Source organism: Zonotrichia leucophrys, chromosome 3, assembly GCF_028769735.1.
Source record: "Zonotrichia leucophrys gambelii isolate GWCS_2022_RI chromosome 3, RI_Zleu_2.0, whole genome shotgun sequence".
Taxonomy (NCBI): domain Eukaryota; kingdom Metazoa; phylum Chordata; class Aves; order Passeriformes; family Passerellidae; genus Zonotrichia; species Zonotrichia leucophrys.
Window position 1 is genome coordinate 86,867,168 of NC_088172.1, and position 71,230 is coordinate 86,938,397.

The window sequence follows — 71,230 nt, forward strand, 5'->3', positions numbered from 1 at the left end:
TTTGGGTTGGTTGGGTTTTTGGTTTTTTCCCCCACCAATAATAAACTTTCAAGGATCAAAACACTTTGTAATCTGGCGGGTTGTGTCTGCAGAGGGATCCTGAGAGATGGGGCGAGTTCCCTCCCTGAGGAGGGTGTCCAGCACTGTCCCAATCACTGCTCTGAAACCCTCAAGGTGAGTGGCACGCAAAGCCAAGTGTTACAGGGCTGCAGTTGCTGTATAAGGAATTCCTTCATGGTTTCAGCTGTAGCTTTTGGAGGAAATAATTTAATAACCCTTTTCTTTAGAAGTATTTGCGGTTGAGGTACCTCGTGTAACGGAGCTGATTCCTCAGCTGGCTAGCAGTGGAGCCGTGAGATGTAACAGCTCAAGGAACTGTCCCCTTGGTTTTGTACAGGTGTGCTGCAGAAGTGAAACCAGCTGAGTCTACATGTTGAGCTTGCTTGTTTATTTGAGTAATTTTGGAAACGTTGCCATTCCTGACACTGCAGCTGTGTTTTTGAGGTCAGTAGGAGCAGGACATTGACATGCACGGCAGTAAAAGAGTGATGTTGTGGCAGAGAGGTTTAATCTGGCCTTGCAGGAATTCATGGATTTAAGTGGAAAGCACTATTAACTCTTGCATCATGAGGATGCAATCTTGGTTGCACGTAGGGCTGTACATACCCACGTGCTGGTAAAGAATGAAGTTTATTTTAGGGTCTCTGTGTGTACACATACCTGTCAAAAATATATTTTTGTAGCTCCTCCATCTCTCAGAGAATGCCATCGTTGCTGGTACCCACAGCAATCCGAGGTTAGCTGGCCATGTTGGCACAAGATTCCCCTGCAGCAGAGCCCTGCCAAGGCAAACAGCATGTGGCAGCTCCGTGCTGCTGGGTGCCTCCATCACCCCAGCACACAGCTGCTCACAGGAAGCACTTTTCCTTGCTGGGAAGGAAAAACTCACATTTAATGTGGGGACTGGCAGTCTCCAGCTTTGGAAAACAGTTGAAAATTTTGCAGAAAGAAGATTGTTCCTGAGGTGCGGTCAGCTGGAGGAAGCCTTTGGTGGTGTTGGGCTGGTTTGTGTCTTGCGTGATTCTCAGAGTGCTTCCAGGTCCCAGTCATGCTACCTCCTTTCTCCTGGGTGTGTTTACCCAGGAGAAAGCAATGGCTGAATTGTTCTTGGGAACACCTATGGCCCTTTGAGTACCTTTTGTACATCTTTTTTCGTCTCTGAAAATAGAGGTTCTTCGAAAACACCCTTGCCCCACTTAGGGTGATGTTATTGGAAAGTTCTGGCAAGTAAAACCTGTGATAACTTAATTCAGAAGGGAATGTAAAATGGGTGAGAGTAAAGAAAAAGGCTACTTGATCACTTTTTAAAGTTAATGTACAGTGGTGATAAATGAACTGTAAAGGAAAAGCTTTATGGCATTAAGTTGAGGGATGCCTAGTAGACTGTGTAGTGATTTCCCTAGGGCAGAGTAGGGTATGGACGGAGGCTGTGATGTTTGTTGGCCAAAAGAGGCAGCGGAAAAATTGAATTACAGGCATAGCCAGAGCATTTGGGGCTTGAGAGTTTCTGTCAAGTGCAGATGAGGATGTATTTGCACACTTCTGACGGGAGAGGAGACCTCTGCGAAGGAGCAAATCCTCCTCATCTGTGGTCTCTCCCTCCTTGGCCGGTAGTACCGATTACCGAGGGATCCGGGGAACAGCGAGCATTGCCCAAAACACGCTTGGAAGTGAAAGTGAGGGGCAGTGCCGAAGAGCGTTCTGTGACAGAGCAGCGGGCAGAGCTGCCCCGCAACCTTGAACAGGAACGCGTCTGAGCGGTGTCCAAGAGGCGTGTTATTCCTCCTCTAACGCCGGAGTGCTATTTGGCCCAATTACTTTAATAATAGGTGCAAGAAGCACTAAAGCCTTTATTTTAAAAAGAAGTAAAATAAAAGCCTGGCAGGACTCGCTTTTCCTTCTCGGCTACGGGCTGCCTCGCTTCTCCTCGCCCCGGGCTGAGGCACCTCGGCAGCGCCCGGGCTGCGGCGAGTCCCTGGCGGGTGGCGCGGAGGGGAATAAATAGCCGGGCGGCGGCGCGGAGCCCTCCGCTCCCGCAGCCCCTCCACGTCACTTCGCAGCGAGCCGAGCACGTGGGGCGGGGAGATCGTATAAATCTCCCTCTCCCTGCGCGGCCGTGATGTTATCTGCTGGCACCCGTCCCCTCCGCGCAGGGAGAGCCGAGGGGCCGGGGGCGGCAGGCGGGGGGCGCCGGGCGGAGCGCTAGAGCCGCCGGGGACGGGGCCAGCCCCAGCCCCGCGGGGGAGGCCGGCCGGCGGGCGGGGAGAGCGGCGCTGCGCTGCGGCCAGCCCCGGGCGGCCGGCTCCGCGCCTGCGACCCGCGGGAGGCTGCCGAGGCGCGGCGGCGCTGCCTCGCTGACTGCGGCGCGGGGTTGGCGTTTCGGAAGGAGGAGGAAGAGGAGGGAGCTGGGAAGAGCTGTGCGGCGCGCAGCGGCCCGGGCGGGGTGGGTCGGTGCATGCGGCGCGGGGCGCACGCAGCAGCCTGCGGGACGCGGCCGGACCGGGGATCGCCGCTCGCCGCGGGCGCCGGGCGCCGCCGCGGGGCCGGAGCCGCCGCCTGCCGCTGCCGCTGCGCCGCGCGGGGCCCGGGGCTCGGCGCCGCCGGCCGGGCGCACACGTGCGCGGCTCTCGGTACCCGCCCGCGCCGCCGCGGGGGCTGAGCGCCGCCGGGCGCGGGGCGGTGCCGCTGCCGCTGCCCTCCGGGAGCCGTCGGGCGCCGCGGGCGCACGGCGGGGCTGAGCGCCGCGCCGGCACCCTCTCTCTGCCGGCTGCGGCAGCGCCCTGCGATACCCATCACTGCGCCTTCTCGTCCTCCCCTTTTTTTTTTTGGGTTTTTCCTCCCCCCTCTCTCCTCCCCCACTTCAGATTTTTGTTTTACAGCGCGCTGAGAGCAGCCTCTCTGCCATTTACTTGATTTGCAGGTTTGTTGTATCTGTTTGGGGGCTTTTTCCCTCCTCCTTTTTTGCTGTCCGGTTCATTCCGCTCCCGAATTTTTATCTAGTTGCAGCAACTTGCTTTTTCTTTTTCTGTTTTTCTTTTTTTTTTCATATTGGTGGTGTTTTTTTCACTAGCGCCTCCCGTGCGTTTTCCGATTGCGAGCCGCTCTCGCAGCCGAGTTTTTAAGAGCATTTTGTCTGCAGATCTCCCCTTTGTTTGCACAGATCCCCTTTTTATTTTTTGAATTTTTTTTTCTTGTTGTCGTTCGTTGTTAAAGTCACTTTTTTTTTTTTTTTTTTTTGGTTGGGGGGGGCGCTGTATTTAAACGCTTAAAATGCACTGCTATCTCCTGAGCGTGCTCCTCACCGTGGATCTGGCCACCGTGGCTCTCAGCCTGTCTACCTGCAGCACCCTCGACATGGATCAGTTTATGCGCAAGAGGATCGAGGCAATCCGGGGGCAGATCTTGAGCAAGCTGAAGCTTACCAGCCCCCCGGACGAGTACCCCGAGCCCGAGGAGGTGCCCCCGGAGGTCATCTCCATTTACAACAGCACCAGGGACCTGCTGCAGGAAAAAGCCAACCACAGAGCCGCCACTTGCGAGAGGGAGAGGAGCGACGAGGAGTATTATGCCAAAGAAGTTTACAAAATAGACATGCAGCCTTTTTACCCCGAAAGTAAGTCCTCTGTGTTTGTGCATGCGTGCGTAATTTCGCCCCCGAGGCTTAGCGGTGCTCAGCACCTTTAAATAGCACCCCCAAGCATCGAACTCTGCCTTCTTTGCTCGGCTCGCTTGTCGTGCTCAGCATCGCTTAGGTGGAGGCTTGTAAGGTTTAATTTAGGTGGCGGGGTACCCGTGGCTGGGTGGGTATGTCCTGGGGGATCACCTGTTGCCCAGACCTCTCTGGGGTCACCCCGGGATTCCTGGGGGTGCCTGTGCTGCCAGCCCCCCGTACCTGGGCAGAGTTCCCCCTGCCGGGATCCCGCTCCCTCCCCGCCAGCCCCGTGTGCCGCCTCCAGAAAGAGCCAATATCTTTCCACTGCTCTTGTTTCCCTTGGAGTGTCTGGAACGGGCAGGTTTCCATCTCTCCATAACTGAAAAGAAAAGGAGAGGAGGTCTTAAAAAAAAAAAAAAAAAAAAAAAGTTGCCAGCTCGTCTTGTGTGTGTCCCTTTAGAACGCTGTCCCGCGGACTGCTGTTCGCATAGGTGCTCAGAGAGGACGGAGACGTCCTCCCTCCTCTTCCCACTTTAACTAGCCTCCCCTTTCGGTTCGTGGGCACTTCTCATTTCAGGTACAGAAAAACTTTTCCCTTCTGGGTAGCTTCGGTTCTGGGAACCTGTCTCAGCCCGTCTACCTTTTGCTGTTTTTAACGACCTTCTGGTGATCCATGCCACGTTTTGCACAAAAAAAAAAAAAAAAGAAAAAGAAAAAAAAAGGGGTACAAATGCTCTGTGCTGACCAAATCCACTTAGAGTGATTAATAATCATAATGACGTGCCTTTTTGTTTTGGTAGTGAAGCTTAAGTGCATAGAAAAAAAAAAGAATGAAAAAGCACCGCACTGCCTTAAAAGAATCTAGATCATCATCATACCGAGGAAAGTGAAATACCAGAAGCAGAAAATAACTTCACCGTTCACATAACCAAACCCTAGTCCCTAGTCATTTCATTTAGCTCGCTTCCCTCCCCCACCACTTGATGCCCTATATACTTGCTGTCTGTTTCTCAAAAGCACATAGCTCTTGCTTAAATAGATAATTCAGCCATCTTGGTAACTTTATCCTAGAGTTTCTAATTGCATTTTCCCCTTATTTATTTTTAGTTTAGCAAGTTGTAGCTTTGGGGCTTGCTCTGTCTTGCATGGGATAGTCCTAGGATGCCAGCCAAGGTATCTGAGCCCCACGCTCCGTGCAGCTGCCTCCCTTTCTTCCTTTAGTCTTAAATGACAACATCAGGTACAGGACATCCTGGCAGTCAGAGCCATTTTATTATTGTAATTATGGCACCATCCTTAATAGCCATGATAAATACACTCCACCCTTGTTACCCTTGGGGAAGAAATACTTTATTTTTTAAAAAAACTCCGCATATTTGGAGCCAAGTGGGTATGAGCAGAGCAGTTCAGTATAATTCATAGCCATAGCAAGAACACAGAAGTCATGCTTGTTTTCCACGTTGATGTACTGTATTATTGTGCTGGTGGTTTTGGTAGAAGGTCAGCACTTTGTTTTGAGATCTGTTAGATCATACCCAGGGCCAGAGGAGCACCTATGGGCAAAGGTTGGGAAGACCTCTAGCAGTGCCTTGGTTTGGGGAGTTGGCCCTGTAGCAGAGAGTCTCTGACTTGTAAAGTGCATCTGTCCTGAGCACATCTGTCCTCCTTGCTTCAGCAGACTGCGGAGACCCAACAGTCCAAAATGCAGCTGCATACTTCCCAGAAAATTAAAATGTCTGTGGTGTGTGACTTGGATGGTATTGGCAAAAGAGGATCTATTTTTAAAACGCTGTCAGGGGCCAGGTTTGGTGTGAGGTATCGATGGAGGCTGTGGAGGAGTGCAGGAGATTGCAGGTATCTACCAACAGAGTGCATCAGACGTTTGGGATGCGAGGGCCAGCACACCCAGCACTACTGTGCAGGCTGTCGCTAACATCAGAGTAAGTAGGTTAACTGTTTTTCCACTGCTCTCTAGTTATGCTGGATGGAGCGAACCTTTCCAAAAAAGACAGTAAGGAAGAAATCACTCCACCATATTTTAAAGGAAGAAATTGAAAGCGCAGCTCTGGCGGCCACAGGCACTTTCTCCTCAGCATTTCAGAGTGGATTTTTTAACTCTGCGGTGTCCGCTGTGTTGGAGAGTGGTAGGAGGGAGAAGGGGATCAGTCTGAATGCACTGCAGGTCAAAAGCTGCTGGAAGGCAGGCATGGGAAAGATCAGTGGTTCAGTTTTTACCACAAGTTGTTAATGTTCAGAAACTGACTACAACCCAAGTATTACAAATATGCTCTAATTATACTCATAGTCAGCAATATATCACTACAGATCGCCGATAGGTCTTCGTGGAGCATTTTCTAAAGTTCAGACTAAATATTTTTAGCAATGAGGAGATTTAAAAGGAAAACTATAAGAGATACTGTATATACCCTAAGGCATATTTTGTCTTAAATATTATCCTTGGCCAACTGTACTGTATAAATACAGTAAATATGAATAGAACTGGCAAGATGCCAATCTCCTGGGATGAATTTTAGTCAAGAAGGTATTTATGGGATATAAATAATACTGTGTCAACATTTAAAGAAGGGATCTGATTAGTTTTGAAATTATTCATATTAATCTTTTCACATGCTGTTAATTTAAGGCTCAAACTAAAGTTGTGCTAAGGTTTAGTGATAGTTTGCACTGAGGAATTAAGGGAGCATCTGGCTTGAGAGTCCACTTGAGGTTAAGGACACATCAAGATATAGGTAAAATTCAGTGAGTCAGGGACTGCGTGACCCAAAAGCAACAGATGCAAAAGAAGTGTCAGAAAAAGTACTACAAAGACATTTGGAAGAAACAGAAAGCTTTTGTCTGTCAAACATGCCTTGTGCTCAGGACAGTATGCATCTGTGTGAGTCTGAATTTCTCCGAAGTCCAGAATTTGAGGTTTTTCAGAGGAGTTTAAAGAGGAAGGCTGGTTATGGTGTTCTCTGAGCATGACATCACAGAGTTCTTGGGAGTTTTGTGCCTAGGCAAAGTTACCTGAGTAAATGCTTAAAACTGGTTACTGTGAATCCTGGATCACACTAGAAGCTTATTACTTACCAGTTGTTCCCTGAATATCTAGAACCTGATACTTAAGCTAGGTGATGATTGCTATTGCACTGAGAGTAAACAGAAATTAAATGCCAACACAATTAAGGATTGTGAATTGTAATGCTAATGAACAACAGGCATACTTGAGAAAAACAGGCAACACTTGTATTTGGAGGCAAAAGCCCATTCTATCATCTTCATTCAAAGCAATTTTTACTACAGTCAGTGAACTGGTTTGCAGTGATAGCTTAAGGCCAATGCAGGTAAATTTTTAAGTTTTCTGCATTCTTGAAGATAGGTTTATAAGTACTCATTAGCATAAGAAGACACAGTTCTTCTGGGTTTGGGCCTGTTTTTTCATGAGTTTTAAGCTGTCTTAGTGTGAAGGAGCCTCTATGGGTTCCATCCTGCCCTGGTGGTTAGGATTAATCTTCCCAGGAGCTCAGTCCCATGAATATTGCTTTACATAGGCCATCCTTCTGCTGAATATTTGCCCCATGAAAGACAACATTATAAGCTGTCAGGGCACAATGACGTGCTTCTACTTTATCAACAAGGACTCAATTTACCAGCAATTACACATATGTGGGTTCCTTGTCTTCAGGGTACCAGAACAGCTCCTGCAGAGGGCTCCCAGCACTGACTGCATCATTACCACAATGTTAACAGCTCACGTGTGTTAGCATTTGGCACAGCACACAGTCCAACCTGACAGGCTTTCCCGTGTTATTAATTATATGGAAACAGACTCAGAAGGAACAACTTATTTTAAAACTTTCTAGCTATGCTGGACCTATGGTTGTGCTCTGGAGCATCTCTTGGAGGAGATGGTGTTTGCCAGGCATACTCTCTGCATTACAGACAGCACCTGAAGCAATGTGAAGGCTTTCCCAAGGAGGGACATTCCCTTATTCCATAAGGAATGACACTTAATGCAGTCTTCGTAGGTGGAAAACCCCAGGAAATTGCAGATGGCCTTAGAAAGGCACAGGGTCATTTTCTTGACAGTAGTCCTCTACATACTGAGAGGGATAATAAAATAACATGCTCTGGTGCACTAATAAAGGGCAGCACCACATGTGCTTCCTGCCTGGCTTCTGAATCCCCAGCCACTTTTGCTGTGAGCAGGGTGCCAAGCTGGGAAGCAGGGGGAAGGTCCAGGAGGCAGTCTGGAGTGATACGTGGTCCTTGAGTTCCTTCCAGAGGATGAAGCCTACAGAAAAGCTAAACGCCCATGACCCCCTCTTTAATACTGCCTGGTCAGATGAGCTGCAAGACAGGGATATATTCCCAAGTCCTTTCCATAACCCTCCTGGAATTTCTCTCTTGTGTCTGTTTGAAAGAGGCACTCTTCACTGTAGTTTGGCGAATGAGAAGATTTGAACGAATTGTGGAATCATTTAGTTTGTAAAAGACTTTTTATGTCATCTGAGTACAAGTATTAACCTATCACTGTGAAGTTCACCACTCAGCCTTGTCCCTGTGTGCCACAGCTGTACTTTTCAATACCTCCAGGGATGGTGACTCAACCACTTTCTGGGCAGCCTGTTCCCATGCTCAACATCCCTTTGGGTGAATGTGCAGCAGTGCCCTGCTGCTCCCCACCCTCCAGCCATTGACAGTGTGAATGTTTTATAGTCCCACAGACCTTTCTGGAAATGTGCCCTTGTCTTCTTCTCCTGGCCGGAGATGTGCAGGGAGTGCCCAGAGCTTGTGCTGCTCTTGCTGGCTGTACTTGCAGGACTACTGTGAGTGGGTGATTGAGTGAGGAAAGCAGAGCATCATCTTCAGTAGATACTGGTTTTAGCCTTGCTCCTCTTTTGCTACTCTGCATCACATCTGTAGTGGCCATCAGGATGGCTGTGCTACTTTGAAGTTACTACTTCCAGCATTTGGCTGTCAGCTTGAGATTCCTGTCTGCGCCAGCATTGAGGAAGAGGATGAATGTGAGAACTGGCTGTCATTCTCAGTGAGCTTCTTCAGCACAGCCCTGAGACACACACGGAGCTTCACACACATGAACAGGCTCATTAGCATTAGGGCTCTGTGTATCCCTAATTAGCTTCCTGAGTTGGGGCCCAATTTATGGTGCACTTGCAGGGATGAACAAAGCCAGACAGTTCAAATCCCTCTCACTGTGTTGAGATCTGCCACTGGGGCATGGGAGCCCTGTGAGAAGGAAATGCTTTACAGCATGCTTTAGAGGGGAAAGAAGAAACTCTTCAGTGATCCTGAAGAAGGCTGGCCCTGTTGGGCAGCTGCTATGATGTGCTAGACTGCTCCTGTATTACGGATAAAGAGAGGAACCCCAGGGTATGGTGACAAAACGAGTCATGAGTGAAGATACACAAATGTTTTTGTTCCTGTTGTGAAACCACATGCAGCAGGTTTTCAAGCAGGCAGCTTTTAGCTTGAGGATGATTTGCTCCCCAGGTATTATTTAATGTAATAATGTGTTACGGATGTTTCTGCTGGTTTGTTTTGATTAAAAGGATTGGCTTGGTCGTTTGTTTAGGGAAAGCTCGCACCCTGCCTTCCACCACAGGCTGTTGCTTGCTTCCCTTTCAGTCTGTGCTGTGGATAGCCAGTGCCTATAGCTCCAGCATCACTCTCAGCTGGCTTCCTGTAGTAGTCAATCTGAAGCAGCAATGTTTCTTCTTAAAACATCTCCCCCGTGCTTGTCCTTGCTGTCTGTGCCGTGTTAAGTGATTGCAGCTGGGCACCCGACTGCACAAAGCATACAGCTGCAAGGTATAGAGGAGAAACTGAAAGATTTGTCTGTAACAAGACAATAAAATGTTGGGGGGAAAAAGCCTTAGTGTCAAGGGCTGTGTTTTATCTCCTTCCAGTGTGACCAGTGGTGTTTGGATTTATGAATTACTCATGAGGCTCACTGCTGTGGTTCTCTTAGCTTGAATGGCACAGGACTGGCTTTGCAGAAATGAAGTGCTAAACCTGGCTTTGTTAGACCTGTCTGGTCTGAACAGTTCTTTACGTGTTTTTGGTGCTATGCAAATCGGTCCACAGTATAGAAGTTGCTTCTTTGGATAAAAGAGCATTCTTTCAAACAACCAGGTTTTCTGAAGGGAACATGACAGTTCATGCCGCTGGGAAAGCTTCTGGCTCCTTGTGTTGGAGGCTCCATTGGATGGGTTAAGGCAGCTGTGCAGAGAGACTGCTCACTCACCGTGAGCAGGCAGGCTCTGCTGAAATACATCCTGTGTTATTTGGGCTCTCTGGCATCCATGTCTGGTTTCAGGAGATGCTGAACCTCACAGGCACCCCTGCAGCAGATTTGTGGCAGAGAGTTTGGAGAGGATCTTCAGAATATCTCTCCCTTGTCCAGGTTTTAGTTTGGACAGTGACTGAGAAGTGCTTCTCATTTCAGGTGCGATGCTCATTGACATGTTCAGGGTCTTCATTGTAGAGCTGAGCTTTTCCCCTCTGAATCCCCCTTAGGGAGGGAGCCGCTTTTTGTTGTTATATAATACTTAGTACAGCATAGTGCTGACTTCAGGTTATTAAAAATAACTGTATAAATTATAAAACATAAGTTGACCTCATAGCCGACCCTGCTTTGAGCTGAAGGTTGGACTTCCAACATGAATTAACCTGTAATCCTTGTAATACTACATTTTAATGCAAGGAAAACAATGCATTGTATTTCAACTTCCACAGGGTGGTCTTGATTCAAGTGTCACCACATTTCTAAAGGTATGCTGTTTTTTGCCAGTCTTAGATTTATCCCTCTGCTGTAGCTTTCTTGCATCAAAATGTTCCTGTTCTTCTCTCCCTCTGTGCACACTTTTATTTTGTTTTTCTTGCTTGAATGTTGGTTTTCAAATAAGCGTGGTAAGTTGCATAAAAACAGACTACTGTATTGGACTTCAGCAAAAGCTGTGGCATAGTTTTAGGCAAACTGAGGAGGGGCGGGGAAGGAAAATGTTGTGATACTGACCTTTCACTTTGCTTGTTTGGCTCCTTCCCATCGTATCTAACCCACGCTGCACTGACAAATACCGCATCTGTCTTGACAGGCAAGTTCACAAATAACCATTCATTCATAACTTGGAGCTGCTGTAAGACTCCTTATGGATTGCTTAATCTGACAGTTGTGCATTTGAGCAGAGACTTTGAAGCAGAGGCTTTGCAGAGTGCCCGTGAGTTGAGGCTGACTTTGTGAGGGCTCGGAGGGAGGTCTCACTGAAAGGGGACACTGTGCTCGGGGCGCGGTGCGTGTGTGCAGGCGTGCACACGCGCGCGTGCATGCGTCTCACAGCATTGAAACATCTGTTGTTGCCAAAGCCCAAATTGGAATGTTCTGGGAAAGATAATTTAATTTTCAGCTTCTGGATTCATTTCAGTGATGGTAATTTCAACACTTCCTGGGGAGAGTCTATCGGTGGTTATGTGCATCAAATGCAGCAGTAAATCTGTCATTCTTTCCATTTCAGTTTTTCAGGCTTACAACTTCGTTATTTTTCCCTGTTTGGCTGGTGTTAGTATCCAATGTTTTCCCTGGCTTCATCTCTTTTAAACCCCTGCTTTGAATTTTAAAAGGCAAGCTAAGCCTGTTGAAGTTCCTTCTCTTACTTGTTTTTGTTTACTTACAGCATTTGCAATTCAGCAGCTAGCTCAGCTGAAATAGTGATGGTAATATATCTTTACCATAGTGATGATTGAAAGATAGGAATCAGAACATGTTGGTTTTCATTCCTTGGGGTGGAAAAAAAAAAACAATCCACAAAATCCCCCAACCCTGTGGGTGAACTTTGTAATCGCAAGGCTGAAAAACTAATAGGTGTAAGCAGCACTGACTCTTTTGAAGTGGTCAGAAAACACCTCACAATCACTTATTTGATGAAGGCTTCTGCAAAATAATACTTATTAATCCTGAGCCCGCAGTTGTGTTTACAGCTGATTTCCAGTATCCCAGATTGAGAGAGCAGTCCTTGCTTATTTGCATGGGCATTGTCCAGTATGTATAAAATTACTTCTTTTGGGCTTTGGGCAAACAGTCATAAAGATCTCTAGGCCTGCCAAGATGTACGCTTGAAAGAACACCTGCAAAACTTTACATCTTCCAAACAGCATGTGAAAACAATGCTGCAAATTCCGCCTCTTCTGATGCAGCAGTGGGTTGAAACAATGGCACAAGTGGTGATCAGAGCATGGTGTTCACCAGAGCCTCGGGCAGGCTGCTGCTCCTGGCCCCATCTCTGCTTGGTCTCATGGGTGGCCCGGACTAGCAAAGCTGAGAGACATCTCTGCTCTCCCTGACTATGGAGGGGCAGCTCTGCCCTTTGCATCACAGTTCCTGCCCTTTGTGCTTGGAGGCTTTGGTGCAGGAATTGATCCAGCTGACTGGAGAATAGTTAAGCAGAGCAATTAATGAATGCCTAGTAAGCAAAATTTATGAATGCCAGAGTTCAGGTCCACTGGCAGTTCATTTCTGCCTTCAAATGCCTGCAGGGGATATAAGGGATATTTGCCTTCAGGGAAGGATAAATGATATATTGTACTCTCCAACATGATAGGACATTGTAAACAGTCTGGAGATGTGTTGGATCTGTGCAGATCATTGATGTTCTCATTCTCGCCCAATCTCCAAGAGATCCAACCCAGTTTTCTTGGCTGTTGCAGTTGGCTCTGGGCCTCCCTGGCAGAGCAAGGCCTTGTATGTCTTGTGCCAATCACTGCTTTGTGCTCAGATTTTTCTTGATGCACGCTTTGGAAGTGAAGTAGCCACATTTCAACACTGAGGTTTGCTGAAAGATGTCTGTAGGTTTTGCTTGTCGTGCTCGTTGCATGTTTATCCAGCCCACGATGGCAGAGTATTGCAGCAAACACACATCCCTGGGTCTGTAAGGGGGGAACAAGTTCCAGCTTTCTTGAAAATCAATCTGCTGTTCTGATCTGGTGGTGTGATAGGAACTGAGAGGCTCCCTGCCAGGATATACAGTGTGCAAAGCAAGGGAGCTAAGTGAGCAGCTTTGGCCCAGTTTGGATGGGCTCGGAACAGATTGTTGGGAGCCTGACCTTTCTCTCCCTCTTTGAATCTGGATTCCAGCTTGCATTGCTCCCTGATGCTAGGAGCCATGTATTTGGAAGTTTAGCATTCCCCTTGCTAATCAAGTGAAGAAAAGAGCCCCAAAAGAATCTAGTAAAAGAGGTATTTTATGAAAGTGGCCATAGTCTATTACAGCAATATCATGTGTCTGAAGAAACTTGCCTCCTTCCAAGCTGCAGTCCCATTATTTACCACACTGTATTGGGAAACCTAATTTTTTCTGGCTGGGAGTGTATTTGTTGGGGTGGAGTCTGGAAAGGAATCTGCCTCATGCACACTTGGCAGCACTGGGCCAACTATACATGATACAGTCAAACCTTTCCATTTCTCTGCCGTTTGAGAGTATGTTCCCCAGATTAAGGGCCCTGGTCCAAAGCCTGCTGGAAGTCTTTCCACTGGCTGCAGAAGTCTTTTGTCAGGTATTAAGTGTCATTCCTTTGTTTCAGGGAGTGGCCACATCTCCAATATATATTGGGGTGTATTACTGTGATATGGTACTTTGCCCTTTATTGAGCTTTCACTGGAGACATTCTTCTGCATAAGGCCCTGAAAAACAAAGACCACGTTTGAAAATAAACACCTTAGTTAGCCTTATTGATGGACTACATTTGTTGGCAGATGTCATCTGGGATCAGCATATGGTGGCAATATGGCAAGAACTGCAGAATGCAGAGGAGTAATGAATTAAAGTCCTGCACTTCTTAGGTATTCCACCTTTTCCCTGGTCTAAAATAAATGACCATTGGACTGCAAAGGTCTTGGCAAATAAACATGCCATAATATATCTTTATCATCCCTACAGTGAGTTTTTGTCTAGAAGTTCATCACTCCACATCCAGAGGCTTCTTAGAAACGTGTGCAAAATCAGACCTCAGCTCCCAGAGCAGGGAAGAATCTAAAGGCTTTGACTAAGAATGTGGCAGATCTCTGTGCAGTGGACTGTAGAGAAAGGTCAGGGCTAAGCCAACAAGATGTTTTTATGTTATCAATAAAATATTAGAAGTCAGTTCTGCATGGAGAGGGAGCCAGGAGGACCATTTCTGAAAGTCAGTTTGCTACATGATATATTCTGAGTTTACAAGCTGGAAAGCCAAGGAGTTTGGGAACAGGAGCTGTGCTTATAGCATGAAGGTGCATGTGGTTTTACATAAAGCCTCTCTGACTTGATGTGTCTCTAAGCACACAAAATAATGAGTTAACTTCTGAGATACATTTTTTTGCATGGATGAAGAGCTGGAGCAATTTGAGTCAGTAAAGTCACTCCAGATTTTTTCCTGTGATGTTGAAACTGGATTCTGTGCAGCGATTGTTTAGGCAAGAAGAACAGTCCTTGTGGCCAGGGCTGTAAGCAGCACCGAAAGGAGTGGTTTCTTTGTAGCCTTGGAGAATACCAGCCTTTTGTTCAGATGAAGACTGAGGCGGTTAAATCTGCTTTGCTGATAAGAAATGTGCTGAATGCTGTTTTGTATCATATTTGTACTAGTACTGTACACTTCTCAAAGCCTGAAAAGACTCAACATCCAGCATAGGTTGTCGGGGGTTTGTGTGTTTTCTTTTTTGTAAAAAAGCAAAGCAAAAAGCTTGGTTTGTGTTCTATCTATGTGGTACTTCCTGTGTCCTGGTGGGATGAGATTGCATTTGATTCAGGATATGAAACCAAGTGTTTTGGTTCTTGTTTAATATAAGGCAATATTTTATTGTTGCAGGATATAAAGTGCCTTAATTTAAGTACAGCCAGACCTGCAGACAGCTTTCTAATTGAGCCTGTATGTTGCCTGGCAGCTGAAGGAGGTGCTCATCTCAGCAAGAATGAGATGTTCTTCTCAGGGTGAAATGCTTTCAGGTCTGCTCACACTCATTGTTAATCAGCAGTTGGTGTCATACTTCAGAAAGGATGAGACTGATACTGCTCCAGGAAGCTTTGAGTTATGATAGAATGGACAGGTTAAAAAAGCTGGAGGCCCTCATTATGGTCTTCTGATCTCTCTACCTGCATATTCCAGGCCAATGAGATTTGAATTAATTCACTTTTGAAAGAGTTCACAGCACACTTGTAAATTATTCTATTGATAATTACAGGGACTAAAAATGAGTATCTTTGTGGTTTAAGTTGTTTAGCTTCAAGTTCTAGCATTTGAATCTGGTTTAAACCTTCACCTGCTAATTTGAAGACCTATTGTCAGATCTGTGGGCTTTCTGTAGGTACCCAGAGAAAATGGAAGTTTTGGAGGGGGAACAGACCTGGCTGAGAGTAAGCAGGCATGGCTGGAGGACCCTGCAATAAGCAGCCAGGAGCTTGGCACGGGCTGCTTTATCCAATTTCAGGTGTCTTTCAGATCTGTAGACTGTGATCAAGCCACATCTCTTTAAAGTTAAGTGTGTTATATGTAATCCATGAGATATTTCCTAGCCTTTTCAGTTATTCTCATGGCTCCCCTCTAAAACTCCTCTGCTTTGTTCATGTTCTGCTGAGACTGTGGACAGCAGTATTGGACACAGTATTTCAGAAGTGGCTGTGCTATTATCAAGTTACATGCATGTTGCAAATTCCTTTTATTCAATGCTACACAATTCATGCAGCTAACTTCGGCAGTAACTTTGCTAGGAGCTCTATGAGGAGAAGTTAGAATTCATGCTTGGTAATTACCCACCAAGGTCTCTCCCAGGTTCTTTTCAGAGATGCTGACTATCAGATGGAGTCTCCTACTTTGTAAGTATGGTCCACTTTCTCTGTCTTACAGCTGTATTCCCATACTGAAAAACATGGACATCTTGATAATTCAGGATTCAAGTCACTCTATTTTAGTGCATCTTCTTCATTATTTAACACACCCATATCATTGTTGAATCTGCGGTTGATTAGTAATGGTTTGGTTTCCTTCCTGATGATGGATAAAAATATTAGATAGTAGAGTACAGTAAAATGGGACCTTTGTAGATGCTTTCCTCTCAATAATGGTTTGCTGTCTACCATTGTATTTGAAGTCTCATAAAAACACAAGGCTTTGATTAATTTACTGCCTGGCCCTGTTTGTGTCCTGTTGTTCCTGTTTCCTAATGAAGCCATTATGTAGCACCAGCTTAAATGTCTTGCAGCTGCCCAGGTACATTATATTAAAACAGTTGTCTTACCTGCCTGTGTCACTCACTGTTGCAGCTTGAATGGCTGCCAGTAAAGTCCAGGGTAAAGAGCAAAAAGGGCTCTTTTGCTCTCAAAGGTACAGACCAGTGGGATCTCTTTGCCTGAGCTGCTATGGATTGTACTCCCTTAGTTCCTCTGAGCTCATCCTCATTCCCACACTTCACATATTTATTTTGGGATCAGTATAAGGCTGACTGTGTAAGGGCGATATCACGGATTGCCTGGTTAGGATTGTGTATGAATAATTCTGACTCAAATCTTTAAGGTAGTTTTTGGTGTTTAGGATTTATTGAAAGCTAGTTTTAATAATTTCCATTCTTTCCTGGGCAGCTTTTTAAAAAGTCCTTATGCAAGTTATCCAGTCTTACTTGTTTTACGATGTTGTTTTAAGACCTTCTAAGTTGTTGCTGGAATTTAAAAAAAAAACCTGTTCATCTTATACCTGCCTAGCTTTTGTATCTACAGAAGTATGTTTCATATTTCTGTACTTCAATAGTTTTTATGCAATGGAGGAATATCACTGTTAAGCTTCCTTAGTACTGAAGTAAATTTCTTGTCTAAGTTTCTCGGCCGTGGAGCTGCTCTTCCCATTTGTTTTTTCATGTCATGCAGTTATCTGCACTTCTTGTTTTCTGATGTTATAGTAGTTCTCAGCAGCTATTAGTTTTAGTTTTAGGTTTTTTGGTAATATATAATTGCATTTTTTAATTTTATCTTCTTAGGGTGGCATTCTTATGGTTTCATTATGGTTCAGAGACAGTTTTCTAGCCTGAGTGGTCTTTGTTGATTGTGTATCATTTCTCCTTGTCTAGCAAGCTAAGTGTCAGTCCATTTTCCTGTCCTGCTTTCTCTGTAAACACTTCTGTCCACTTGATTCAGTTCATCATTGTATCATCTTTGTATGACTGTCTCCTTCATAATGCTAAGCCCATATGTTCAGTTCTCCCAAAATCAGGGACTTCCTGATTTTGTGCAGAACACGAGGTATTGTCTTCTACCTGAGCTTTGAATCTTGCCTGTCAAGCACCTTGCTTCATCTTAGAGATAAATCAGTGCTTATGTCTGGCTCTTTGAAATTGCTTAGTTGTTGAAGCACCAGCGATCTAAAGTCAGGGTTCTGTAGAGACCAGCTCATCAGAAAGTCACCGTATTTCCTCAGGAGCCAGGTGGAAAGATGTGGCGTGGCAGAGTTTGGTGGCACGAGGAGAGGTGGTACCCAGTGCTCCAGGCTGCAGGGTGGATGGGGATGGGTTATCTGGGGCTTGTACCATTGGCAGTCCTTCCTCTGAGAAGCAAGGGGCCAGACACTCCAGCTGTGAGGTTAGTTCTCCTGCCAGAAACCAGAATTTTGGAAGGCAAATAATATTTTTGGGTTTCTTTTCCATGTTCACTAGCACAAGACGTGGGAGACCTCCAAGTCACTGACTCAGTTGGTGACTCCATGTGCAAAGTAATTAGTGGATGTGTTCTTCCTACCCCACCCTGAGGTCTGAGCCCTTAACCTATAAAGAAATTTCCCTTCTACTAAAAATAGTGTAGAGGGCATAAGGGATCATAAGTCATCCTAGTAATTGCTACTTAGTAAATGACTTTGGCATTTGCTTCTTATCTGTACGCAAATAATAGGAGTTGATATGCTCATTAGCACTAAATTGGAGCTAACTCTAGCAAGTATCTTCATGGAGCAATCCGGGTAGTTTCTGTTTTTTACAAGTTACTGTGCCAAAGAGAGTGACCAGTTCCTCTGCATTAATCCTCTCTGAATTAGCCATGGTTCCATGGTAGCAGGATTTCTGGCTAGCTGAACTTGAAGCTCTGCAGAGGAGTTTCTCCAGGTTTTGTTGTACTGTTCTGTCCTGTCTGTGCTACAACTTCTGATCCTTCCACGTCCGTCTCTGTGGCTGTTTCTGGGCTCTGTGAGCAGACACATTTCCCATGGAGTAAATGATGCATTTTAGAGATCTTCAGGAGTGGCCTGGGAGCTTCCTGGGCCAGCTGCAGTGAAGAAGCAGAGGAAGGAGTTGAAAGCTGAGCGCCTTTGCATGGGCAGACAGGTGTGTGTTCCCTGCCTGCAGGCAGCCAGTGGCACTTCCAGTGGCTGCAGGGATGTCCTAAGAGAGGCCTAAAATCTCTGTGCTTTTCTGTTCCTGATTTGCACTGCAGAAGGGTGTAAATCATTTTAATTGTAATTACTGTTACAAAGCAGGAAGGATTGAACAATTTTAATGTGGTTTAAAACTTTCACTTCCCTCTGTCTCTAGCATTCATCTGTTGTCTACTGTCTTTATCTTAATCGTTTAAAGATGTGTTGCCTGTGCTTTGAGTCTGTGAATCTTGACTTCTCTGCAATGAAAAAAAACCCCAACGTAGTTTTCCTTTGCTTTTCCTTCTTCATGATACTTTACTTCTTGTAAGTAAAAATAATTCTTTTTTTCTTTTTTTTTTTTTCTCCGCAGAGTAAGAGGGTTGGACAATCCAATCTGCTTTTCTTGAGAATAGCTTGCTTTCATTTCCTCCTGCAGCCAGGGAATAGTTTGGAAAGGCTGTTGCCTGGACCCTTGGCCGAGCAGGAGCAGGCAGCCAGCTGTGCTGCTTGCCAGGGGAACAGGAGCGCTTCCTGGCAGAGGTGGGGCGGGAGGAACGGAGCCTGGGCCATGGGACTTGCTTTCATCTCCTCCACTCTCTGCGAGGCACTCCTGAAATTTCCTGACCACTCTGAAATCTTCCCGTTAGAATAGCTGACTAGTGAGACCCACTTGTATAGAAAAAAAGTTAAAAAGGGAGAAAATGCAGCTTGCTCTTAGAAACAGCAATGGATTAAAAATACTAATAAGGGAAGATGGGTGCTCCCACTTGTCTGGTCACCATCACCTGATGTGAGTGTCCTTTTTGTATAATCATCCACATACATTTCTTCTGTTAAAAACAAGTATGGTTTATCCTATTCCGTTTTATTTAGCATAGGTGGGTTTGGATGTGCTGGAATGTTCTGATTCCTTTTTTTTTCTTTTCCAAATTTCCTGGCATATTTGGATTTGTGGGTTTGCTTTTGGGGGCAATGAGTGTTGCAGAGTACCACAGCCCTGTTGCTGAGGTGAAGTCTTGTGCAGGAGGAGTGCACTGCATTCTGGCTTTGGACTCCTGCAGACAAGTTGCTGTCAGCAACACTGCAAATGCTTTACTTCTTAGAGTGTTCTCTGAAGTGAAATGTTGCAGGTTTCCTGGTAAAATCTAATTAAACTTAATTCCTTGGTCTTCATTGCTGGGGCCTACGCAAGCAAGAAAGCTTACTTTTTAAGCCTCTGGGAAAAAGTTTGGAAGTATCTATCCCTTTTATGGTTTCATCACAGACATGTTTCAGAAGAGGTCCCAGTGTGTAAATGACTCCCATGGAGAAGCCTTTCTTTTATTTGCCTCCAAGACTGACTTGCCTAAATCTGTAACCGTTTCCTTGCCTTCTTCCTAAGGCACTTCAGTGCTACCTGGAGATGCTATGGACCCTCTTGCCACCTTTTTAAGTGATACATTCCTCTATATCTGTACTAGTTCAGCTTTTACCATGAACCTTAAGTGGAGTCAGCAAACAGTGAGAGATTCGTGGTTTGCTTGAAGTCACAACTGTCCTACCAGTGGTGACAAAGCTCCTCCCCTGAGGAGTTGATTCTGCACTTGCACCAAAAGTGATGTGAAATCTTTAAGCTGTACGAAACCTCAATGTCATGGGGAAACCTTGCTCATATTCCCATGTGTTTTTGAAGGTGGAAGAAACAATTTGTTTGAGGTTTTTTTTTTTATCTGCTTTTGTGAAAGTCTGGTTATGACGAGGTGAGCTTTACAACTTCTAGTTTGGATTGTTGCAGTTCATGATCCTGCAGTTGGATGCAGAAACTGCTGATGGCTGACTTGGCAAAAAGCAGCCAGTGCCACCAAGAGCAAATACGTCTCGTGTGCTGTGCAAATGGCATTTGCTCCACCAAAATCTTTCTGTTTAAAATTTGTGTCCCTGCCTGGAATTTGGAAACACCATGAGATCTTGGGATCCTTCTGTCTTAGAGATTTTGTTACAAATACAAAAATACTACCTTACTTTTAGCATTATGAAGCAGTGGTTGTGGTTTTGGGTATTGACAGCTAAGCAGGTGGGCATGAGCACTCTTAGTTCAGGGGCATTGGCAGATGCTCTATGTTGTTTGTAACCTTTTCATTGCTTTTGACAAGGAGCTTTAAACTTTTATTGATGCCACCAAAGGGAAGAAATCTACATGAAAGTAGTCTTGTTCTTCTGTGCCGGAAAAAGTGAAAAATAGAGAAAGAAGTTCACTATGGATGTTACTTTTTTTTCCCCTTTGGTGTCATTGAGAGGTGCTAAGTAAAACATCCATGGGTAGGAAGGGTGCAGCTGGGGAGGCTGTAACTGCCCATGTTTAGTGAGTCAGGGCTCTCCACAGCTCCTGTAACAGAGATCCTTTTCTTTGCTCCCTTTCTGGTCCTTCTGGTGCACCAGCCAACTTTCACCCCATATTGCAGCTGCTGACAGAGAGGTTTTCTGATGTGTGGAGCCAAGGGCCAACCACAATTTGTCCATGTATTTACAGGGATCATTTCACTCCTCTAGAAGCGCAGCCAAGTATTTCTTGATAGAAACATGATGCATCCATCTAACAGCACTATCCAATTGAGGCAAAGTGGAGAATGCTGTAATACTTGTATTACAGTAGTTCCTGAAGTCCCAGTGAGAGATCAGGGCCCTGGTGCGTGATGCACTGTTGATCTCACAGTGCTTTTCCCAGCTCTACAGACCTTCCCATTTAAGCTGACAAGTCAGATAATGATGCTCTATGGTATTATCAATTACACTGCAAAAGGCACGCGTGCTTGAAACCAGAGATTTTCTTGTGATCTTAAATATTTCTTCATGTGAGAGTGTTCATCATCTCATCCAGATTGCTTATCTAGGAAGTGATCGCACATGAGAAATGGGGAGTTTTTATGTGTTCATTCAGTGCTACTGGTCATTTTTTTGTTTTGGTTTGGAGTTGGCTTTTTTTACAGAGCCAGACATTAATCTTGGCCTTACAGCCCCAATAACTATTATTTCTCATCAGCAGCATGGTGAGTCTGAAAAGAGAAATTAGAGTCATGAGGATATTTTCCCAGAAGATTACAGCAGTTATAATGGAGGTCAAACTCTTGGCTTCAGCTATTGGACTGTTTCACTTTAAACTTGAAATGCATATCAATGAAAGGAGCAAGTTCAAAGTTTAGCATGAAATAATGCCAAAGACTAAGGAGAGAAAAAAAAAAAAAAAGTATGTCATAGTAATTTTACAAAAATTCTCCCATCACTCTTCACACTGAATGTAACTTTTCAAGCAATCTAACAAGGAATCGCAAGATAATGAATCACCAGTGGAGGAAAGTGTCATGCAGCATAGCGTCCTAGTTTGGGGAATTCACAATCAGGGAATAGAGTATCAGTTATAATTATTTACTGCGTTTTTTGAGCACAAACTTGGTTTTAATACCAGAGAGAATTTACTCATTATACTTGCATTATTATACATGTCAAGTGTCCTGGTATAAATTCCTCTAACACAAGGCTTATCTCTTTAACATAAGGAGCTGCTATGATTTATTAGTTAGTTCCAGGATAGTTGCAGCAGGCTTCCAAGTGCATTACCCAGGAAACAGAATGCTTTGAAGGAACATTGTTAAATTTTTAAGTTAGTTTGTCTCTATGTGTGTAATTGGTATCCTGTAAAAATCATTCCCACGGGAAGGGTTTTAGAAGCCTGCTATTCACTCTGGATACAGTGGGAGCTTTCTGTGCATGGCCCTTGTTGTCTAATGGTTTTCATGATGCCTGGAGCTAACCTTCCATGCTGCAGCCCAGACCTACTCAGGATTTGTCCCTCATGAACATGGAAAATGGATCATCCCCTGCTTTCTGTGGCAGCTGTTGAGGTAGCTGGGGGCTGTTTTTATGTAACACCCTCAGTCGTCTCTTTCTGGCGGAGCAGCCCAACTCATTCGTCCGTGTTTGATAGCTCAGTAGTAATCTCATTCCTCTGCAGCACCCAGGTGGGTAGAGCTTCTGTTTTAACCGGGAACCACTGATAACTGCTGGCTCAGGGCAGTGCCCCAGTCCTGCAGCCTACCTGCTGTCTGTGTGCGTCTAGACCCCATTTCCCTCATTTGCTAACAGGCTTGTCAGTGTCCAGACTTACTGAAGTCAAGATAAATGTCATCTGTGGTTTCTCCTCTAGTTGTAAAGTTTGTTATCCAGTCCTGAAGGCACTTCAGGTTGTTTGGACACTAATTGCTTCTGACAAGGCCATGTGAGCAGTTATTCAACTCCTTGTTTTCTTCCAGGTGCTAACAAATTGCTTGTTTGAATATTTTTCCGCTCCCGTTCTGTCTTTTAATTTCTTACTACTCCTTATTTCCCTCACCTCCCCTTTTATTTGATTTTATTTATTTTAATAGATAGCGTAGATTGCTCTATTCCAATCTTCTAGTGCTTGACACTGCATTTAAAATTATCTTTTCCTAATTGTAAGAGTAGTGTGGCAGGTATTTGCAGAAGGTTAGGTAACTGTAGAAGAATGTGCAGGTGTCCGTAGTCCCTTGCACGCAAGGCTGTGCACTAGAGCTGCATTGCTTGTATAAGAAAGGCAGAAAAAAGAAGGATTGAATGTGTGTATCAGAGAGACTGTGCATGGATCTCTGCCTCTGATCATGGTCTGTGTCTGGGGTTTTTGCACTGTGCTGTGACCCTGGTTCATCAGCTTGCCTTTTAGTTGGTTTGTTGCCTGCTATGTACTTGGAGAAGCAAAAGAAAGTTTGAGAATCCTGTTGAAATGTATTGTAAAAGGCCAGCTGAGTTGCTGATTGTATGTTAAAGTCACTTGTCAAATTTGAACAGTGTCACGATCATACTTATTTTTGTTTTCCAAACCAACCTGAGAAATGATGAGTAGTATCTGTAGTATGTGCAGTAGTATTCTGTGGTATCTTTTACCCAAGTGCCTACAGGAGGCTGTCAGCTGAGAGGAATAGAGCTCAGCTGTGGCTCTCCCCATCTCACATTATTATTATTTTGATTTCTTTTTTCAGATGGAATTAGGATTTGATGTTCTTTCAAAAAAATGGAATTAGGATTTGATGCCCTTTCAAAAAAATGGAAGCTATGAAAAGAATGGAGAAAACAACTTCTAAGCATTTTTTCTTTGGCTACTCTTTTAAAATAACTGAATGAATTAAGAAGTAACTTTTTCTTACTCTTTTCAAGAAATCAAAATAAGGCTGTATCATCTTTCTGACTCAGTGTACAATGTTGGCTAGGCTTGCTATCCCAGACATAGAATTGATATTTACGAGAAAAATAATTTTCTACATTCTTTGGGCTTTTGTTCTTTGGGTAGGGACTACTCAAGTTTCATGCTAGCACAGTACTCTGCCCTGGTCCCCAGGACAGTGGTATTTCATCTCTTCTAATTAACAGAGATTTTCAAGCATTATTTTTTTCCAGTGGCCTGTACTCGATGCCATGGATTATGTTATTTTGCACATGAGTTTATCCTTTGTTACATTTCCTCTCTCCTTTTTTGCTTCAAGTCTCAGTGGCTCCCTTGCTGTATCCAGGTGCCCTTCCCTCCACCCTTGGGGTAGCTGGCAAGGAAGAAGGAGGCATTATGTTTTTGCAGTGCTTTAGGCAAGTGGTGCCACAGATTAACTGGAGATGTGGTTTATCATACGTAGGTGCTATTCACCTAATCCTTAGATTAGCACTTTCATAACTTATTTCCAAAATGAACTATTCAGTCTTTGTTTCCTTTCATTACACCCTGGAGCTATTGGATCTCCTTGCTTAGCTTTGACTTCTGTCCATTTTGACTCTGTCTTATTGGAAAGAGATGTGCAGTACTGAAAGGAAATATTTTGTATGTGTGTGTGATCCCAGTTAATTTCTGTAGTAACAGACCTCACTTTTCCTTGCAGTCTGAGAGCGCATTACTTTTGCTGTGGTGATGCACTTGAGAGCTTGTTTATCTGCAGTACACCATCAACCCTTGTCTTGCCATGTCCTTTCAGTTGAATAATTTTTTAAATTTTTTTTGGCAGTGATTTTAATATTTATGATCATTTTGTGCATTCTAGTAATACTTTTGTTCATGTAAAATAACCTGTTGTGTAAATTTGAAAGTGGCGAAAGACTGTTCTTTGTTGCTTGACGTGACTGTTGGGTGGTTGGCTGGTGTCCTGTAATTCTCATTTGTATCTGTGATGCTCAGGTGCTGGTAGTACCTGTGTGTCAAGAGTACAGAGCCAGGACAAAGGTGTCACCTCATTATTGATGCCATTCATGTGCATTTGGAAGACAAATTCCTTCTGAAGTTTCACCTCTGAAATGTGGAGCTTTTCCTTTTGATAGAGGGTCAGCCTTGGATTGAGAGCTGGAATAGTCCTGAAGCATTCTAAGTTTTGTATAGATAGGTGTGATATTTCACTGGCACCTGTTCTTTTGTATCATTGTTGAGGACAGCTCTGCCTCCAGAGTGTGCAACCAGTACTTCAGACAAAACACCCAACTCAGCAGCAAACAGTTCCCTGTTTCACAGCTATTTTCCAGTGCTTGTTTCCTCTGAATATGATCCTTAAACTTAAGTATCATGTGTAATTTGTGTCAGTGTCATATGTCTGGAGCAGTAAAGACTTATTTCCCTGCTTCTGCAGGCACAGGTCAGCTCAGTAACCTGTGCAGTCCCACCAGTAGAAAGTATGACTAATAATGCATGTAGAGCAGAAAATTTAAAACTTGCGTGGTTTTCATGCTCCTTTGAACTAAAGTGTTTTCAAATCATTCTGTAGCTTATTCCAAGAAGCTGCTGAGGCATTCCTAGTCTGTTTTGATCCTTCAGAAACGCAGACGCTGACCCTGTAGTTGTTATCCGTATTCATTATCGCAGTCATGGTGTTGTATGATGCAATTTGTGGAGCTCTTTCACTGAATGTGATCTCTGTCTGGAGTCTGCGTTAGTTTTGGATTCTTCTGAATCATAAATGGTCAGAACATCTTTTTCTAATATTTAGTTGGATGTCATTTTGTTAGTCTGAAACATATTCTTTTATATTTTTTGTTACTTCGTGTGCATATAAGTGTGTCTGTTTGTATGCACGCCTCTTTCTCTAGAGAGTTTTGCCTCAAATATTTGTTTTTCTGTGCGCCCAAAAGAGCAGAAATTAGAGTTGCTTGCCAATGTAAAGCAAATTTTGGGGGGTATTACCATAACAATTTAAAAGAAAATAGGTGCAACTTCAGGTGGAGGGAGAGAGTTGAAATGAATTGAGCAAAACCTGTCATTAAAATAGGAGGCAGTAAACAATGTGTGTTTGAGCTGGGGTGTAGTTCCATGGTGCTGGTGGTACCTGCTGGAGGTGCGTGTCCCTGCCCCTGTCACTGGGGTACCTCTGGTGCCCAGCTCTCCTGCACCACAGTTCTGTTACCATGGGGTCTCCTCCAGGCTGTGGGGAGGCTCACCAAGGACAAAGCAATCAGGAACTCCTTTGTGGTGCTGTCTGCCCAAAAGCCAGATCTCTGCAGATGGATCTCGGGCAGGTGGCGGCGCTCGGATTGATTGGTATTTGTAGTATTTCGGGGAAAGACATTTATCTTGCCCTTTGGAAAATCCAACTGGATCAATCCGGCTGTTTTATTTGGACACAAGAAAGCCAGTCTAGCCTTGTAACCTGAACACTCACAGACAAGAATAGCACAGACAAGAACTGAGTGCCCACTATGATACGAACTTCTGCCATTTCCTTGTGTGTTAACCTGTCACAAGGAGGAGCCACACTATAAAATGACATTTTCGTGTCTGTAATGCCCTGTGTTACCTTGTGCAATGCAAAAAGAGAGTCCATACCTGCAGCAGCCATTGCAGTGAACCATACCCCTTCTCCTTATTCCCAGCTCTGCCATTTTTCTTCCATCTCAGACACTAGAAGGTTAAAGTATAAAAACTGAATATATTGTAACAAAAAAAACCCTTAATCCTTTTTCAGTCTGTATGTGATTTTACTCCAGACAAGGCAACTTTCCAGATTTACATAAACTAACATTTGAAATGGGATGGTTTTAAGACTCAGAAAACTGTCTAGGACATCTTACTATGTTAACTTGAAATTATTCAGGAAAACAAATTTCTTTTTTTCATCTCTTTTTTTCCCTTCTTTTTTTTCCCCTTCTTTTTTTTCCCCTTTTTTTTCTTGCTTTTCTGGCAGTACATGTTTTAAATTTTTTAGATTTTTTTTATTCTTTCACTGTTGAGGAGTGATATGGGGGGGCTCTCATGTGCTCATTAAGGCCATTGTTTACTCACTCTTCCTGTGCTTGGACCAGTAGAAACTGGAGGCCACAGTTAAGATCAGACTGGAAAAAGGTGGATTTGCTCATAAAGGAGACTGTTGGAATAAAACATTTTTAGTCATAAGTACCTAGAATGTTTCCAGAATTGGATTAAAAAAAAAGATCAAGCTGGAACAAGAGGATCTGAGAAGCTATGGTCTTCCCTTGTACACCTTGCTACTAGTCAGAAGTTCTTGTATAAAATCTGTGATCAATACTGGTGTCTTTTCAGATTCATTTTGTTTGTTTCTGTTTCAAATTTTGAGAGGCATTTTGGTCCAAGGCTTATGAGAATTAGGTTAGCAAGGCATAACCTTGTAAATTAGTCAAGTTACACCATTCAGGGCTTGTGCCTGTTGGGTTGGCCAGCCATTGCATTCCCATGGGAGAGAAGCTGGGAATGCTGTCTCTTTCTAACTTGTGCTGACACAAAGCATCTAATACATACAGTAAATTAGTAGAAGCAAATGTTAAATTCAGAAGAGCTCTTCCAGCCTTAGGGGGTCTTGCAGTTCTGAACAGAGCACTTGGAAGTTAGCACTGGTTAAGACTGAGTCTGTATGGACACAGCCCTAGGTTAGGAGGTGAGAAATGCTTAGAGTTTATCCATGCCAACATATGCTACATGGTACCAGTCAATAAAGCTTGATTATAAAGAGGATTGTGACTTAGTTGTTGCTTTGTGACTGTTCTTATACTTAAATATCAGCTGACTCTCAGTGCTATTCTGTAAACTCAGTTACAGAATGGCAGAAGTTTGCCCATGTTGGTCCTTGCTGTTGTGCAGTTCATAATGTGACAGGCAAGGATCCTGTAGGGCAAAGCATGAGACCCCAGCCCATTATCTTCTTTCTCTTGTCTGTAATTTGTGAAGGATAATAACAAAAGTGTAAGGGTATATTCCAGATGGAGAGGTCTCTTTGAGATGCTGCTCTTTTCAGAGATTCCAAAAAGGCTTGTAGCACTCTTATCTTCTCTTAGTGGCATTTCTTAGAGGGCATTTCTCTTAACTTGGTTTTGTTTTTTGAGAGGTTTTGTACAGTCATGGGAATCAGTGTCTTTATTTGAAATGAGTAAAGCCAGTGGCACTAGGCTACAAGGTACAAATGAGACTCCAAGAAGGGACTGCTGAGCTTGAGATGCTTCACATTCCAGACCTGTCACCTTGCAAGTGTGATATTTACTGAGCTTCATTTTAGCTGGAGATGAAGAGCAGCAAGCCTGTGAAGGAGAAAGGCCTTAGGGGCATTCTAGGCTTGTAGAAGAAAAGCTTGACTGAGCTGGTACAGCATGCTAAATTCTCCCTAGGTAATTGACTTGCATGGAGATGTGTAAAGAGCAGTCACTCATGAGCAGTTTGAACATGCTAAAATCAGCATGTAGAAGGAAAACAAGAAAAGGAAGGAAGGAAGGAAGGAAAAAGAAAAGGCTTTCTCTAGCTGTGAATGAAAAGCACCAAGCTTTTTGTGTTTGCAAATATGAATGGAATCTCCAAAAGGCACAAGAGTAGTTCCAACACTTCTACTCCTCTGCATATTTTGATTGATTCCCAGATAACTTTATCAGTTCAGAGGACCTCTGTAGAGGGAGTCATGGTCCATGGTTCAACTGGTGCTTGAAATCTTGTTTAGAAACAGAGTTAGTAAATGAGCAAAGCTGAAAAACTGGAAGTCATAGACGTTTTTAATGGGCGCAAATCATAAAATCCAAAGCCTGAGTATAAGTGAGGAAGCTTTGCAAAATCACTCTGATATTGCATGTTTCAGTCCCTCAGGAGTGCTGCTGGAGAATCATTTCAGACTTTTGTCTACCAAGCTAAGTATCAAGGAGAAATTGTATCTAGTTCTGTTGGACTTTATTGGATTATGCCTTCATGGTATTGTAGCTGAAAAAAAAGGGCTGTGATTCCAAATATGGTGTGTAACAATTGTACAAATTCCTTAATCCTGTTTTCCATTCATTTATATAGTAATTAAAACCATAAACCTGGAAACTATTTTCACAGGCAACTTTCTTTTGAGACCTATTTGATTTCCTATGGTTTATGGCTGTATATTCAATTTTAGTCTCTTCCTCTTCCAGAAGAGGGTGAAACCTGATGGTGTTACCTTCATTACCAGTCTGTGCCTTGGCTTTTTTTCTTACAAGTTGTTCAGAACATGACAGTATAATTTTTGGGGGAAAGAAGTTTATTTTGTTTTGTTCTCCTTAGAGAGCACCACAAAATGCACTAATGAAAGAATAATCATAAGCTTAAAGAGGAAGGAAAGTTTTAAGGGACTAATTGAAGAGGGAAAATGCCTGAGTGGTTTAAAGGAATGAAATGGTGGGAGAGCTCCAAGTGAGATGAGGCAGCAAAAGTAAAAGAGCTACCACCAACTATGATGAATGACAGATGTGCACCTAAAAACTGTGGTTGTGGGGCTGCATAAATATGCAGATAGAAGGAGGAAAAGGAGAGTTCATGGTTTCAAAGGTACATTGCCTTACATGCAACCTGCAGCCATAGGTAACAGGACTTGGTGCTCCAGACCTTTGGCAAAGGGACACTGCTCTTTCTATGTCCAGCATAAAAGGAAAAGTGGCTTAGGACAGCTTGGTTTATGGTGTACTCTTAGTATCATCTGTGACTGAGCAAAGACTGCTGCCCTGCTGGCATCTGTGGGATGTACTGTTTAATTTCATCTCTGTGCAAGGCACCTCCTTGACCAACTTCTGTCAGTGGAAACTGTACTCTCTTCCCGTGTTGAAACCAAAAACAATCTGGGGAGACTGGATGGCTCTGTCTAGCCTGGAATGTAATCCAGCCTGGGAGGCCTGAGAGTGTTAGTAGGAGGGGACTGTCCCCAGGCCAGCCTGAGAAGGGAGGAATGAGCAATCTCTGCAGAAGGTGGGCGCTCATTTTCACCTCTATCACGAGGAGTGTGAGCTGCCAAGGCCACCAACAGCAGGAAAGCTGTTACCTACTCCTGCTCCTGCTGGGGGAGGCCTTTAAAGACACAGGCTGGGTAGGTTGGGAAAGCAGTAACAAAAATCACATTCCACATGTGAGCTGCATGGAGGATTTGATCCTGCAGGCTCTCCTCAGTCTGAGAAGCATCACAAGGACTGGGTTCAACCTGTGCTCCCTCACTGCTATGGGCTCTGAGGCAGGAAATCCTTTAAGCACGTGGCTGCAGGGTGACTTTGAGAAGATTCTGTTTAGAGGGAAGCCTGTGCTTGTGCTCTTTCTCTGAAGCAGAGTGGTGGGCTTCTTGCCCTGCTACTGTGCTAAATATTCAAACTGGTTTTACCACTTATATGGCTTAAATTGAATTCCAGCTGATTGGATTGCCCTGCAGATGTATAAGAGGAGAAATAAAACGTTGGACTTGAGATCAAGAGAAGTGATATTTGGATTATTCTGTGCTAAGGTAGAGAGGCACATAAACACAGCAGCTTAAAGTGAATTGTGAAATAGCCTGAGAATGTCTTTTTGCTGCCATTTCCTTGATTTCAACACTACTGAGTTTGTCATGTATGACGGCTTTGTGGTTGTTGTGACACTGTTGGAGAAAATTGGATTTGGGAAAAGTTTTCTTAGTTCTTTAAATAATTCAGAATGTTTTCCAGTTCTGTTTTTTTCTCTCCAGTGCAGCTTTGTTCTGCAGCAGTACATTTTTGTAAAGTAGATTTTTGTATAGTTGCATTGCCCTGGCATAATAAAATCCTTAGGACATATCCAAGAGATTTCCTGCCATCCCCATGGATTTCGTAACAAAGCTTGTGATTAGAAGCCCTTCTACGCAGGGGATTAAAATGGAGATGGCATTCAGGGCTTAAGAGGCAGCTCAAGTCATCCAGCACTAAAGGCGCAGGTCAGAGCCTGTGAGGAGCGTGTTTGCTGTCAGAGTGCAGCAGCCTGGTTTGACAGACAGACAGACAGACAGGTGGGTGACCACAGCTCGCCTTAAAGGAGGCACTGAGTCCATCTCCTTAGAGAGGTTAGCCTTGTAAACCCTGGTTTAGCACTGGCAGGATATGCCTGTGCTTCTGTCCAAGGATCAGGCTTAAGCACAGTCTGCCTCACTGCAGGTCCCCAAAACCCTGGTCCCAGCTCTGGGGGCACCTGCTCTGGCTGGCCCTGTAGGACCAATGTCTTGGGAGCATCCTGACCCTGTGTGCTGCTTGGCTTCTCTGCCTTGGGCTCTGCTGAGGGAGTGCAGCTTTCTCACCTTACCATGGATGGCAGGTCCCCCCCCAGGGCCGCAGGATGCTGCTGCTTTGGCCTCCTGCCTGTGGAAACCCTGGAGCTGAGAGGAGGGAGAGATGCAGAGTGTGCAGAGCTGCGTGCAGGCATGCCAGGCTCTCCTCATAGACTGACAGGGAAGATGGATTTACAACAGAAATAATTTTCTGTGTGAATTTGAGGGATTCAATAAAAGTATGTCTGAACAAAGCATATTTTTTAAATGTAGTTCATTAGTAAAATGGAACAGTAGTAACATGGTGAAGCCAGTTTGAATGCTGCTGGATGGGCTGTGAGTGCAAGTGAAATTCATCAGAAGGGTCTCAGGAAGAGGAAGGATTTAAAAAAATAATAAACATATATAGACTTTCTCAAATACACACACATCACACACATAAATCTAACCTTACACCTAATCTGCTGTTGAGAATGCAAAATGTTTTTCTGAGATAAAAATTATTCAAGGTGACTCGGGTTTGGGGGTGGGGGTTGGAGCACTGATGGCTGCTAGGGGCTTTCAGGCCCTGCAGTCAGCATTCCAGTGCCTTTGTACACAGCAGTGCAGATGGACTTGTGATCATGTCTGCCTCTTCAGCCTGCCAGCAGAGAGGTCTCCTCAGTAGCATGCAAGCAGAAGGAGTTTGGGAAATGCAAGAGAAAAAACGTCTCTGTTCCAGGGAAGACTGCTGGTCAGTCCTGTGAGCAGCAGAAGGTTGGTTTGCTCTGTTTTCACTTGCTGAGGTCATTGCAGCCATAAAACCTCAGCTGAACCGTGCCAGCAAGTCAAGTCTTACTCTGCCTGCGAGAAAGGTTTGTGTTCCCTGGTGAGCTTTTTTTTTTTGCCCCACCTTTTTTTTTTTTTTTTTTGAGATGAGATAGGCAATTGTTCTTGCAATTCTTCTTTATGATTCCTAGCTGAAAGAGAAGCAGCCTTTCATGGAGAGAGATGAAAGACACTAGGAGTATTTTTCTTACATTCCAGTGTAAGTAGAATAGCGAAGTACATACCTGAGACGTTTCCAAACACAACACACATCTATTTACATATTTGATTTCAGTGGTGATACATGATAACCTGGGATTTCATTCAAAGGATCTTGATGGGGATTTGAAAGGAGTTCTTCTTCCCTGAATGTTCACAAAATAACTGCTGAAAGCTGAAGGGCCTTTTGTTGGCAGATAAATTCACAGGGAGGCTGGAGACAGTTTCCTTGTGCTGAAAATCCTCTCTGTGCTTGCAGTTGCAGGGGTAAATTCCTGGCCCTTTTGAAAGTGTTGGGAATGTTTGGTCGGTGACTTCACTGGGACCAAAACTTTACTCAGGTTTTGGAGAGGCTTTGGCATCTTTGTAGGTTGTTCTAATGCCTGTTGACAGACACTGCAGCTTTCCTGTTAGCTTGTCATGCACCTTGCCTGCAGAAAAGGATCAGCTTCTCCTGAGAATCGTCATGGGCTTGCTGTGCTGGCACCCAGCACAGGAGTGAGGGGCACATCTGAAGGTGTATTTTTCTGTCTCACTATGAAAACTGCAGTGTTGCATACACAGCAGTGAGATTAGAGGGGGTTCATGTGTGAGAGAGAGAGTGGTTTTGCTGTACCTTTACCCCATATGTTTTAACCTGCCACAAGATTAAGACTTCTTTGAGAAACAAAGATAGCAGTAGGGTTTGTGTTTACATTCCCTCTCCGGATGCTTTGCATGACAGGTGATGTCTAAAGAGGACTTTGAGAAGAGGAGAATTGAGATCAGACCTTTCAGACTTCCTAAAATGCCTGGAGGTTTATATATGTGAAAGATGGTCTGGAATGGAAAACTCAGCATTTGCCACTCTCCAAAATAATCCCTAGTAATTAAGTTACCCCAATTAAGCATTGCTCAAATGGCTCAAACTTTACAGTGCTCAAGAAAACAGTGCTCATGTGATGTTTCAGAGTTGTTCCCATTACCCAGCCCCTGTGCTTCAGCATGGACGAGGGAAAATGAACCAACAGCCTGGAGAGCTTTGAAGACTTTCCTTCAAAGCTTTGAAGGCTTTCCAGAGAGAGGAGGGTCTAGTGACTTCATATGGTGGAATTGCTCTTCAGGAAATTCACATTCAAGCAGTCATAAAGGCAGGGGCAGAAAGTGTCTGTTGAGCACTGTGCAGGTGCTATCCTGAGGTGCTGGTTTACCTGCTCCCATCTGCTCTAGCTTTTGCAAATAGGGAAAAGAAATACCAGGCCTGGGACCTGTGTGCTACTCTGTGTCCAGAGGGTCTATCCCCTAGGAGGGATTCCATTCTCCTTTTTAAGAAATTGGAGTGTTTGGGAGTGGTCACACCAAATATGCCTGGGTTGGAGTTTTGGTTTTGTGTTCCTGAGAGGGACCAGACAGTTTCCTCTTTCATCTTAGCCAGAGGTTTCAGTGATTTCAACAAGTTTTTGATTCTCCTCCAGCTTCAGAAGTTTGGAACCAGGCAGTTGATTTGAGAGGCTCAGTGTTTATTCAGATTCTTCTAGAAGTCAATGCTCAGAGAATTTTGTTTTATAGCAGAAGTGATCTTCTGGGCAGCCTTTGCTTTCTTCACAGTTGTGGGGGTAAAGTGAACTTTCCTAAAGGAATTCACACCACAGAACACACTCTCAGAACAGGAGACTGTAAAGGACCAGGTTAGCGTCTTGTAGTTGCCTCAGGGCTGCTCTGTGATGCTAAAGTAGTTACAAGTTTTTTGCAATCTCTGTACTGATTTACCTTACCATGCATCTGGAGATGTAAACTCATACATGCAGTCTGCAGCCCTTAGTTCCAGGTGTGTTCCTGTGTGTTCCACAGGTGTTACCTTTTCGCTCCAGACATCCCACACAAACTACTGATTTCCTCCAAAGTAAATTGTGTACCTTGTCTGGAAGGACTATCTATGTTTTCCTGTTTTTCTCCCATTGCTGAAACACATTCGCTGTGATGGGGGACAGTTGTTTTTTCTGTGGCAGGCTGCACCACCTGAACTCTCTCTCCCCTTGCAGCAGGAGTGTGTGAGGCAGCAGCTCCTCCCTCTCATTCCCAGGATCCTGGACACTTTGTCTGATGCTTTTGGTCATCTCAGATACAGCAGAATGCTCCTGCAGCTTTTCTCTTTGGTGTTAGATTTGGCTCTCCTTTGCCTTTTGGGTGATGGAATAGCTGGGAATGTTTTACAGAAGGGATCCATTTGAGGCATCTGCTATAGCCCTGAGTCTTGGGGTTGCACTCATAGGAGGTAAACAAACTATGTGATGTTGGCCTAGGTTTTTATTTCCTTATAGCAGGAGAAGGAGGAGAGAAAAAGGCATCACTGATTGTTCAGGATAGACATTTTCTCTTCTTTATTTCTGGCTGGTGTGAGTAGTTTGGACTTTTTCATACTAAGTGCTGTTTTGGACTGAATATACAAAGACTAGTAGCTTGAAAATAATTCTGAAAGTGTGGCAGAAGGTCCAGTGGAAAAAAAGGATCTCAATGAGGGCTTTCTGGCTGATAAGATTCACTTAAATCAGACAGTTCAGTGATACAGCAAATTACAGCTCTGCTTACAATGATCTGCATACCCAATTAACATCCAAAGCAGTCAGTTTCAGCTGCAGCATTTAAACAGAGTTGAGGTTAAACTTGCAACACAATTTGACCCAGCCCAAGGAAAACAACTACAAAAAAAACCTAAATGTGTTGAATTGTTACAGCCTTAAAACAGCAAAACAGCAATGGTAGCTTTTCTAGCAAGGTTTGTTGCCCATTGTAAGACTCACATCCAGCTCCAATATGCTACTAGGGAAGAAGTGACAGAAATTAAGGGAGCATGTAATAAGATGCCCTTCTCTTTGCATCTTTATGGTGACCCACAAAGCCAGGACTTAAACCTGTTTTGTACAAGAACTGTATGCAGCAGCTTTGCTACACCACTAACAATTACTTGAGTTTGTTTTACTTCTTGTCTTTGTGAGAACTTGAAACCTAAACTTAATCCTGTGATTCTTCAGGGGATAATTACAGTGTCTCAGAATCCTTACTACGCCAGTTGCATTTTGACCCAAAGACAACTGCAGGATGTTTTTCACCATTACAGAATGTAAAAGTACAAAAGACAGTTGTGTAAAAGTGTCAAGAGTCCATCAAACTCCAGAGCAGTAGGAATACCTTGAGGGAATGAATTATTCGGGTAGCTGGAAACCTGGCTAGCAGATCTGTTTGCTGCTGAAGTCATTGCTTTGGCTAGTCATCTTTTGAGTCAGGCTTGGTGAAGCAATGAGGAAGTAGCAGCAGAACCAGAAGGCTCTTGTCAGATTTTAAGTAAGGAGCACATAATTTCATTAATGTGTCCTCCAAAAATTCCCTCTTTGCCTCATTGTGCCTATTTTTCAACCTGGTATGTCCTGGGGTTGTTTACTTTTCATATATTGTCATAGATCTTAATTGTGTTTCAGAAAAGGAATAGCAAGTGGTTCAACTGTGAAAAATGTGTCCCAAAATCTGGTAATTAGGCAGTTCAGAGTCTTTCTCAACCTACTGTGTTCCCAGTGGGTTTTTTCCTGACTTTCAGTGCACAGTCCCTCCTCAGTAGCAAATGGTTGATGACAGATAAAGGTAATACCTCAGAGACAACTTGGTAGATAAAAACTGGAATACTGGAGTAAGTCTCTTACACTACTTCTGTGCTGTCTGACTTGGAAGCCTTGCTGCAAGAGCCTGGAAGTGATGCCTGAGGAAGAGTGGCACAATTGCTCCATCCAAGAGCACTGATCAGCTAATGGATGTGCTCATAGCTTAGTGTCATAATGGGACAGAGGTTCAGAGTAATGGGAAGGTGATGTATGACTGATTTACCCTTGAGGGCCAGTCCCAGTTCCTGGATATGACCTGTGGGCTTCCATTATTTGGTCCCCTTTGGTTGCAGAGAGGCAGTTTCCAGCAGGATTCTGCAGTCACATCAGGGTCAGGAGGAGTGAGCAGAGTGATTATTATGGGCTTTGGGAGCCCAGAAGCATTAAACAAGCTTCTAATTTCTTGGAGAGACTTTCCCTGGAAGAGAGGAGAGGATTGGTGACTGAAGTGTGCCTGACAGGAAGGATGGGATCCTGCTGGAAAGATGTGCTGTCAGAGCTGACAATATGTTCATCCTTCCAGCGCATGCTGCTTCACTTACCGTGTCTGCATGTCTCTGGAGGCAGCCTGACCCAGCTCCTGGCAGGGACCCCACAGCTGAGCAGGGAGGGAAATTCACACAGAGGGAGAAACCATGTCACATTATGCTGCTTGGTAGGAAAAAACCCATCGAATTTGCTATCAGTGAGCTGAAATCTAAACAGCCTAAATGGTCCTAATAGTCAGAGAGGTTAGGGAAGCTTGCCAGAGCATGGAAAGCATAACAACTGCATTTAATAACAATCAAGCTACTCTTATAAATATTTGCATGTGCTGCTTCAAAGCCTACTACACGGTCATTCATGTACTGCAGTTAGAAAGATGAGGAGGGGGAAAAAAAGGAGAGCGAGAAGAAAAGGGCACTCCGTGTTTTGTAGCTGCCATAATAAAGAATGGGCAAAGCACCAGAAAGAAAAGAAAAAGGAAAAGAAACCCTCCAAAGTTTAATAAACACAAAAGGGAATAAAAATAAATCTTTGGAGCATTTATTACAAGTCCTTGATGGAAGGATTAGATTGAAGCTCTCAGCCTTTCCAGTGTGGGTGTATGTGTGAAGGCGGCCTGTCTGGCCTCTTCCAACGAGAAAAGAAAAGTTGTTTACATTTCTTAACTTGGGCTGTGCATGTAATTGATTTCTTTTTGTTTCAATAGCAGAAATGAAAATTCAGAGGGGAAAAAAAAGCCTCATTTGGATACAATTGAATTTAGGTCTTTTTCCTCGCCAGAACGAAAGCTCAACTCTCAGAAGAGCTGTGTCAAACAGAGTGTTTTGTTTCTCCTGAAATGTCAGTACATGCAGTACTTGTGAGGAAAGCTGTGGAAATGCAGGGCTCAGTTCATCAAACACAACTGCACAAGGCAGACGTGTCATCCTTTGGTGCAGGTTATTCCCGGTTTGGGGAGTACCTTCAGCATGAAACAAACTTTCTATCCCTGTTTCGGTTTCAGGGTGCTCGACTGCACCTTGCTCTCCTCCCAGGTGCTCCTGGGGGCCTGTGTGCCGTTTTGGATGGTTGGTCAGAGAATGTGTCCAGTCTCTCCCATGGACAGCCTGGAGCAGTACTGCAGGCTGTGTTGGGATGGGTCTCCTGCACCCTCCCATTGGTGTTTTTCTGCTCTGTCAGAGCAGGGCTGCTTTCTGTCCAGGCTGCTGGCACAGGAGCCTGGAGGATGCTGGATATTGAACAAAGTCAGTGAGAGGCACAGAAACCACCGTGTGCTTAATCACTCACATAGCAGAGTACATTTCAGCCTGGCAGTTCGGACTGTCCCGTGTGGAGCAGCTGGTGAAGTTTCAGCTTGTTCAAGACAGAAAAAAAAAAAGACAGAAAGAAAAAGAGTAAACTTGTGATACTTGTGATGCTCGGTGTTTAGCAGCCTAAAGAGAGGAGGAGGATGGATGCTGCCTTCACCTTCTCCAGCTGTGTCGTGTAACTTGTCTCAGCTGTGGTGATTCTGATTATTACAGCTGGAAGTCTTCAGTTTTTTTTGAGGGTTGATTTAATGGCTAATTTAAAAATGATAAAAACTGAACCTTTCATTGTGTTTACTATTCTCTCTCCCACCAAAACAAAAGAAATCTGTGTTTTCCTAGCTACAGGAAATATATTGATTTAATTCCACTCATTAATGATAATAGTTCAAAGAATACCTCAGAAGTCTAGTCTGCAGCAGAGTAACTGTGACTGCAGACTGGCTTGGCCAGAGTCATCCTGGTGTCTGCTGGAGTCATGGGGCCAAAACCAGAGGGGAGTGCAGAGGTATCCAACTGAATCTGAATTGATAAAACTGTCAGGTTAAGGTGGAGTCACAAAGAGAGATAAATTGCAGCATCTGAGATCACTTAAAGGCCAATCCAAAGCCTGTAGACTCCATGGGGTTCTTAGCGTTCCTTTAAAAAAAGTTGCAAGTCTGATTTTTCAGTCTTCATGTTGATTAATTTTCAAATAAACCCCAATTGTGCAGCCATTCCTTCTTTTTTTCATCTCTCCATGAATAATGCCTTTTCCTCAATTGACTTCCTGTGGATACTGTCATGAATGATAGAGTAAAGAAATTAAATTTCTTATGTGAGGTTTATATATAAAGATGTAAAACTGTCTTACAAGAGAGATGACACTTCTGTAAGACAAGAATTCCTGCTTACTCAGAGAGGGTTTCCCATGCCAGCCTTCCAGTGGAAGGTACATACTTGTTTGCAATGTGCAACTGCACATATGCCACACAAAAACAGGCACACTGAAAGAGTATTCATTCTCTGTCTTCCTTATATATGAAGGAGAGAAAAAATGTAAATGCAGGAATGGCTCAGGAATATCCGCTCAGATACATATTCAGAGGTTTGTAATACACAGCATCTAAAACAAAGAAACTGGAAAGAAGGCCTACGAATATAGCACAAGAAGGTTCTAGGAATAAGAGGCTAAATATAAACCAAGCTGACAGTTAAACAGGGCTTTTCAATCTAAAATAAAGTCAAGATGGACAGGGTTTGTCTGTGCCAGGGCAAGTGAAGGGCTGCTAGTTTGGCTTGTCCACAGTGAATGAAATGGTAGGTTGATGCCTCAAACAAATGACAGGGAAGGACAACTTACAACTCATCCTGGAAGCATCAATCTTATATATACATACTATTATGCCAAATTATATTCCTAGTAGGATTAGGTTTGGCTGAAAAGCAAATAGTAGTCTTGGAGTTTCCTACAGCAAGAAAAATAAACTGAAGATACTATTTCTCTCTTAAAGAAGGATGTAATCTCTGAACCAAGTAGCTTTTATAAGAATTCGCGAAATATATCAAGGTCATAGTGGCATACAGTTAAGTGTTTCTCACAATCCCTTCCCTTGGTGTTTTGAGAGACTCTGGCACTGATGTTGCTGATGGGAGAGAGGAGCAGCTTTGGTGTAGGAGTAATTTGCATCTGTTTGCCTTTGAGTTCTCACTGTGAGATTGTGGCAGTTTCCTGTCAATGAGCATGGTAGCCAAGAATAGTGATTATGATGCCTGGGGGGTTATTTTCAAGCACTGCAGATGTGAAAATCTGAGAACCTTTTTTTTTTTTTTTTTTAATTAAGTAGAATCATAAGGAAGTCTGGAGTTTCCTCTTCGTAGTTGTACCTGTTTGATCATACTGAGGGTCTGCTTTGGGAAGTGCTCTTTCAGAGGATTTTTTTGAAGTGCTTTAAGAACTTGACATCTCTCACAATGCATCTGCAATTCAGACTGAGATTATTTCTTATCATCAAAGATTTTCTCATAGTTACATTTATTAAATAGTCAGTTTGAACGTCCTCAAAGAGCTACAACAGGTTATTAAACATGTAACTGTGAGAACACATGTGCTTCCTCAGCTGAAAATGCCTCCCCAGCCCCCAGATGTAATTTTCTTTTTTCTTTTTGTTTTCTGATTTATCCACTTCAGTTTTCACACTGTAAGAAAAGAAGAAACTGTTCCCTTCATTTGAACTGAAGTTTTTATCAGGCCTTACAGTAATTTCATCTCCCCTCTGGGGAGTGTGAGCTTGTCTCCTTCCACTCTCTTCCCATCTCTTCTGCAGCGAGTTTGGGTGTCAGGCAGGAGAGCTGCAGGCAAACTTCTCCTGGTGCTGCTGCTCTGGGCAGTGTGAAAGGGCCTCAGATGATGGCTGAATGCCTTAGGGTTACCTGGTTTGTGCAAAACTGCCGTGCTGCTGGTAAACCTCGGTCAGGGTTTACCACTGGAAAGCAGGAACACTCTTTTGAAACCTAAACTGAGATGTCTGGCACTGCTGCTGAAGACTTGAGCCCGTTTTTTGGGGTTTTTTTTCTGCTTTTACCAAATTTATAGTAAGGGGTGTTATGTTTATGGCTTTTACTGCTTTCAAGGGGTCAAAATTCATGTAATCCTGTTCATAGTGTCTACTGTCTGCTTGCCTTTTCCCCTTGTTTTTCCTTCCTCTCTTCTTCCAGCCCTCATCACTATAATTAGAATGACTATTTTGTTCCAAAAATATCCTTTAATAACTAGGTATGGGATAAAATCTGAAGCTGGCTAATTCATACTCCATATTCAGAGGGGAAGTGGGTTTCAGAAAACATATAGATCAGATGAGCTGCTTTTATTTGTTGTCTTAGCAGATCCCTGTGAACTCTCTGTAAGCCTGAAGGCATTTACCATGTACCAACTGCTATGTTTTTTCCTCAGTTCATAAGTATTCAGGATTTTCCACCCGTAGGTTGAAAGAGGAGAGAAATGCATGACCTGAAGTAGAGTTGAAAGTAGTTGTTAATCTCTGTTAATATGGCAGCCTTATAAAAAACACGTGACGTAGATTTTCTTAATTTTAATTAAATTGTTAATAGTGCTAAATTGACCATTGGAAACCGAGCCACGCTTCAGGTATTTCCCTGTCTGGGGCTGTGTTGTATTAAAGTGTTTGAAGGAACAGTGTTTTTTGTCACCAAGAAAAGGAATAAACCCCCAGTGCTTTCTTGCAGACGCCATCCCGCCGAGCTATTACAGCCTGTACTTCCGGATTGTGCGGTTTGACGTGTCGGCCATGGAGAAGAACGCCTCCAACCTGGTGAAGGCCGAGTTCCGCGTCTTCCGCCTGCAGAACACCAAGGCGCGCGTCTCGGAGCAGCGGATAGAGCTGTACCAGGTAGGGAGGCGCCTGCCGCGCCTCAGCTCCCCACCTTGCTGCTGCAAACCCATCCAGCCAGCAGAGCAAAGCTGGGCACGAGCTCTTGGGTCCCCTCTCTGCAAGGGAGCCTCTCTCTGCAGTGCCTTCCCCAGAAAGGGCTTCACTCGAAGCCATGAAAAGCTGAAATGTGCAAACTTTTTCTAGCAGTAAAGCCCCAGGACTCCAGAGTTTTGAGCCAGCAGTGTGCCCAGGTGGCCAATGACATCCTGGCTTGTATCAGCAGTAGTGTGGCCAGCAGGACCAGCATAGTGATTTTCCCTCTCTGTTCAGCCCTGGTGAGCTCGCATCTCAAATCCTGTGTCCAGGTTTGGGCCCCTCACTGCACAGAAGACATTGAGGTGCTGGAGCATGTTCAGAGGAGGGCAAAACAGCTGGGCAGGGGTTTAGAGAGGGAGTCTTGTGAGAAGTGCCTGGGGGATCTGGGGCTGTTTAGCATGGAGAAAAGAGAAAAGAGGGTGTGCTTATCACTCTACAGCTCCCTGAAAGGAGGGTGTAGCCAGGTGGAGATTGGCTTCTCCTGTGCAGCCAGCCACAGGACAAGAGGAAATGGTCTTGAGCTGCAGCACGGGAGGTTTGGATTGGACATCAGGAAGAATTCCTTCACTGAAAGGGTCGTCAATTACTGCAACAGGCTGCCCAAGGAGGTGGTGGAGTCACCGTCCCTGGAAGAGTTCAAGAAATGACTGGACATGGCACTTAGTGCCATGGTCCAGTTGTCATGTTGGTATTTGGTCAAAGGTTGGACTCCATGATCTTGGAGGTCTTTTCCAACCTTTGTGATTCTGTGTTTCACAGCACATAAAAAAAAGTGAGAGAACAAGACATCAAAAAAGTTATTCCCAAGATCTCTGTCTCCCAACACCTGACCTGAACTGTAGTTTACACAGAGGTCAAATTCCTCTCTCTGGCCCATGTTCAGGAGAAGATTTTTAAGACTTCCTTGTAGAAATGAAATTAAAACTGAATTGCAAAGCTAAGGAGTTTCAAACCTGGCTTCTGTATAGTAGTCCAGGGTTGAGGCGAGGGAGTGGACACTTCAGGGATTGTGGAGTGAGTAAGAAAATGCCCCATGACTCACTCCTGAGTGTTGACAAGATTTATGTCATTTAATCTTTAAGGACTTTGGAGCCTTTAACCTCATTTAACAGAGTCTGTGCATTTGTGCAAATACTGTCTAGAGCATATTTCATCTAAAGCATAGTTCTCCTCACTGGGAAACACAGCAACTAAAAGGGGCCCAGCTCCCAGAAATTTTATAGTCAGTAAAACTTGTGGTTGTTCCAGCAACCTGTGACATGTTCTGCTGAAAACCCTGATGGCTAGAATACCACCTTGTAAAAGTGTGTGGAGACCTTGTTTAGCTCTGTTCTTACTGCCTGCATTAGCTGTGCAGGTTGGCTCCAGTGGGTGCAAATTTGAGTCTTCTCCCTCACTTTGAAAGTTCAGCTTTTCCTGCCTGGTCTGGTCAAGTGGAAGCCAAACTTGAAGCAGAGAGAGGGGGCACTTTGGGTTCACGGGCTCGCTGAAGTGAGAGTAAAAGCCAGTCATGGAGGCTGGCAGCAGGAAAAGTGCATTGTTCTGTTTAGTTGTTGTTTAAATGTAGCAAAAGTTAATTCCCATTTGAATGTGGTTCAGGTCCACAGGTGGTCACTGGTGGCTGTGACCTGACTGCCATTCTTTCCAAGAACAGGATGGCAGAAAAATTGAGCAGATAATGTGTTGTTTGTTACAAGTTAAAGCTAAGAACCTCTATTGAGAATCACTGGTGTTGTCTGTATAGAACAGCCATCCCAGAGAAATACTCTGTGAGTCCCAGTGAAGCTGCCACAGCAGCCTGCTGGAACAATCGTATATTCTGGCTTGACCTCACTGCTCCGACACCCTAAAAGGAGTTGATAGCATCTCTGGGCTTTCTGTTGTTCTACTTTTGAGAGCTGTTAGTCAGCCACCTAAAAAGAATACAGCTGTGGTTGCCTGAGCTCAGTTCACTGCCTTTCTGTGTTTGAGGAACATGGGACACAAAGAGTTCAGCAGAGGTATGGAAGAAAGGGCCTTTGCTTGGCTGGGATTTTGCCTTCTGATGAGAAACAGCTGGGGCTTACTTGAAAGAGCCTGACTCCAGCAAGCCTGTGCCCATGGAAATGACTGACACCTGCATCCAGGGCAGGTACTTGGGTCCCTGGATAAATATATGGCTGGTGAGTAAGGCAGTTTCTTTTTTAGGCTGGGTGGAGCAAACTAAGTGAAGTGTTAGGTGAGTAATGAGTGCAGGTTATTGTAGGATTAGATCTTTTCTCCACCAAGTAACAGGCAAGCCAAAGGCAGTGTGCCCTGTGTGTTTGTGCCAGGCATATTTTAGGCATGTTACTTTGTTCCTTTGCTTGTAGAGAGGCAAGCTGTCTCTGGATCATTTCCTTTTGGTCATGTTTGTTTCTTGCAGTCTTGTATGCAGCTCTCCCAAAACCTTGTACGGGGGTATTACAGCTCTGTGGTGGACAGTCTGAACTGCATGGGTTCCTTGGCAGGAGCTCTTCTGCCAGGAGCACAAGTCCCTAAATGTTCCTGCAGCTCATGTCCATCACAGCACATGAGGTTAGGATGCAGTGTTTAGCAGGAAAAGCAAAAGCAGGGAGAAATCAGAGACAAGGGACCCAAGATGCTTTTGGGTCCCTTCCAATTTGAGATATTCTATGATTCTGTGGTGTATTGTAGAACAGTGCTGTAGAAAGCATTCTGAAAGTTACTGTATGAATTCTAGAGATTGGAAAGAAGAAAATACTTGCAGATGAAGGTGAAGAGGTATGGATAGAGGAGGCATTGGTGCCCCAGTGGTCATGGAGGAGCTTCAGGGCTGTGTATTAATGTACTGAGAATGCAGATAAGAGTTGTCTAGTGGTGAACATGGTAGAAGCATGGGAGGTAAAAGGGGAGAGTCAGGAAGATCCTCATTTCAGTGGAAGTGGGAGAGGCAGCTATCTTCTGTAAGGGCTGAAGACTTAGTCAGATCTCTGACTCCAGCATGAAAAGCCTTGGAGAGTGAGCCTTGCAGAGGAGATTGCCGGTGGAGTTGGCATGAGCAGCTGCCGCTCCTCCTCTGTGCATGAGCTTTGCTTCCTGTCTTGTGACATATGTGCTGGGCTTGCCAGGGCTGTTGTGCCCAGAAGGAACAGTGTGGTTTTTCATCTTGCATAAGCAACATTTAATTATTAGGGGTTTTTTTTTCTCCTCCAACCAAGTTTCAGGTTGCCTAGTGTTTTGCTTTGTTGTGGAGCTCTTCTTGATGAGGGTTTTTGAAATTCCTTTCATACCTGCAGTTTCAAGGAATGGTTGTTCCTTTGTCCCCTTGTCTTTCTTTGGAGAAGAGGGGGAGAAGGCAGAAGCTTTCTGGGGAGAATAAGAGCTCTCTTGTGGTTCACTGATATAGTCCCTGAACATGTGCACATCTTCTGATTGCTCTCCAAGAGCTTTCTGATTTAGTCCAGTGGCAGTTTAGTAGTAGCATATATACCACTGATGCAGAAGGGACAACGTTATTCTAAAGGACTGTTTTAGGAACAGCCAGAGACAGATGTGCAGGGTAAATTGAAAAAATAAGCAAGCAGAATATAAATATTTTGTTTTTCCTCCTGATTCTTTCTTTGTGTGGTCCTCTGACCTTACAGATCTACCCTTTAAAATGAAAGAAGAAATGCAAAACTGCACCTTTTCAGCTAAGCTTTCCTGAGGCTGTACTTGGCTCACTTTTCCAAACCACATCAGAAAGGGACTTTGTGTTTTCTTACAGCCCTTGTTTGCACTGACTCCAGGAAGGCAGTCTGGGGCTGCTTGGCATGGTGAGCCAGGGCTGTGGCCCCTTGTTCCAGGCCCCTGGCGCTGCAGCAGCAGCAGGACCCTGTTCCCACCTCAGAGCCTGAGCTGCAGCAGAGAGCACCCCATCGTATTTATGCTGGAAATGAATGGTTATGAATCTGCTTGTCAGGTTTTCTGCCATCTGGATTTCTCCAGGCAGTGAATCCTAGAGATTAATTCTCATGGAGTGCCCTGCATGCATCCACAAAGCCAATGGGCAAGTAGTAATCCCTGTGTGCAGAAAATGTCTGTTTTCACCCAGAATACTTCTCTTGGTATTTAAGGATTAGTCAGTCACGTATGTGTGTTCCTGCACAGATGGGAAGTACAGCGCACATACTAAGAAGTCTTAGGATGGAAAATAATAAAACTCACAGAAGTAGGAATTAAATTACTTTTAAGAGGCTGGTATGAAAGCTTCTGTCTCTTCTTGGCTCTGGTTAAGTGAATCTGCAGAGAATTAAATTCTTTAAAGGCCCTACCCTTTCTGTTCTTTCTTCTGCCCAAAAGAGAGGCTTAACCAGATGGTTATGGTGCTGATCATCAGCAGAGCACATTGGAGAGTGGGAAGGAAGCCGGAGGGAGGGAGGAAGGAAGGAAGCGGCGTGACCTCAGACAAGGCGCGCTCCTCCCGTCCCTCCACCGCGCCGTGCTCACTCAGTGCGCTTCCCAGCGTGCACCAAGACTTCAGAAAATATTAAGAGGATAAAGTGGTTTTGGGGAAAGAAGGAGAAATAATATTAAATAAACAAGTTTTAGCATCCTCCAGTGGCCCTTGCTATGTTTTTAAAGATTTATGCCAAATGCAGGCTTTATTGGAATTTGATCAGATAAAGCTCAGTTGTTATGGGAATGTCTTTGTTCATCAGTTTTCTTGCCTGCTTTGAAGACTTCATCACATCTTTCTTTTATTAAGGTGCTTCTGTATTTATGAATAAAGTCCCTGCACCCTTCAAAAAAAGCCTTGTCTTTTATGAATAAGCATTCCTAAAAACAAATAGGCACCACTGCAAAGCAGAACTAGTAGAAACCCTTACAGGCTAAAAAGACATCCTTCAGAGAGTGCTATGGTATTGGGTTTAAGGTATTTTTATTATGTACAGGCAGTCAAACAATAACAAATAATAATTATTTCCTGTGGAAGTGGTGCCATGTTTTGTTAACACATCATAAAGCATCACAAAAAGTGCAGCTGAAGCTCTGTGTTTTATTGTCATTGTTGTCTGAGGCTGCTGTGGGTGGGATTACCTGAGAGGCTGTGGATGGGAGGGATGGATCCGCAGGATGTATCAGAGCAAGGGTTGAGGCAAATGAACAGTGCCAGGTTAAAGCTGGGGAGACACATCAGATTGCAGTGAAGAATCTGAAGCAAACAGGAGGAGACCTCTGGTCTTTCCATTTTGGGGAGGACCCAGTCCATGTCAGGAGCTCCCATGCAGCTTGCTCAGGGTCTAGGAAGAGCTATCTGTCTTCTAGGCAGTGGTAGCCCCCATTTCCTCCATGGCCTCTCTACCTGCTGGGAGGTAAGAGGAGGAAGATGCTGTGGAACATATACTCCATTATGAGATTTAAATTTAAACCACAGTCGGTTGTTCAAATACTTTCAATTCAGACAGTGCTTTGTCTTGTTTTTCAGTTGGGGAATACGTTTAGAGTGAGCTACCATAGATTTGGGCCGAATCTCTGCGGTGCAAATCTGAGGCAATTTACACAGACTGCAACTGCGATCCTTCAGGCTGATCTTCGTATAATCAGGAGCAGAGGGGCTGTGCTCTCTTTTCTTGTCAAAAAGTGCCGTCTCTGATGGCACGGGAGAGAATACCATGAAGCAGGATTTGTGGCTGTGAGCTGGCTCAGGATGTCTGTATTACAGATATCACCTGGGGCACTTGGTTGTAACTGGCTGCCATGGCTGTGACCTACATCTAAAGTAGTGCATTTGGATCTCACCATTTATGTACTGCTATCCTGAAACCAGACTCTTGCATTCTGAAGGGTTATGAGGTTATGTTGAATGGCAAATGTAAGGTGTTCTTTGAAGTGCCAAACCCAGCATAAGGCATGGATATGATAACTTTCCACTCTACCAAACTCCTTCACTTTCCCCCAGCAGCAGCTCAGGACCAGAGGAAGTTCATTTGCAGTATATTTCAATTGAATTACTGTTTTCTTCTTTTTCCAGAATCCCTCTTTTCTGGTTCCAGATGCTATATGCCCTACAAAAAGTTTTCAGTACATTAGAGATCATATCTAGAGTACCTTTGGCAAATGCTCTGTGAGCATGAGGGCAAGTATTTATGGCTCCATCATCTTCACTGTAATTTGGGAGCATATCTCAGTTGCACCCACCTCTTGTCAGGAATAGAGCAATTACTGAAGACAACTTGAAGGAATATAATATATAATATTTCCATTAGCTCCTGGCAAGGGCCAGTGTGTCCTTCCCAGCTGGACACTGCCATGTGCAGAAGTGCAGGCCACAGGTGGCTGTGTTGCCATTTGTGCTGCCTGTGCATTATTGGAGGCGTGGGAATGCAGGTCATGGGTCTGAAAACAGCAGCTAGCTTTGGGTTCCTGTTCTTTGGGCTGGGGTTTGTTGGGGTAGCCAGCCCTACATTACACTGGGACACGAGCAAGTTTGAAGCAAGCAGTTCAGCGTGGTGGTCCCTGGGCTGAGGAACATCAGGTTGGCTTTATGGCTGGGTGCTGTTTGAGGGGGAAGGTGGTGCTCCTGTTCTGGGGAGCTTTAGGAAACAATGTGAGGCTTTGTTGGAGAGAAGCCTACGTGAAGAAGAATAGGTGATGGGGGAAAATGGAGGAGGATGAGAGTGATTTGTGTGGAAATCTGTAGGTGGTGGGAAGAGAAGACTACAAGGAGAAGTGAGTTATAGGGAACAAGGCAGGCAAGAGGAAGGGAAGAAAGAGGAGGGATTTGTAGAAGAAGACAACATCTTGGAGAAAGTACTGTGTCCAAATACTCATTTAGCCAAGAAAGCTACATGCCAGAATGTAGTAGAATGCACATGAAGATGAGATAGTTCTGTCAGGGACAGGACCAAGGAAGAGAAAAAGCCTTAGGAGACCTGTGCATAAAGGGGATATGAACACAGGAGAACCCTGCAGGATCTGGGAGATTTGGCTACAAGACAGGAGAACCCACTCTGTTTCTGTTGACTTTGGCTCCTCTTTGTTGATACTTTAATAAAACATAATGTGCCTTTGGCAAGTTAAAGCTAAAGGCTAGATAAGTTTACGGGATTTTTTTGTTTTGCTTCATTTTATATAAAATCTTTCTTTGGAGCTATCTTAAAATCTCCCAAATGGCAGGAAATTGCCCTCAATATTTCAGAATCTTCCAGGAGAAGGACCCCAGACCCTCCGTTCTTCTTTATTGCTTAAACAATACAGAGTCTTCCTGCCTGCTTAAACATAAATCAGGCTGGACAGCCTCAGGGCTCTGTCCCCAACTTACACTGCAAATGTATCTTCAGTATCAGGAGGAAGGCCCTGCTTGGGGAACAAATGGAGAGGAAATCCCTTCCCAGGATCCATTCTCTTCCCAGAGCTCATCCCCTCACCGCAAGGTGATGCAAGGAGTCAGTCACAGTGATTCCATGGCACACTTGGCTTCCCCTCCCTTTCTGAGCTGCTAAAGTGCTCATCTCTTTGCCTGCCTCACACTTCACCTTCTTTTACCTTTAAGTGAGCATCAGCCAGCACTGTAAGAGAATCCTTCTGCAGCTGTAGCCCATCCACATATAAAAGCAGTTGGGTTATGTGTGCAATATGTTCTTTTTATTTGCAAGTTTGCATGAAGAACGTGTCTGGCAAGTTCTGAGCAGATGGATCAGAGACCTATGGGTTTTTTACAAACTTTGGCAAGTACTCCATACCTTTCTTTGTATTTTGGCAGGAACTCTGCATCTCATATAGTAGTCTCTAAAGGTTCTGCCCTCAGTTTGAGCCTGATTCGGAGACCATTGCAAGTAATGGAAAGACTTCATTGATAAGCAGGGGGACTGTAAAGCCCTTTTAACTCCATGGCACTGAAGGCAGAGTCTGAATTACTCCTTTGCAGCAGTGGCTACAAGAAGAGCTTAAAAACTCACACTGACATTTTTTCAAAAAGCTGGTCTCTTGCACTTAGAAGCAGCTAAGATTTTGATAGCCAGTAGGTTCCCAATTATCTGGCAAAAGGTACTATATGGAAGCTTTGCACTTTACACCATATGTTTTCACATATAATGAGTGATAAACGGGAGAGGTTTGCAGCAGAATCAAGGATTTTCTTTTCCTTATGTCCAAAATAGGATAAAAGGCCTTAGATTTAACCAGGGAATGAGAAAGGATTGATAATTAGCATGGCCATTTTTTAACTGTAAGTTTCAGAAAGAGCTGTCTGAAGTCCCTGAGAGCTGTCTGAGGAGACCTTTGAAATTTGGAACCAGGCAGTGAGTGAATCTCTCAGTAGGGTGAATCGGATGTAAGAATTTGGGAACTCCCAGCAGCTGTGTATGCAGACCTTGGGAATCTGGTCATTCCAGTGTAGAGTTAGGCTGCAGTCCCCTGCAGTTTCTTCTGGTTCAGGAAAGGTCATCCTAAATGTCAGTTTTCAGCCATGATGTGCATAGCTGAACTTCTCTTTGCTCTCATGTTAACCAGCATAAGCACCTCATTTACCACTGGATCTCATTGTTTGGGCTTATTTACTTTAGGCTTACAAGCACATGTCAGGTTATTTCCATTATTTTTAAAAGGGCCATGAAGTTCCAATGGAAATCATGGATAATGACTGATAAGTGAGAGAAAGAGTAGGGAGCCTGCCAAGATGTTGTAATACAAGAACATCACAGGAGTCTGAAATGACAGAGAAGGGAAGGGAAGGAAGGAAGTTATCAGGAGGCCAACAGCATCTGGAGGGAGGAGATCTGACAGTCCAGAATGAATGGAGAGGAAAGACAGATTAAAAGCAGGTTTTCACAAGATAATGCCATATTTACTTCTGTTCAGTGACTGCAGAACCCACACTGGCTGATAGCAGTGACCATTTCAAGTTCTAATGCAGTGCAGGAAATAGGATAGATATTTTTAAGTGGCCATATGATCTTATTACTATGTTTGGAAAGTTCATCAACTTGTTTTAAGAAACTGTAAGTCACCAGAAATATTTCCAAAGAGCTGGTGACCATAATTCCCAAACCCAGCCATAAAATGCTCTTGGTTTTCTTGGCTGCAGCAGATGTATGTCATTGATGCATCAGCCTGTGTATCATCACTGCTGAACCACATTAAGTTCTTTCTTTGTTTGCTTGCTGAGGAGGTGGTGAATTTATTAGCCAAAACTATTCCACTGTAAATTATACTTAATTGTAATTTTCCCATTCTTCTGCATCTGATTGTGGTGACAATAGAAGACTAGAAGTAGTTATTGGCCAGAATACCAAATCTGAAATGAACTAAACAAGTTGCTGTTCTGGGGCTCTAGTTATTTGAAAGAACCAGTGTATCTTCATGTCAAATTTTTTCCTTTTAGCTGTGTAATGAGTCACGAAGACAGGCTGTTCTGGCATCTGCTGTCAGTGGTTATTGTCTAGAATGCATACACTAATGTGTTGATTCAGTTATCCCCTGCCTTAGCTCCCTAAATATATGAGCGGGGGAGTAGGCAGAGGAAACTTTGAACAAAATAATGTTTGTTTTAACAGTCGTGGGCTTAGTAGTTTTTTCGAGTTTGTTTTTGAACCAGTTTAATTACCCTGACGCCGAGTGCTGCTGCTCTGCTCATGTTAACTTATGATATGTCCCATTCTTTAAAGAGTTTCTGCTAATTTTGCAAGCATTCTGCTTTGTTTGTTATCATGAATTATGTAGTGTTCTCAGTGTACTTTACAGTTTATAAAATACAGACTAAGATAATCCTTATCCTTACTTTTACTGTGTGATAGTTTCCTGAGGGTACACATGTGTGTGCTTATAAATAAACAGTTTCATCCTTCAGTATTTGAATGAAGATTTCAGCTACTTGATACTTAAATTTTTAAAAAATGTATCTGTCAAGGCTTTCCAGTTAGTCTGAAAAATAAGCATAGCAAGTGACAGAAGTAATTTACAAATCAGTATTTTCTGGAAACTCCTCATGCTTCTGAAACCAGTTTGTGACAAAACTAAATTTTTTCACTGCTGAATGCCCTGGTCGGGGTGATTTGGGAAAAGCTTTCAAGATAACATCATGGGTCAGCCTCTTCTAGTGGATGAAAAAGAGCACAGACAAGTCCCTGCCAACCAAGCAGAGGTTCTCCCCCAGAAGACTGAGCAGAATTAAGAGTATATTTCAACAGGATTTGTAAAATACCAGAAATCTGGCAGGCCTGATGAGGGTGGCATGTGAGTGCTGTCATCACCAAGATCCCCGGCTGGGCTTCCTAAACATATGGAGCTGTACAAAAAAGAGCAATGCTTTGTTTGCGTCTGGCTTCTTCCTGAGCCATTTCCTGCAATTAGCTGCATTTTTCATTTATTCATGTGTTTGTTTCACCTTGGTCTGCTGGCAGTAGCTGCATGTATGTCATATCTAGAGACTCCTCATGGGTATTTGTAAGATCATTTTTTCACCAGGTGTTTTCAAGAAACCTCAGAATTGAAATAAAATGTATGAGAGGTAGGTTAGCAGTGGGCATTGAAAAAGGTGGGTAGAAGGCAGTGTGCAAGGCATTGGTCAAGAGAAGATTAAGAAGTGTTTTAGTTGGTGGTTTTCGTGTGAAAGGGAGGAATCGCATTCAAAAATGGGGTAGAAAAAACCTGAAATCATTCTAAGAATTTAGGGCATTGCTACTGAATGAAAGTTGCTCTGTATACTGGTCTAGAAGCCTGGTGGATCACCCTTTGGTAACACTTCTCCCAGTTCTGCTCATCCCCAGCGTGTGATCGTGTATGTCCATTCCCTGTGTAATCATTGTTCTAACAGGCAGTGGGAGCAAGACAAGAGAGCAGGTATCCCTGGACGGACATGTCCATGTCCAGAGCCCGTGTTTGCTGCCTCTGGGCTGTGTCTGAGGCGTGTGCAGGTGTGCATGCTCACAGCTGTTCCTGCACAGCCATCGTGCATCGCCGTGCCGCTACCTGGGGCTGTTGGGATGTGTCCCTGCCCACGGAGGGAGGTGGGGCTGCTCTGTGGAAACTCTGTCTGCTGCTGATGCAAATGATGGGATCTGTGTCTCTGCACGCCGTGGGTGATGCACAGGATTCCCCCACCGGAAAACCTTCGCCTTCCCATCATGGCCTGTAGTCAGACCCAGCTCTTTGTACCTCTTCGAGAGGGAGCGTTTGGATAAGGTGCCAAAAGGAAGTAAGAAAGGATTAAAGGGGAAGTTTAACTCAGTTGACTTTCTCTTCTGTGGATTTTCTTTTTTCCCCCTGCCTTCTGTTAATACTTTCAATGCACTGAAAGCTTTTGCACAAAGGCTTTTGTTTAGCTCCTGCAGGTGCAAGCTGTGCAGCAGCAGTTCTGATAACCGTGTTTGATGTGGTTGTGATGGGCTGAGCATGAAGGTGAGGTGGTGTTTATAGGTAAGGCAAGGCAATGTTTATAGGGGAAGGTAATATCTCTTCTAAGACCAATAAGTGCGGTTGGAAGAAGTAGACAAGCTTTCAAGCACAAAAGCTGCGAGGCTTTTATTCTTTTTTGAAGCTGAATTAGTTGATCTAGTAGGAAGAAAGGATTGGAATGGTGAAAAAGAAGTTTTTCCTTGAGGATACAGGCTTGAGGGTGTATTGGAAGAAAAAGGTGTGTTGCTGATGGGGAAGGTTAAAACCAGAAATGTAGGGCAAAGTAAAAAGAAGCAAACCAAAGTGGAGAAATGGCAGAGAGAACCTAAAATGCTTATTTCATGTAGTGATTTCTGGAAGACTCATTTGAAGAATATATTGCAGCTGTAAAAATTTCTGAGAGATTCCTACAAAAAGGCCCCTTTGTTTACCCCCTTATAGAGTGCGATTGGTTCAGTGTGGATGGAAATAAAAAACAATGTAGGAAAAGAAACTTAATCAGATTAATTTGTGGGAGAAAATAGACTCTGAGGGTCCAGTCTCGGATTTTATCTTTCATTAGCTTTCCACAGTTGCAATAATGTTAGAGGAAAAGAGGAGAAAATTGAAATGGTGAGACTAGAAGATCATTCTTGCTTACAAGTACTCAGATTGTTAAGATCATACATCATCCTAACATTATAAAGATATTTAACCCAAGAGAAGGAGATTTAAGTTAATTTCACTAAGTGTAACACTTTTCTCACTTAACAGCCTTTTGCTTAAGAACTTCCAGTGCCTGTTTAACCCATGGTGTCATTTGTGGAAATTACCTCATACTTAGTTTGTGACTTTTTACCTTGTTCTTTATAATTTTCTTCCTGAGCATGCTGTGTAAAGAACATGGAGAGAAACTTTACTCTCAGATGTTGTAGGTACCATAGGGTGGATAATATCCAGCTCTTTTAATCCATGGTATCCATCCTGTCCCACAGAGCCATACAGCTCAGAAGCATTTTCTTGCCATTCAGCTCAACAGTGGGCCTGGATTTTCTTTGGACCATTGGATACGTATAGTGATGATTTCTTGTACTTTTACAAATGCCTTTTATTCCAGGTACACACTGACAGCCCTTGACTCTGTCTTTTGGTAGCAATTGGGATAAAGACTGGAATAAATATATTTATTTTTGATATCAAGGCACAGCTGTGTCTTCAGAATATGTCTAAGACCAATTATAGTTAACATCAGGAGATTGCTTTTGGCACATTACTTACTTTTAGTCCTTACATCACTGCCAAAACTGAGGTATGCAGTTTCTGGAGTCTTTGGAAAGATATGACTGTGCAGAAAGGAAGAGAAATGAGCCAAGTTCTTGTGTCCCATTTGCTTCACACCCCCCACCCCCCAGCCCCAACACATCCTTGCAGAATGACAGCTGCATTACATCCTCAGAAACACTTGACCTGATAAAGACCAAAGGGAAGGCAAAGTTATATTTGTACTTCTCTGGGACTTTCCCAGCATTGATTACTGATTCTCTCATCCCTCTGGCACTTCTGAGCAGTGGTAGTCCCCTTGCTGCTGCCAGACTCTCTGTAAACAGTTGTTCAGACACTTTGTTTGAAGGTTACCTCATGAAAAGGAGTCCCAATGTTCACTGTTGGAGTGCCCTTAGTTTCTACTGGGGAGCTCAGCATTGCCTACCAGGGGCCCTTAGTAATCGTCTGGACTTGAACCAACATCTTCTCATGGCTTTTTGCTAAATGTGTTGATCAGAAAGAAGACAAAGAGCCTGTCATGTTGCTGTTCTTTTCATAAGACAAATGTTATTGTAGGAGCCACGTTGTTGGCCTATGAGAGATCCAGCGCTGCCTTGCCATAAACAGGGAGAATTTGCATGCTGACTCCACATGCTGGACAGAATCTGAGCTTTTCAAGCCTGTTTAATTACGAAAAGCCTGATTTTATCACGATGACATAGTTTCACACCTCTTTTGAAATATTTTTCTTTACATGTATTATGTGGTTTCACCATAATTTTATTACAGCAGTGCTTGCTAGATGTCAGGTTGTTCTGGGCTGAGAAAATAGGAGGAAACAATGAGATGTTGTCAGTTACTCTTTTGGAGATGCATTTGGATGCTTAAAGAAAGGAAAAACCCGAAACAAAAATGAAGTCGCACAGCTGGCATGCCAAAAGTTACAAAGTGATGTTATCGTGTGGTATCTTGATTGTAGTTGACTAAATGTTGCATGGCATTCCAGCTCCCTGCATCACAAGACTATCAACAGAGTAATAAGCAGAAAACCAAAAACCAGCTGTTAACAGCCAGAAGTCCAATTGTTTTTGTCTTAGGGTAAATAATATCAGGCTATGCTTGTATATGGGAAGGCACTCACTGAATTGTTTGCCTGGGATGAGGAGGACTGTGGACACTTGAAATTCTGGTCATGCAGGGCCTGGGTTTCTTTTGTTCAAGTATTTTTTATTGGTTGATCAGTGGAAGCTTTGCTGAAACATTTGACAAAAATACAAATACAGCCTGTATCAAAGTATGGATGGAAGCAGCCTCACTTGTTGGCACAAATCTGTGCATGGCCATCTGTTTAATGTATGATTAGTACCCAAAATCAGAGGGAAGGCTAAAAGCATGAATAAGGCAATACCATAGGTTAGTTATAGGGGAGCAATGTAATATCTTAAGTGTACAGACTACATTGTACAGCCTGGACTTCGGCATCTTGTGCTCTAGCCAGTATAAGTATTACTGAGGAAGGTGAAATAGCTTCTTTTGGTGTTTACTGTGATCTCCTCAGCACTTGTGTTACAGGATAGGTTTTCAGGGCAGTTCTTTCTGTGTGATTTCTCTCACTAAGGAATATGTGATGGTGTGTTTTGCTTGGGAGCCTAAGCTGATTTCATTAGGGTGTTTTTATATTGTTCTTCTTACACACCCTAAGTAGATTCTTTCTGAAAATGTGCACGAATGTTCATCTGCTGCATAGAGGTTCCAACTGTAATAGTTTCTTGTGCTAGTTTCTAATGTTAGTGGTCCATTTTAAAAGCAACCAGGTAAATGTTAACCTGTAGGAAATTTTATTTGTTGTTTCTTTCAGGTTTTAAAATCTAAAGAATTATCATCACCAGGACAGCGCTATATTGACAGCAAAGTAGTTAAAACAAGAGCTGAAGGAGAATGGTTGTCTTTTGATGTCACTGAGGCTGTACATGAATGGCTCCATCACAGAGGTGACAAAAAGTGCTCTTTGCCTTCACTCCTGCCCCAGCTGCTCCTCCAGTAACTCAGGAGTATTTCAGAGTCATTCCACATGTAAAAACCAACTCCACTCACTTTTATGTTTTGCAGACAGGAATCTTGGATTTAAGATAAGCTTACATTGTCCATGCTGTACCTTCGTGCCTTCCAATAATTACATCATCCCAAATAAAAGTGAGGAGCTTGAAGCAAGATTTGCAGGTAATTAAAGAAAAAAAAATCCAACTTTTTAAAATGTTGTGGTATGTGCTAATTGAGGAGGGAAATAAAAAGCTGTTTCTGCCTTCTAAATGGCATTCAGCTGATTGAAAACTTGCTCATTTGGGAATCGTGATTCTCAGCTGGTAGGAAGTTATACTAAAGTCACAAGGGTAAAACTGTATCACCTGAACAATTGTAAAATCACAAGGCATGAAAAAGCTGTCTCATTCCATGCATGCAGCTTTGATGTCCTTAAAAATCTGTGTTAAAGTTTGCAGCATGCTCACAGGATATACGTACATTTTTGGATTTTGTGCAGACTCTTGCACAGTTTTCCGTCCACTATTGGATAGTAATGAGAAAATAGCTCAATATTTTCAAAATTATCCTTTTGCTCTCCATCCTAGTACTGTAATGAGTCAGACTTAGTTGAAAAGATTGGAATGAGTGGGCATTTAAAAAGAAAACAAAACTGTGTACTGAGGGTTATGACTATATGTGTTCTTTATGGACAGCAGGCAAAGTGATATGGAGTAAATATATGAAGTTTGTATAAGCTCTCTTGTGTTTTTAAGCCATTAAACTTTCAGTTTCACAAAAGAGAAATTATATTTAATTGACTGTACTGCAATTACCGTCCACCAGCACACATGAATCTATAGCTATATTATATTAGAACTAATTTTAACCTAAATTCTGTTCCTGAAGTTGTCATTTATTGAACTGTATCATGATTTGGTTCACTTGTGATCCAAGTATTTGGCTATATTCCTTGTCAAGTATTAAGTTTTTCTAACTGTTGTTTCACTGCATTGGAATTTTTTCCTGTAAGTAAATGCATGTACTGTACATATGATTAAAGCCATTGTGTGCATTTAAAAAGTGATTAGTATGGTTTTTGGTCACTAGAATTGCATATGTTAAGAGAAGAATAGTGTATCTCTTTCTGTTTAGATGGTAGTATCTGGTTGGGGAGATTAATTTTCTAAAGGATGTTAACAAAAGGCATAATGTGACTTCTGTGAAAGGCCAATACCTTGAGTCTCTTGTCTGTGCTATTGCCATGGTAAGAGGCTAGTAAGGCAGTTAGTGTTAAAAGAGAATACAGAATGTGAGGCCATAGATTGCCATTTCAAGAAGAAGTTCTTTAATCAGTGTCTTTTCCATGCCCATATAAAGGAAGAGACTAGAATAACTACTTTCTGGGGAAAATTAGCAGATTTAAATAAACTGGTAATGAAAGATGGGGAATTTACAAGTATCATAAAGGAGTGAATATGATGGTGGAAGCTAATGGGATAGAAGTAAGAGTGGAAAATGAAGGTGCAGTATCCAGAGCATCTTTAAGTGTGTTAAAAGGTTTTAAAAGGTACATACCTGTTAAAAGTTGGGAGTACTGCTCTGACTGAAGCAACAAGAGAATCACTGCTTGGGGCATTTGAAGCTAAATTACACAAGATGCAGTGATTGAAGTTACCTTCTCTGTTACTCATTGAAACATTTTTAGTAAATGTACTGAAATGGCATTAAACAGATGTGAATGTGGGAGGGTTGATACAGTGGCTAACATGAGAACTGTGAGTATCTTAGGCATCTTGGGTTGAAATTTGCCCCCACTTCCCCAGTAAACATGCCCAGCTGACACCATCATGGCCCAGTTTCTGAGATTATTTTTAAGAGATGGTTTATTTAATTTGTGAAGAAAAAGCAACACAATGTTTATCACCAAAATGTATTTTTTGAAGGTATTGATGACTACACATATTCCAGTGGTGATGTGAAAGCTTTAAAGTCCAATAGGAAAAAATACAGTGGGAAGACCCCACATCTTCTGCTAATGTTGTTACCCTCCTACAGACTTGAGTCGCAACAGCCCAGTCGGCGGAAGAAGCGTGCTCTAGATGCTGCCTATTGTTTTAGGTAACTATGCCTGCACATCCAATACTCTTACACAGTGGTGGGACACTGGAGGTGTCATGCAGTTGTTGATCATGTTTCTTTACAGTTAGCCTTTACACAGAATGCAGACCCTCAGGCGTCTGTGTGCAGCAGGTCTCTGCCCAGCAGTCTCCAATCCCACGGAGACAGATTGTTGTGACCTTAGACAGGAGAAGCTCAGTTCCATGTGGGATTATTCCCAGTTGCATTTGCCCCATAGTTAGAGCAAAATTATCACCTTCACTTTGTTCACCTACTCAGAGTCTCCTCTGTAGGACCTGGAGAAAAGCACTTGAGTAGTCCTCCAGGGAAGCCATTAGCTTTGTCTGTATGAGCAAGTCCTGCCATGTCCAGGCATCCTGCAATAACTGTAATTTCAGTTACAGCATAAGCTACTATTGATCTGATTTAGTTGAGAATTTCTGTGACTCAGACATGCCTTTCTGTAAAGGATGATTTCCAGGGAGCAAGCAACTGAATTATTTTTATTCCCAGCATTGTCTGTGTTATGACCGATGTGTTTGTATTTTATTTCCCAGGAATGTGCAGGATAATTGCTGTCTGCGTCCACTTTATATTGACTTCAAGAGGGATCTTGGCTGGAAATGGATTCATGAACCTAAAGGATACCATGCTAATTTCTGTGCAGGAGCCTGCCCATATTTATGGAGCTCAGATACTCAGCACAGCAGAGTGAGTAATGCATTTGTTAATTTTCTTCTGTTTTGTAACTGCAGGTTGAGCTATGTTTCTGGGACTGACATCAGCACCAGTATCCAGAGTTAGTCTCTGTAACTAAGGATGATGAAATGTGGCCCTATAGAGGAACTCACTCATGGCCTCAAGCTGGTGTTGAAGCAGAAGAAATGTACTGGCCCAGAGATTTACTTTCTTTTATGTGTTCATTGATATGAACACATGGTTGGATTGAATAGTTCTTGTGAGTATGTAGCCTTTGGAGGTGGCTTGGAAAACGCCTTTCAATCCAGACATGAGTTTAAGGTGGCACCGTGAGTTTGGTCAGCAAAGACACCGAGGGAGGCACTTTGAGAGTAACGGAAGTTCTTCCACCTGCTTATCACCTCTTTTATGACCTGCCATACTGATAGCTGTCCTCATTTTACTTCAAAAGACATATTCTTTCTTGCACTTTGAAAATTTATATGGGAAGGAGGGACTTTTTTTGTATGGGATGCTGATAAACTGAATCATAGTTGTCTGAGATGGGACTTTTTATTTTAGGGATTGGATGTGGTATTTTAGCCAACTGCCTTAGGATGAGTAGTATTCTGCTGTGAAGTGCTAATTTCCTCTCAGCTGTCACTAAGGATGTCTAGACAGTAAATGCAAGAGACAGACATTTGTATCACAGTTTTCATAAAGTGAGAATTTCACCCTCGGGTCCATACTAAGAATAATGTCTCCCCTTTTTCAAGCCTCTCTTAAAATGACAGATCAGTGTCAGCCAGCAGGGACAACTTGCCATGCCCAAGGGACAGCTTGAGTTTCTTTTGGTTGGTAAAACCATGATACCATGTTCTTCCTGAGCTTACAGACCCCTTTGTAGCTGTCACTGTCTGTGACATTGTACGGGTAGCAATGTCAGCAGGCAGAGGTATAAATAAGGTGAGTGTGTTTCCATGCTGGTGTGGAGTAATGGTGTGCACATTTTGGAACTGCACTTGTTTTTAAAGGAAAGAGGAAGAGTAACTGTCATGGTCACAAATATGTGGTTTGGATAATTGCCCCAGGAGCCAGAAGTTGCCTAATAAAGTAGTTAGTGTTGCTGTCCTGAACAGATCTTCTGTCTCTCTAAGCTGCAAATGTTGTGTGGAAGTTCTAGGAAAAGGTCACTTGGTGTTTGGCTAAGGCATTAATGGCATCCTCAGGAGCACCTATGCATCATCAGTGGCTAACCCCACATACTTCCCTTGCAGAGAACCATGCATAGGAATCAGGGTGACAGAGGTGGTGACTCCATGCATCTGGCTCTCAGCAGGAGTAACTGCACCTTGAGTCCTGGTGCTTGCAGGGTGGCATTAATGGACTTAATTAGCATAGCAGAGGGTAAAAGAAGAGGGGTGCCTATACTCTGAGGAGGTCTCTCTTCTCTTTGGTCACTTGTAATTCCAGAATCTGTAAACAGCAAATGGCAACCTGAAGAAACAGATAAAAACCTTTCCATTTCCTCTGTATTCACAAATATGGTGTGTGCCTGTTGATCCAAAGGGCATCATTCTAGAGGCAGACTCCAGGTACATGCCTGCTTTAAGGCTTAAGACTGTATGGACAAAACCTTAAGAAATTCGGGCATATTGTGATCACTAGATTGAAGTGGAAAAGCATAAAAACCCCTAAAATCCAGGAATCTTTATACCATTTTCAGTGGGCATTCTCTCAGGTGCCGTGGGAGGAAGGGATGCAGAAAACAGTTTGCTCATTAGAGGCAGCTGCCTTAATCTCTCTTTTTTGGTTTCTCTTTCTAGGTACTCAGCTTGTATAACACCATAAATCCAGAAGCTTCAGCCTCCCCGTGCTGTGTGTCCCAGGATTTGGAACCCCTCACCATCCTCTATTACATTGGAAAAACACCCAAAATCGAACAGCTTTCCAACATGATTGTCAAGTCTTGCAAGTGCAGCTAAAGGATGTCCCTGAAACAGCATGACATGTGTTTATAAAAAATAAAGATAACCAAGGAAAAAAAGAAAGAGAGAGTGAGAAGGAAAGAAAGAAAAATAAAAACCCGGATTCATCAGTGTTAAAAGGAAAAAAAAAAGAAGAAAAAAAAGCGGTACTAGTCTGAACTGTTTGAAAGTTTGTTTTGTTGTTTTTTTTTTAACTGGCATCTGAAGCAAAACATTGAAGGCTTTTTCCTACATTTCACCTACACATAGTGTGAGATAGACAAGAAGCAAAGTTAAAGAAAAAAAGAAACCTTTTAAAAAATAAACACTGGAAGAAATTTGTTAGTGTTACTATGTGAAAGGAAAAAAACAGGAAAATCCCATGAAGTGGAGTTGCTGTATCTGTCCCGTGCCTTACTTGATCTCTCTGTATTGTTATGCAATAGGCATCCTACCCATTCCTCTTAGTTATAGAGTTAACAGTGCATTATTTATTTGTGTATAAAAACTATCAAATGAACATTTCTGTATCACCATTGGGAAAATGAAAACCAGCCAATGTGGACAAGGTGGAGACCAAATAAGCTGCCAGAAATACATATAAAGCCTAAAGGAACACGAGCTCAAAAGAATCAGAAAAATAATGGTTAGTTTAGTTCAATTAAAATAGAAATCAGTTATTACATTACTGAGAAACTCTGCCTTTAAAATACCTTATTTTTCATGCCAGCTGCCTAGAGAGACTTCTTGTAAGGTCTCAAACCCTTGTTTTAAATACTGAATGATTTACTAATAAAGGACACTCTGTTTCAGTCTCAAAGACAAGTCTATAAGATTTTTTTTTTACTGTAAATGATTTAAAATGTCAGTTTAGTAAACCAGTGAAATATTTAACATTTACTGGTCTAATCTTCAGACCTTAATATGTTGCTGTATAGCTATGCTATGGGAATTTTTTTTGTTCTTTTGGTATATGTAACCATACCTAGAGTATTACAATAGGTGGGTAGTAAAAGCCAGCTTAATTGGAAACATATCTGTAGATCTCTATTTGTAAACTATTAAAAAATTACATACTTTATGTGTAATGTGTAAATTTTCACCATATTTTTGTACTCTGTAATACTGTCAGCTCTCATGACTTTGAATTTGAATTTGGGGCTCTTTTTGATCACTCAGAATCATGTGTTTCCCTCTAGCTGGCCAGTATGAGTAGAGTCCCTGTATTTTGACTTGCACTACAAATACATGTTTCATAATAATTGCTATACATGTGCTTTGTATATTGTTCATCATTATGACATAAGCTACCTGACTCCATTTGTTTTCCTGTTTTATAAAAAAGGATGGATTAAAGCAATCTCCCCCCCTGCTCCCTGCTCCTCCTCCAGCTGTCCCCGTTCACAGCGCTTGCATCGCGATCCCGTTCCGATCTCTGGGCCTTCCCGTTTTCCCGTTTCCTTTCGGCTGTGGACGTTGAACAGGTGGGCAGGGAGCGAGGAGAGGAGAGGAGAGGAGAGGAGAGGTGTCCCAGCCCTGCAGAGGATGCGCCCGCGCTGTGCGGGGGCCGTGGGCAGCGGCGATGCCCGTGTGCGCACAGTGCAGCGGGAGCACGGCACACCCGGCTGCACCCGCCTGGCACGGGGAACTCGCTCCTGCAGCTCCTCCGTGGAGCTGCTCCTGTGCAGCTAACAGAGCTTTGCCTTCTGCAGCGGCACAGCAGGGCCCTTCAGGCTGCTGGGGTGTGTGTAAGGATTGGCAGGATCAGACCCTTGATTTTTGCAAGTTTACCAGCTTTTTTCTCAATTGAGTTGATGCTAAAGCGTCTTTTGAAAAAAAGAGAAAGGAACATGGGGATTCCTGGGGTTTTGTTGTTATCATATTGTAGAGGGAGTAAAAAGAAACAAACCACGTCGCATACTTCATTTTGAAAAAAAACCCTAACCTAAATAAGAAAAGAATACTGAAGAAGGCACAATCATTTTGTTTCATGTGATGGATGCTACTGCAGAGCAAAGCTGGAAACCTTCAGTGCAAGCATTCTGCTTGGATGGGAGGGACATTTTCTGCCATTGTCCCGAGCAGTGTTGGGAGGATGCTCCTGAGCTTGGTGTTGTCAGTTCCAGTTTTAAGAAGTGCAGTTTCTTTGGCTTCAGCAGAATACTGGTGCAAAACTGAGGTGCCGTGGTGGCTTGCAGAGGCAGCTCCTCAGGACTTCTGTGGAGCCTGTGTTTATTGCCTAGATGGGAACATAGCCCCAGGGATTATCTAATCCCACCCACTGGCCCAGGAGGAGAAGGTATGTTAGATTTTGATTTATTTAGTGAGCTGAGGTGAACAGGTGAAGAGTCTGTCCTGCTAACACTTGCTTGAGCCAGACCAACTCCAGTGAGAAGATGCACTGAACTCAGTGAAACTCCTCAGGGTAATACATACTCTGGATTTTGCTGTATAATGACAGCAAAATTAGTTTTATCAGGTTCAGTACGAGAACTGTATTTTTGTTGGACAGGAGAGAAGACAAGGGTGAGCACATTTTACAAAACTTAAAAATGTTTTTGCAGTTCTCTGATACAGGAATGCAGCTTTCAAACCAGTTTTGAAGAAGTGGGATGGGAGATAGCATAGTTGTCCAGCTATACTCACCGTGTGCTGGATGCAGCTGAAAATTTGAACATGGATTTGAAGTTTTTCTCTAAGCATAGAACGCTCTTTCTGTAAGTCATTGCCCCAAAATCGATTTGAAAAAAAATTCTAGTGTTCCTCAAAATGCACTGATGGTATTTGAAATTCTCTATTTTAAAGCTCCTACAGTTTATTTTTTCTTGTTCATTAGGTATGTATTTCCCTGTAGTTACCAAGGGTGTTAGGCCTGATCCTACAATATGCAGAAATCATGGGTGAAATTCCCTTCTGCAGAGTGGGATAACATGAGTCCTCAGCGCCTCTCAGGTCTGATGTAAATACCCCTCAAATGATCTTCAGATGGGTCTGCAACAGCTCAAGGACTTTGTGCTACTGGGCCTTATTCTGGCAAGGTGATTGCCACTGCCTGAGCAAAGTCCCTGAGAACTGATGGGAAATGTTCAGCATCTGGAAAGATCAGACCCAAGGGGCTGACTGGGGCTGAGGGAAATCATAGCACTTAGCTGGGTGGGGTAGGACAGCACTTCTGATGTGTTCAGCATCAATACAACTGTACGGTTGGCATGGTTTAAAGGCAAAAAAAGAAGGAACTTAAAGGACAGCTGTGTTGTACTTTGGTGATTGATTACTCTGTATTTTAACACATTGTATGTCTGTTTTTGTGGTGCTCTAGTGGTAAATAAATTATTTCAATTGTATGCTGGTGTTGCTTTCATATGGCAGTATTCTTCTGGCACAGGCAATTCCTCAGCCCTGGAATGTTAAATCCCTGCAAAGCTTGATTTGGTGTGGGATTTTGGCACGTGTGACCTTGATGTGGTGCACTGCAGGCTGAGGTGAAGCACATCCATCCAGGGTGAGGGTGGATCATATCTGCTCTGGGGGTTGCTCTCCCCTCAGCCACTGTAGTGGATGTCTTGGTCTGTAGAGAGCTGCCTCAGTTATATCCATTTATCAGGAGCAGCTATGTGGCACTTGGAAGTGTGTTTTGACATAAAATAGGATTCCCTAGTTTGTTTTCTATTTCCATCCACTCTGCAATATGCAATTGCATTATCTAAGCAAATAAGAATTAAGGAGCCTGGAATTGCAGCTTTTCTTTATCAGGCTCCAGTCACTTGAATAAATAAAACTGGTGGCAGAAGGGACTTCAGGATTGAATCACTGCTTTAAAGTTGATGAAATTATATGTGAAAATTCTCCCAGACCAGGGACTGCTCTCCCTGGTGCCTTCTCTGGCATCTAAGGAGTGCATAGCATTTCTTGGCTTGAATGAAAGAGCATGTTTATGCCAGATTGTTTAGAGTTATTGTGATAAATTTTAACAAATGGACTCTGTGGTCTGTCAATATGTTTAAGAATGTAACTTGGGATGAGCATTAAAAACAATCTTAGGGGCAATTCCACCATGGTTACGCTCCAAACTTAATTGATTTCAGTGAGTTTATGCAGGCATAAAACTGTAGTCCTTCAAAATTTTCCAGATGCCAATTTTTATTCTGTCTATGTTTAGCTACCCAGCTCTGTGCTTTGACATAAATGTAATCTGCCAGCCTCATTCTTACCATAAGAAGCCCTCACACTGAGATGAGAATACCTTGCAGCCCTGTCTGCTGTATTTGAAGTCAGTGAAGAACAGGAGGGTTTGAGGAGGAATGCTGATTGGACATTGTAGGTGAGAAAGTGGTCATGGTGCCTGTAACTAAGGAGGAGCAAAGTGCAGGGAACACTGTGTGCTGAAAGAAATTTTATAGCATGGGGCTGAAAACATAGATTTGCCATGATAATAAGATTTATGCAGAGTATTTTGATGCTGGGCTTGTCTTCATTTTGTTAACACAGCCTCTCCAGACTGTATTAGTGAAGCCCTTACTGTGCTTGAATCAAATTGTGGTTAATAAATGTGGAATATTCAATATAGGAAAAAAACCCCCAAACCATGTAAATGTCTTGAAAACTGTTTTTTAGGCCAAAATCTGCCTCTTAGTTCAGACAGAACAGATTCTATGAGGAGCCATGAGTTCTGGAAGAAAATAAACCAAGAGGTTATGTAATTATATGTGGTTATAAAGTAGATGTGAAGTAATGTAGTTGGCTTGTCAGTGGGTATGGGTGTAACAGTAATTTCTTCATCTGTATAAAAATAAAATTAAATGGAACAGAAAGCTGATGAGAACTTCCAATCAAATTTGATATGCTCATTTAATGAAGTAACCTGTTGGAATCTAATACAGAACCCCTGGGGTATAAACCTTCCTTCAACCAAATGGTGGTCCAAGAAACAAGTATTTCCTATAAATGGGGTGTTTGAGTGCCAAGCCAAGATGATGGCAGTGATCATTGATCTTTGGGTCTCAGCACTGTTTGCACATACTATACGCAATCCTGATTTAATAATTCACAAACTCATTCCAAAAATATTTGCTATGAGAAAGGGAACAAAAGATAAAAATGGCAAAGGGGACCAGAGTCTCTTGCTGTTCAATGAAACACCATGAGCTGTCACATACTGTTTGGTCCAGCTAATTAGAGATGGATGCAACGAAAATGTTAACATGTGAGTTCACATTTGATCAAAAATCAAGTGCCTGGGGCTCTGAAGAAGGGTTCAAACCTGAATCACTTTAATGAAATCCCGTTAGGTCCAATCTCTGCTACCGGTTTGTAACCAAACTTTAATCCCCAGAGTTGTTGCTGGGGTGTGTGAGGCTTTGAGCCGAATATGTCTGAAGATCTTGCACTCGAGCTGCTCTGAGTGTGCCAGATGCAAGTCCTACACAGCTCAGTCTTCTGTTTTTTTCTCCCAAGAGCAAAGGCACACAAATATAATTGCCACTCATATGAATGGCAGTTGGAAAGAGTCAAAATGTCCCTGTGCATCAAGGTGTTTCCAGAGAGCCAGGAGTGTTACAGGTCACCTCATTCTTCAGTGATTTAGAGACCAGCATTGTGGGACTGTGAGATGGGGTTTTGCCATTTGATGGAACCCACATGAAATGAATTGATGGCTTCATTCCAGTTCCTAGTGTAAACTTGTTGCTGGTCTCCAAGGATATGCAGACTGATTTCATCCATCAAAAGCAGAAAATATCTTTATCCAGAAAAAAATGTCCCTTTTTCTCCCCCCCTTTGGAAAAATGTAAATACAAGACAAAATATGCAGCAGTTCATGGGCAAGTTATGCATTCCTCTGCAGTGTGTAACCTGTTCTCATAGAGGTGGTCTGGATCAATTTGTGAACAGTTGGGAGGGAAAGCTGCATTTGGAGATACTCTGAAATATATTATTTCTTCTGCTTCTTCTATGAAACCCTCAGTTACCATAAGACACACAAAAGGAAAAAAAAACCCCAAAAAAAAACCAAACCAAAAGACTGTAAATAAGGGAATGAACTGACATTTTTCACCGTGATACCCAGCTATGATGTGTAACACCAAAGGCAGATCACTGCAGACCCTGAGTGTCAGATACAGCCAACTGATGTACACAAGCTCGGGTCACAGAAAGAGGAGCAGGAAAGATGAACACAACAGAAGGTTTTTGTCAGCATAAGCATAGGCCCTACATCACACCACAGGAAAACTGGACTAGTTTTTGTTGTACTTTTTGCTTTGGACTGTGTCCATAGCACAACAGGCCATTCCCATTTCTCATGATTTAAGAAAGGGGGTATCTTTAGGGAGGTAGGAATTTACCTAGGAGTAACTGAAAGTCACTGATACATTTTGAGATCATTAGCAGTCAGGAGACAATTTAAATGAGCTGTTAACAAAACCTTAATTAACTTTAACTGTAGCTAAGCTCCCCTTGCTGTTCTCCTGGCCTCTATCTCCTATTTTAGTGTTAAAAGTTCCTCCACTGCTTTGCAGTAACAGATGGAGTCTATCACATAGTCAAAATCTCAGCAAGTATCCCAAGGACTGAGGAGGAGATCTCAAGCATTAACCCCCCAGGTTTCTCTAGTTCCTGATCCCTTAAAGCAGTGCTGTAACACACCAGATTGTGCACAAAGCAGGACCTCACATGCACTCTCAACAGTGGGCTACCCATGTAAATGCAAAAATACTCTGTTTTGATCTCCACAAGATACTCATGGACTCATTCAAACAACGCTCTCACTGATCAGACCTCCTCTCCCACTGCAAGCAGTGTGAGCAATGTAGGAGGAATCCATGACTCTCACCCCTGCCAGGGGAAATTTATGCTCAGATAAATCTGTATATGCAAAAATATGTGTCATGGCTTGCAGAGAGGAAAACCCCTTTGCCATGGTTTTTAGCTCAAGTAAATTTCTTCTCAGTAGCTGTTAAAGTGCCGTGTTTTGGGTTCAGAATGAGATTGGTGTTGATAACTCACTGATGCTCTGGGCTTTTTGCTAAGTCCTGTTTATCCTAGGATAAGGACTATTTTTCCCCTTGTTTTGTGCTCTGCCAGTGAGGAGGTGAGCAAAAGAAACTAGGAGGGATCACAGCTTGGACAGGTGACCTGAACTGACCAAAGGGATATCACAGAACATCATTCCCAGTGTATAACCTGGGGGAGTTACCTGGAAGGACAGCCAGTCTGGGTTCAGGAAGGGGGTCTGGCATTGGTCTGTGGGTGGTGAACAACTGTATTGTGCATTACTTGTTTTTTGCTTTTATTGCCAGTATTATTATTTGCCATTGTTATTCTATTTTAATTTATTTTCAACCATTAAAATGTTCTTATCTCAACATAAAAGTGTCACTTGGATTCTCCTCTCCATTCCACTGGGGTGAGTGGGGGGTTGTGGTGCCTCGTCTCCAGCTGGGTTTAAACCCACAATACATTGCAAGCAAGAATATACATTGTGAAAAAGGAAAGAATCAAGTCATGTTTGATCAATTTCTGTGGATACATAAATTAAAGTAGTGTATATAAATATAAAGATCTCTTTAAAATTTACATTGGGCTGAAATGTTGGGGGTTTTTTTCTGTAATCATAAGCTACTCCTTCTATTAGCTAAATAACTTTCCACTTTCTGGACAGCTTCACTATATGTATTCTTAGCAGTCTTGCTGTATGGCCCCAGGGAGGAAAAAAAGGAAATTTCAGAGACTGATTCTCTTCTGGGTTACTCCACAATAGCAGTTTGGGTTTGTAACTTGCATTGCTGGATGCAGGAAATTACTTTTGGAGGCAACAGGGTTGAACTGACTGGTCTTATTCCCAGCTCTCTTACTTCAGCTTTACTATAGCACAACTATTTCAACAGGGGACAAACCAGGTTTTAAAGTCATTTGTCTAAGAATAGTCAGGCTCAGTTTGATATTTTACTAGAGCCTTCACACAAAGCATATGTGTTTGTGAAGTGTTTGAACACTGATTGCCACAGTAGCCTGCAAGAAGGCATTCCTATTGCACATTTGAGCTTATATTTGAAATCTAGAAGGATGATGAACATGGCAGTATTCTGGAGAAGGAAATTGATCTTCTTATCATTTAGATTGGTATATTTTGCAAGGTGTTGCTGCCATTTTTCTCTCATCCAGAGGCATTGGAAATAACATTCTCTAATGCTGGAATCAATTCTTGTGCTGTATTTATTGCATAGGTGTAATATATAACTATAACCTGGGGAAAACTATCCTTTTCAGTGTTCACTATGCTTATAGTGCTCTCAAATAGTTTTCAGTGTGACCTTTTGATATTGGAATCCAGCCCAGAGAAAAATTTGTCTACACAGTTTTATCAGGCTTTGCTGAGATATCTTTGACTTCAGAGAGTAACAGGTAAGTATATTTGCCTTACACTTTTCAATCACACACACCTCAGCTTGAGAGCAGAATTCAGTCATTTGTGCTCTAGTTTGTTGGAGTCACAGTCAGATGAGTATATCAGCTTTCATTTCAAACATGAAAGCAGATTTTCAATGTTCCTGACTGTAAAGAAAAATCATGAAACCATGAGCTGTGTTGAATTAACACAGCAGCATCTACTTGAGTCTGCAAAATTACCAAAGCAGACCATGGAGTGAAGCTTTGTTCTTTGCAGCTTTTCAATGGAGAATATGCTCTTTTCAAAGGAATGACTTTTCTCCCTGCCTCTGGCATACAGCAACAATGTCTTACAAGTGAAACAACTGTCACCTTTTTTCTTTGGAATTTAAGAATGAAAACATCAGGATTTCAAGTTTTTGTTTTGGAAAAAAAAAAAAAAAGGAAAAAGAAATAGCTAATCATCTAAACTTTTTTCAGCCTCGACAATATTCTTCCCCCCCCCACAAAAAAAATGCAGCATGAACTGGTCGTCCTGTGTAAGTGTCCTAGTGAGAAGCCTCTCCAGAAAGAGCCCTGCCCCTTCCTATCTGTAATAAGAGGGCAAACACCTCAGTGCCAATACTCTTCACCAGCTAATGGAAAGGATGACAGACCCCTCTTAAAACTGCTTTTAGCTGCACTTCTCTTTGGCAGTCGGGCCTTTATTCGCTGCTGAGCAGTGGCAACATGACAAGAGAATCAGGCTGTAATGGCCCTTTGAAATAGGGTAGATGCAGAAGACAAACTATGTTCAGACACATCTTGGTGTTCAACCACTGTCTGACCTAAGAGAAATGTAAGCGTGAAGGAATCTCATTCAGCAAAAAAGTGACCACAAAGAGCAGGAATCGTACCCTGCATCTCCAGAGACAAACAGGCAGAAGGAGAAGGTTTTTTACCAATGACCTGCTTAGGAAAGTGCAGGAGCAGTGACTCCCAAGGCACTACAAAATATGATGACACATCCCTAGGCTGGCCAGGCACTGCGTGGGAGTAGCTTCATCACAGTCTAGTTTCAGCTTCCTCATGCACTTGGGTTGTTTGGTGGTATGTGTCTGTCTCTGAATCTTGATTTATTCCTTTGAAATCTTTTCAAGGGTAATCTGCCACAGAATGTGTTTGTATAAAGGGATGAAAGCAGCAAATGTCTACATGAAAAATAAAGGTCAATCAGACACTTCTCATGTGAATCACCATTACACCCATACTTCCTGCTGGAATAATTAGGAGATTTGTTTAGAACACTGTACTTCTTTTGATTTATTCCAAATCTGTTGTAAATTACTGACTAGAGATTACATGCTGAGCATCTTTGTACTAAAATAATTCTTAATCCATACCAAAAATTTTCAACTTGCTTTAAGGGAACTGCTTCCAAAGGCTAAAGGACAGATCTGTTTCTTTTATCTCTTCATTCTGCAGCCTGTCTCTTGACTTTCTCTGTATCAATGCCATGAGTTCATGGCATTGATTTGCTTGTATCTTATGTTGACATTTCTTGAAAAAGTGTATGGCATTGAAATTTGCCCATCAGTTTGCCCCACTGATGATTGATAGCTAGAAAACACATGTGACTTTGGGTAAAATGTGTGGGCTTGAAGCTGAGTTCCTAAAAGTGAAAGAAACATCCCAAATTCCTAATCTTGGAGTCCATAGCCCAAAGTGTTTTTTGGGTTCCCAGTCAAGTCATCCCTCTTCAAGTCTGCTTCCAGAAATTAAACAGGAGGTACCTTTCGTGATGGAAAGGGAACAGGAAGGCCAGAAGGCTCTTTAGATCTGTTTATAGGCTTGGAAACCTAAATATATTCCTAGCTAAGGAATATTTACGTGAATACAACTAACATATGCAATGATCAAGTACAGAAAAATTCTTCTTGTCCCAAAAAAGCAAAGGAGACTTCTCTGCAGAACACATAGTGAAAAGGCCTGGTTAAAATGGGGATGTTCCCAGAGGCGTCCAAGGCCAGGCTGGATGGGCCCAGGACAACCTGATCTAGTGAGGGGTAACCCTGCCCATGGCAGGGGAGGCTGGAACTCCAAAATATTGAAGGTTCCCACCAAACCAAACCATTTTGTGATTCCATGATTAGCTTCAAATAAATCATTAAATTGACGCTGCTGAATAGCCACTGGATTTCCAGCATTCAATTAACATTTTATTTGTTTGATTGGTGTATTTTTTGGGGGTTTAAGATAAAATTTGGTACATTCACTCAGCCTTCAAATCCAGTATTATTTATCAAATCCGTATTATTTAACTGCTTAAATGAGAAATATTGTGCTTTTATGTTACTAGTTTAGTGCAGCAAGCAAACAGAGATCAAAGTATCTTGAGAACTACATTTAATTATAATCGCCGCCATAAATGCCAGAGCAAGATGTGGCTCTGTCATAAAAGAAAACACAGTAAAACAATATTATGCAGTTTACAAATTCCATCAAACCACTGTACAAATAAACAATGCTACTGAATCACACAACAAATCATCTTACAATTAGGCCACACAAGACCATCTGGTTTGCAAACCAGCCTACAAGCCAAAGAGGAAAACTTTGAAGATAAATATTGCCATATGTGGAAGCCCAGGAAAAAATATTGCTTACTAGCACGGAGCATCATTTTGAAATGTAATTCTCCGTGGGAATTGAAGATTTCTTACGGAGGCTAATATGTTTTGCAAGAAACCTCACAAAATGGAAGCATAAGGTATTACAGATAGGCCCAGAGACTGCAAAGGAATGAAAACCCTTTGAAAGCAGCTGGATTTAGCCTGTCTGCTGCTTGAGTACCTAAGTTTAATTGGAAGTTGTAACATTTTCTCTGTCCAGGACATTTGTCTAGTTGTATAAGGGGAACATCCTGTTCTTTCTCAGTCAAAGTGTACTGATAATGGAAAAAAGTA

General features: G+C 43.0%; 1 protein-coding gene across 2 annotated transcripts; it reads left to right on the forward strand.

Annotated features, from left to right (window-relative positions):
• Positions 1 to 2,840: 2,840 nt before the first annotated feature.
• TGFB2 (transforming growth factor beta 2) lies at positions 2,841 to 60,062 on the forward strand. Of its 2 annotated transcripts, XM_064709141.1 has the most exons (7): positions 2,841 to 3,673; positions 40,274 to 40,437; positions 54,974 to 55,106; positions 55,225 to 55,335; positions 57,081 to 57,255; positions 57,813 to 57,966; positions 59,760 to 60,062. In XM_064709141.1, exons 1-7 carry the CDS (start codon positions 3,331 to 3,333, stop codon positions 59,916 to 59,918), a joined length of 1,239 nt encoding a protein of 412 aa, XP_064565211.1. In that variant the 5' UTR covers positions 2,841 to 3,330; the 3' UTR covers positions 59,919 to 60,062. The 2 variants fall into 2 exon arrangements, with proteins under 2 accessions (XP_064565211.1, XP_064565212.1); XM_064709142.1 differs by lacking the exon at positions 59,760 to 60,062 and having other exon boundaries at positions 3,238 to 3,673; positions 57,193 to 57,255; positions 57,813 to 57,949.
• The last annotated feature ends 11,168 nt before the right edge of the window (positions 60,063 to 71,230 follow it).

Excerpts from the sequence above, each read along its gene's own strand:
- TGFB2 (XM_064709141.1), top strand. The coding sequence starts at position 3,331 with ATGCACTGCTATCTCCTGAGCGTGCTCCTCACCGTGGATCTGGCCACC. Across the intron at positions 57,256-57,812 it reads GATGCTGCCTATTGTTTTAG|GAATGTGCAGGATAATTGCT; the intron begins GTAACTATGCCT and ends TTTATTTCCCAG. Across the intron at positions 57,967-59,759 it reads CAGATACTCAGCACAGCAGA|GTACTCAGCTTGTATAACAC; the intron begins GTGAGTAATGCA and ends TTCTCTTTCTAG.